Consider the following 66,731-nt stretch of genomic DNA (forward strand, 5'->3'; position numbering starts at 1 on the left):
GACAGCACCCGCCTGCAGCCACCTCGCCCTGACCCCCTGCACCGCCCCGCCGGTGAGTCCCCCGGGTCCCGTGAGTCCCCCGGGTCCGGTGAGTCCCCCAGGTCCGGTGAGTCCCCCGGGTCCCGTGAGTCCCCCGGGTCCTGTGAGTCCCCCGGGTCCGGTGAGACCCCCGGGTCCCATGAGTCCCCCGGCTCCGTCCCCTGCCCCAGTATCCACCTTCTAATGGCGTTAATGGACCAGACTGGGGACAAGGCTGTCCCCGGCCCCCTGCGCCGAGGCGGCAGCGGCCGAGGCCCCTGCATTGTTCCCAGCAGAAACCCGATGCCTGCCTGCAAACAAAGCCCAGAAGAGGGGGGCTGCAGGAGGTTTGGGGGGGGCACAGGGGGGTCCTTTCTCTCCCGGTCCCTTCCCCCATCGCTCGCTGGGGATGCCGGGACGAGCTCCCGGCCCTGTTGCCATCTCCTAGACAACCAGCGTGGGGGGGGGCTTTTGTTTCCATGGTGATAAATGTGTGAGCATCCAGCATCTGGGACAAAAGGACACCCCCCCCCACCTCGTCCCCATCTCCCCCTCCCCGAGGCCTTGGAAAAGAGGCCAAAAGACATTTGGGTTTTATTTGGTCAAAATGGCATTTCCGTGGTAACCCGGCATGGGCCCACCCCCAAACACAGCCGGCGCGGCCCCCCCAGCACGCGGTGCTGGCTGGGAAGGGGAGTCTGGGGCTCTGGGGGACGCCTGATGCCCGCAGCCCCCCAGCATCCTTGGGGTGAGGGCAGGAGAATTTGACAGGACCCCTCCGATGGGGTCCGGCGTGCCCTGGCGTGGGTCAGGGAGAGCGGCGTCCCCGCTGCCCCCCCGAGCGTGGCTCCCGTCTGTCCGGGCCTCCTCCCCGCTGGATCACAGGCCCCGGCGAGCCAGCGCTGGACGCGCGGCGGGGCTGTAAGCAGCGTGGGAGCCCCCAAAACCAGGGGGGTGACCTGGGCTGGGACCCCGGGAGACCGCCAACACAGACCCCGGCTCCTGCCCGCAGCCCCCGAGCCTTCGCCCGAGGTCAGGGTGCCTTGCGCTGCCCAGCTGGGATCTCAGCAAGGCGTTATTTCCCCAAGCCAGCAGAGATCCGACCCCATAAGCAGGCGTAGGTTGGCATCGTGCGCGCGTGTGTATATATTTATATACGTCTGTGCCTACAAATGGTGTCATGGGAGCTGGGGTTGGCTAATAACGGCGTGGCGGCCGTGAGTCAGCGCGCCGGGTGATGGTATCTGCTCCGAGCCAGCCTTGTGGTGCCGGACCAGCCCCCGGCTGCTGCCGGGGGGCCCAGGCCCCCGGTCCCATCCTCAGGGCCACCGCGGCGGCTCCCGGCAGCCTGGGAGCTCCCCGCTTCCCCGGGACCCGGCAGCTCCGAGTTCTGCCCGGCTCAGGCTGCCGCGGCGAGGGGAGCTGGAGCCGGTGCGAGGCGATGCTCCTCGGCGCAGACCGGGGCTCCCGCGCCCATCTCCTGAGTGTGAGATCCCGGCTCCGCGCTGGGAAACGTGTCCGGGCAGAGCCCCGCGCTGCGAGATGGGCCTGAAACGTTGTCTGCACCCAATTATTCATTCCTTTTTTTCTTTTTTTTTTTGGCCCCCACCCTAGGCACTCTCTTGGCAGTTAAAATAACAATTGTGATATTAATTAAAGTGTAAATCGCCCAAACCAGAAGCTAATGGTGCAGTGTCATTAATAAAGGGGATGGTGGCCATCCCGGACCCACCTGGGGCACGGGATAAAATAGAAGATGCGCCATAGTGACCCAAATTCCCTTTCCCTGCTGAAGTCCCGCCGGGGCGGGAGCCGTGGTGGTGCAGGGATGGCGGGCGAGGGGATGCTCGCCGGCGGCCGGGGCCCGGGGGGGATAGCCAGGGTGCTGCCGCAGCGCTGCTGAGCCTTCCCCTTGGCCTCCGCAGGCGGGCAAGCCGTTTTCTCCTGAGACGAGCCCAACCAGGTGATCAAAATAGAGTCCCTCAAGGTGACGGTCGACTTCCTGAAGGTGCCCCTGGGCCTGAAGAAGCCCCCTCTGAAGGAGGCCCTGGCCGCCGTCCCGGGGCCGGGGAGACCCAAGCCCCTCGGAGTGGAGCGGCACAAGCCCCGGTGCTCCGACACCATGGACAATGAGTCACAGTACTCGGGATATTCCTACAAGTCCGGGCATTCCCGCAGCTCCCGCAAGCACAGGTGAGGGGTCGGTGCGTGCCCGGGGGGGTCCCTGGCCCCAGTGGGTGCTGCCGCCCTGGTGCACCCACCCTGCTCCCCTCTCTTGCCTTCCAGGGACCGGCGGGACCGGCATCGCTCAAAAAGCCGGGATGGGAGCCGCGGGGACAAGTCGGTGACCATCCAAGCGCCGGGCGAGCCCTTGTTGGACAACGAGTCGACGCGGGGGGATGAGAGGGTGAGTTGGGCAGGGGGGAGGGATGGGGTCGGCATCTCCGCCCCGCCACGGGGACGCTGCCGAGGGTGGGAGCCGCCGGCGGGGCGCGGGGGCTCCCGGCATGCCTGGTGCTCCCCGGCAGAGCGGTCGAGCCGGTTGGGCTGGCCCTCGGCTGGCAGCCGGGCTCCTGCGAGCGCTGCGGCGGCGCCGGCGGGGAGGGCGGGCGGGCGGCGCGGGTGTAAATGAAGGGGGACCGGTTGTCACGGCGCCCCGGGGAAGCAGCCGGGGTGGGCATGGGCTGCCCAGGGTGGAAAACACCCTGCAGATCCAATCCCTAGGGATCCACTCCCTGGGGATCCACTCCCTAGGGATTAGCTCCGGCTCCTCGCTCGGCGCCCGCAGGTGATGCCGGCTCGGCACAATAACCGCAGCCCGGCCGCCGGCAGGATCACACGGGCGAGCAGGCTGGTGTGGGGGAGCCTCCTGCGCTGCGTCCCTCCGCCGGCCGCCCCAGCCCCGCGGTCCCACGGGGTCCCTCAGCACGAGCGGCAGCGGGGAGCAGCGCTGCCGTGACCCCCACGCTGGCTGCCAGCAGTGCCCCGGCTGCCGCGGAGCCCAGTCCCTGGCTTTAATCGTCTCCCAGCCACCTACGCAGGCGGCTCCGGCTCTTTTCATCTTCCCCCACCACGAAGTCGGCGCCGGCAGAAGCCTGGGTTTGCGGCAGCCGGGCTGCTGGCGGCTGAGCCTGCCCGGTCCAGCCGTGGCCGGAGCGAGCCGATGGCAGCGTGGGTTCACCTGGGGATGGGCTGGGATATGGACTGGTCCTCCTGGACCCTCCTCCGCTTCCCATCCCTCTGGAAAGCCCGAGAGCGTGGCTTTATTTTGCTTTTTGGAATGAAATCGCTGGCTTTCCTGCAGAAATTCAGAGAGGGGAAAAAACACGATACAATAAAACCCCAAGTTTCAGGGGTGCCAAAGCGCGGTAAAGCAGAATGTGACAGTCCGAGTGAGAGGACGGACAGATGGACAGACCCGTGGCTGTGCCGGGGTGGCGTTTTCAGCGCCTGCGGCGCAGCGTTTTCTCCCTCTGCTGAAACCCCTCGTTTTAGCTGGGAAGGAATCCAACGCGCAGGGGTCATTTCCACGCCCCTCTGGCTTGAGGAGGGGGTTTTCGGAGGTGGTGGGCGACCTGCCCGGCGCTCTGAGCTGCCGGATCACCGGTGACTCTGCCCTGGCCGGTGCGGCGCTGGAGGAGGCAGCGCCCGCCCGCGCAGCAGCGGTGAGGGTGTGTTGGGACGGCGGCCGGGCATGTTCCTTCTGGCCCCGCTAATGAGGGGGTTTGCCTGGAAGCAGGATGCTTCCCACTTCCAAAGCTGCTCTCGTCGGTGCCGGAGAGGTGGAGCGCGGCACGGAGCTGCTGATGGGGATTTCCTAGAGGGTCCCAGCCAAATCGCTGCGTCCCCCCACCCTAGGCTGAGGTTTCCGCCGCCTCCATGGGGGTGATGGCGCCAGGCAGCACGCCGGGCTTTGAGGTTTGGTGGGTGGGAGATGCTGGAGCTGGGTTGGTGTGGGGGTCCGGCGCGGCTGGCGGCTCCCCGGGGCGCTGGGCATGGGGTGGGGGGGACACATGGAGCTATCCCCCGCGTAACCCATCCACCCTTCGCAGGACGACAACTGGGGCGAGACCACCACGGTGGTGACAGGGACGTCGGAGCACAGCATCTCGCACGATGACATCACCCGCATCACCAAGGACATGGAGGACAGCGCCCACCTGGACTGCTCCCGGCACCTGGGCGTCCTTCTGGCCGGGGCGCTGGCACTGTTTGCCTTCCTCACCCCCCTCGCCTTCATGCTCCTGCCCCAGCTGCTGTGGCGGGAGGAGCTGGAGCCCTGTGGGACACCCTGCGAGGGGCTCTTCATCTCCGTGGCCTTCAAACTCCTCATCCTCCTGCTGGGCAGCTGGGCTCTCTTCTTCCGTCGCCCCAAAGCCTTCTTCCCTCGTGTCTTTGTCTTCCGAGCGTTGCTCATGGTGCTTATCTTCCTCCTCGTCGTCTCCTACTGGCTTTTCTACGGCGTGCGGATCCTGGACTCGCGGGACCGCAACTACCAGGGGGTGGTGCAGTATGCCGTCTCGCTGGTGGATGCGCTGCTCTTTGTGCACTACCTGGCCGTGGTGCTGCTGGAGCTGCGTCAGCTCCAGCCCCAGTTCACCCTCAAGGCCGTCCGCTCCGCCGACGGGGCCAGCCGCTTCTACAACGTCGGCCATCTCAGGTATGGGGGTGCCGGGGGGATGCTGCCGGGGTGGGTTCCCACGTTTGTGCGTGCGCACGTGCGTTGACATGTGTGCATGGGCACGTGTGCATGGGCATGTGTGCATGGGCATTTGTGCATGGGCACGTGCATATGTGCACGGGCACCGACGCGTGTACGTTCATAGAATCATTTTCGTTGGAAAAGACCTTCAAGGTTGTCGAGCCCTACTGTAAAATTTGTGTGTGTGCATGTGTCTATGTGCGTTCAGGCGCGTGCATTCGTGTGCGTGCAGGTGCGTGGGTGCACGCACACGCCTGCATCCACGAGCGGTTGTGCCCACGCCACCGCCCCCAGCATCAGCCGGCCGGAGGAGCCGCGCATGTGCCCCGCCGCGGGTACAGCCCCGCTCCCCCCGCGGGACGAGAGGTCCCTGCAGCACCACGAGGCGCCCGTCCCTCCCTCCTCGTCCTGCCCCAGCTGCGTGTGCCCCCCGCCCTCGGCGCGCCGCTAACCGGCTCTCTGTGCCCCCGCCCCGTGCCCGGCCGTGTCTCCCTGCAGCATCCAGCGAGCAGCCGTGTGGATCCTGGAGAACTATTACCACGATTTCCCGGTCTACAACCCTGCCCTCCTCAACCTGCCAAAATCCGTCCTGTCCAAGAAAATGTCCGGGTTTAAAGTCTATTCCCTCGGCGAGGGTGAGCTCCCCTTCCCTTGGCTTCTCCTCTCGTTCTCTCTCCTCCTTCCCTTCCCCATCCCTGTGTTTTCCTCTCCGGAGGCTCCTCAGCTCCGGAGAGCCCAGGGCGGGATCGCCACAGCCTGGCCGTGGGGCAGGGGGAGCATCGGGCACCCCAGAGCCCCCCGACTCCTCTCTAACCTCGCCCTTTTCCCTCCAGAAAACACAACAAACAACTCCACGGGCCAGTCCCGGGCCGTCATCGCGGCGGCTGCCCGGAGGCGCGACAACAGCCACAACGAGTATTACTACGAGGAGGCAGAGCACGAGCGCAGGGTGCGGAAGCGCCGCGCCAGGTACGGAGCCGGCGGCGGGGACCGGGCTCTATGCGGCACCGGGCGCCCCATTGCGTGTGCCCAAGGGGTGCCCATCCCAGGACCCCCCTGTGCAGGCGGGGGGGAGGTGGGGCTCCCGGGGTCACATCCAGCCCCCCAGGACATGGTGCCCCTGCTCTCGGGGCAGCGCATCCCAAGCCTGGCTGTTGCGTGGCACAGCCAGACCTCCCCCAAAGCTGTTTTGGGGTGGAGGCTGGGTTCCTGCCGTCCATGGGTAGGCAGGAGGCCAGCGGGTCCCCCCAAGCCCAGGGCATCTCCTGCCCGTGGCCAGACTCCGCCCTGCTGCAGCCGCGTCCGTGGCTTTCCTCCCGGCAGGCTGGTGGTGGCGGTGGAAGAAGCCTTCACCCACATCAAGCGGCTGCAGGAGGAGGACCAGAAGAACCCCCGGGAGATCATGGACCCACGGGAGGCAGCTCAGGCCATCTTCGCCTCCATGGCCCGGGCCATGCAGAAATACCTGCGCACCACCAAGCAGCAGCCCTACCACACCATGGAGAGCATCCTGCAGCACCTCGAGTTCTGCATCACCCACGACATGACGCCCAAGGTGCGCGGGGGGCACGGCGAGGCGGGACGGGTCTCCGGGTTTGCCCAAGAGCTTGGTCCAGAGCGTGAGGACGTGGCTGGGGTTTTTTCCCCACCGTGTGAGAGCATCCCCCCGGGAGGTACAGGGGGTTGGGGGACAGAGCCAGAAAAGCGGGTGTAACCCCAAGGGAGCAACGCGCAGCGTTGGGAACCAGCCGCGCGGGGACGTTTTTCCTGCAGGACCTGCCGAGCAGCTTGAGGCTGCAAAAAAAAAAAAATAGGCTGGGCCGTAGGAAGGCGACGTTCACGTGTCCTTTCCCTCCTCCAAGGCGTTCCTGGAGCGGTACCTGACGGCCGGGCCCACCATCCAGTACCACAAGGACCGCTGGCTGGCCAAGCAGTGGACGCTGGTCAGCGAGGAGCCGGTGACGAACGGCCTGAAAGATGGGGTGGTCTTCGTGCTGAAGCGCCAGGACTTCAGCCTCGTGGTGAGCACCAAGAAGATCCCTTTCTTCAAGCTTTCGGAGGAGTTCGTGGACCCCAAGTCGCACAAGTTCGTCATGAGGCTGCAGTCGGAGACCTCCGTGTGAGCTGAAGAGGGATGGAGAAGGGTTGGGGGGAGACCCTCTCCGGACCCCTCCGTCTCGTCCTCCCCGTCTCCACCGGGGCTCAGGGAGGCCACGGCTCGAGGGCAGAACTGTGGCGGGCGCCGGGAAGCAGCACCCACGCCCAGCTCCATCACCTACCAGTGACCACTCGCCCTCCGCCTCGGCTTGGCCCCCGTTGGGGTGGGCTGAGCCCCTTCCTCCTCCTCCCCGAAACCCAGGTCCGTGTAGCATCCCCCCAGAAGGCGCAGCCGGCGGAGGACAGCAGCACGGCCAGGAAGGAGACGGCGTTTCGGTGCCATAACCCAAGGGCTAACTCTACACGTTCTTCACCAGCGACTTCAAGCACCATCAGGTCCCAAGGACCTTCTGCGCTTGCCCATTTTCTACCTGGCAGCTGTCCTGGCTCTGACCTTAAACCACCGCCCGCCGTCTGGGGCTGGTTTTTAATCCTAGAGATTTTTTGGGGGAGTATTTTGCAAACACCTCTGCGATCCGTGGCTGCTATGAAAACCTCCCCCAGCATCCAAGACACCGGAGCGGTGATGCTCCTGGCTGTAGGAACGTCCTCCTCGCCTCTCTGCTGATGGTTTCCGTGCTCAGCTCGTAACAAAAGCAAGTGAAAGTCAGGTTTTTAAGAGAAGCAGAAGCGGTTTCTTAAGTGGTTTCCCTGCTCCCGAGGCAACCTGTGTCCCTGGCCCCAGCAGCATCCCTGTGGGACTTCCCCACGCCGGTTGGAGCTGCAGCCGTGGGGTGCAGCAGCTTAAAATGTCTCTCGGGGTGCAATCCTGGACCCGGCGCCAGCGGGGGGAATGAAACGAGGGGTTCCTGGCGAGGGCGATGAGGGCTCGTGGCTCAGTGAGGTCCTTAATTAATGTCCCATGGTGGCCCAGGGTGGTCCCACGAGCGGGAGCTGGCTGGCCGTCAGGGATGCAAAAGCTTTTGCTTTCCCTTGGTTTTGTTAAGGTCGCAAATACCTCATGGATTTATTTTCTTTTTTTTTTTTTCCCCTGCTCTGCCCGGCCACGCCGTGCCGGGCTGGGGGGCCCATGGGGTCGGGGCGGGCTGTGGCTGGGCAGGGGAGGGTTGGGTTGGTCGTGGGAGCTGCCAGATTTCATCCCAGGGAGGTGAGCGCTTGGAGGTGATTTTGGTTTATTTTGTCCTAAGCACTGAACGGGGCGGGGGGCACCGACGCCGCTTGGGCCGTGGCACGCCGGCCACGTGTGCACCCCAGAGGGGCCGGGGGCTTCCCCAGTAAGTACCAGTAGCAACGTTAAGGTGCTGGAGGGGTCCTGGGGGTCTGTCCCCACCCGGGCTCTGCGCTGCTCGGGGCTGGCTTTCCTGATTTCCAGGAAATCTCCGTTTTTCGGGAGTCTCTAGCCCCTGCCTGAGCTTCCCTCGTCTTCCAGCCCCTCGAGGCTGAAGGACCCGGGTCCCCCCCCCCGAGGCCCCCCGCTCCATCAGTGCTGCTGCTGCTGGGAGCCCATTTTGGGGTGTTTTACTGCAAAAAAGACTTCAGTGAGTGCGAGCGGACGGGTCGGCCAGGGAGGGGAGATTTTCCACTTGGAGTTTAAGAAGAATAAACCCTTTTTTGTTCGTTTTTGGTTTTGTTTTTGGTTTTGTTTTGGTTTTTTTTTTCCCCCCCACAGAGCTGAGACCTTGTGCATGCGTGTAGAAAATTGTAAAATGTAAAATTGTTTTTTAATATATAAAAAGCTTGTTTTTACAGTTTGCAGTGGATTGAAGCATTATGGCAGTGGTAGGAAGTTTTGTTGGTTGTTTTTTGTTTTTTTTTTTTTCCATAGAGGAACTAAAATTGTACAAATTTTTTTTTTTTTATAAAATAAACCCATTTTGACTTTTTTTTTTTTTTTTCTCTCCCCTCCTTTCGTCTTCCTGCACCTGGTGCTTTGGGGCGAGGCAGCTGGTTTCGTTCCCCGCCCCGCTCCCGCCCGCAGCCTGCGCAGGCCGGGCAGCGCAGAGGTGCCGCGCTGGCGGGACGTGGCCTCGCGGGAGCACTCGGAGGGGAACCGGTCCTGCCCTCGGCGGGTGCTCGGTGCAGGACAAGGGCTGGGGCTTGCTGGGGCCACGGGTTTAGGGTCCATGGGGCCAAGGATTTGGGGTGTACAGGGGCCAAAGGTTTGGGGTTTGTAGGGCCGAGGAATTGGGGTTTATGGGGGCCAAGGGTTCGGGGTTTGAGGGGCCAAGGGCTTGGAGTTTATGGGGGCCAAGGATTTGGGGTCTGTGGGGCCAAGGATTTGGGCTTTATGGAGCCAAGGATTTGGGCTATAGGGGCCAAGGGTTGGGGCTATAGGGGCCAAGGGTTTGGGCTTTATGGAGCCAAGGATTTGGGGTCTGTGGGGCCAAGGATTTGGGCTATAGGGGCCAAGGGTTGGGGCTATAGGGGCCAAGGGTTGGGGCTTTATGGGGGCCAAGGATTTGGGCTATAGGGGCCAAGGATTTGGGCTATATGGGGCCAAGGATTTGGGCTATAGGAGCCAAGGGTTTGGGCTTTATGGAGCCAAGGATTTGGGCTATAGGGGCCAAGGATTTGGGCTATATGGGGCCAAGGGTTTGGGCTTTATGGGGCCAAGGGTTTGGGCTTTATGGAGCCAAGGTTTTGGGGCTTGTGGGAGCCAAGGATTTGGGATTTACGGGACAAACAGCTTGGAGCCTAACGGGGCCAAGGGTTTGTGATTTGTGGGGCCAAAGTTTTGGGGGTTGAGGGGCCAAGGGCTTGGAGTTTATGGGGACCAAGGATTTGGGGTCTGTGGGACAAAGGGTTTGGGGTTTGTGGGGCCAGGGATTTGGGCTATAGGGGCCAAGGGTTTGGGCTATAGGGGCCCAGCGTTTTGGATCTGTGAGGGCGGGGGCTTGGGGTTCATAGGGCCAAGGGTTTGGGGCACCAAGGGATTTGGGCTTTAGGGGGCCAGGGGCTGGGGACGAGCCGAGGCCAGCGGGCGCAGCTGCTCTGCCGCCCCTCAGTGCAGAGCGGAGAAATGCCCAAACCCTCCCGGGGGGGCCAAGGCCCATCCCCTTTGCTGGGGGAGCGAGTGTGTCCCCCCCCAGCTCCCTGGGGGGGCTGCAGAGCTGCTCCCAGCCTCCAGAGCCTGCGCGCTGCTGCCTGCGGTCGCCTCGCTGCGACGGCCGCGGCCGTGGCTGCGCCGGCACCTGTGCCCCCCCCGGCACCCACCTGCAGCTCCGAGCGGACCAGGGGCGCCGACACCTCGGCTTGTGGGGGGCCCCGCTGCAGCAACGGCAGCGCTGATTCACTGGGAGCCAGCGTCGGCGTTTCCTTTGGCTTTAGCACCTTCGCTCTCCCTCTAACTCGGCCCCGGGCCGCCCCCGGGCCCCCTCCCCACGCCGTGCCCCGCTCCTTGCAGGAGGGTGTTTGCTGTAGGTGGGGGGAGCAGAGCGAGGGGAAACTGAGGCACGGCGGCGCAACAGCAGCGCTGTCCCCGGCAGCGGGGACAGGAGCCAGCCCCTGCGTGCACGCAGGGAGGGACTCGGGGGGTGCTGGCCCCCCAGCCAAGCCGTGCTGGGGCTCAGGGTCCCCCCCCAAGCTCCTCATTTCCCTGGGGACATTCTTGCTTCTCCCAGGGCGCGTTACCCACGGGGGCTGCCTGGGGTGTTTGTTTCCAGCCCTCGCCCCATCTTTGCCCTGTGATGAGTTCAGCAGTCATCTGACGAGCTGCTGGCCCGGGGGCTGGGGGAGGGCGGGTTATTTCAGTCCTGTGTGGGTTTGGGTGGTTTTGGGGTGGTTTTTTTTTTTTTTTTTTTTTTTCTTTTTTTCCCCTCCGTGAGTGAGCAGCACAAGCAGCTCCTTCCCCCAGCCGCCTCGGTGTGGGCTGGCCGCCAGCCACCTCTGCTCCGTTCCAAGACACGGGGAAAAAGTGATGGCTGGGCTGGGCAGGGGGTGCTGCCAGCCCCGGCAGAGAAAGCCCAGGTGTTCCGGGGTGAAATCCTGCTTTATTGGCTTGGCTGTGCCCGGCGCAGGTGCCCCGAGTCCCCGTCCTCGCACGCGGGGCACAGCAGTAGCGGCACACGCCTGGCCATGTCCCACGTGCGTCCCTGTCCCGCGCGGGTCCCCGTTCCCACCGGGATTTGGGCGCACGCCCAAGCATCCATAGGAAGGGCCGAGGCGGCACGCAATGCTCGCGGCCCCCAGCCACCGCCTGGCCCCCGGCCGGGAGCATGGTCCGGCGCGGTCCCCGCGGCCCTCGGGGTTGCCTCGTGCTCCCTGGGGGTGTCTGGAAGCCACTGGGCTCCCCCGGGGGCCCTCAGTCAGCACCGGGCTCCCCGCAGCAGCTGGCACCGCTGGCAGCTGGGGGGGTGTCAGGCTGGGGAGAAGCAAAATCGGGTGCTGGGGGGGGGCACAAACCCTGCCCAGGGACCCGCGCGGGCTGGAGGGGCTGGGGCTCAGCTGGCCGCTGCGCCGCACTGGGGTGAAATACCTGGGGCAGCAGCGGCTGGGGCGGGGGGGGGGTCCGGCTCGCAGAAGGTGGTTTCGCTGTGCTCCAAGGCTGGGGGTTTCTCCGGCCCCTTCCTCTCCGCCTGCAAGAGAGGCGGCGGCTGGCTGAGGAGCTGCGCCGAGCATCCTCGTCACCTGCCTCCAGCACACAACGCGGCCGCAGTGGATGGGGAAACTGAGGCACGGGCTGGGGCTTGCCCAAAGCCGTGCAGGGCCCGAAAAGCAGCACTCAGCCCCCTCAGCTCGGCGCTGCCGGCAAGAGGCTCCCCGTGAGCCGGGCTTACCTGGGGAGCGGGGATTATCGGGGTGGTGTCGTGGGTAGGGAGGTGGTCCAGGGCTCCCAGATCTGCAATGCAACGAGCTGGGATGTGAATCGTGGCGCTGAGACCGGGTCAGCGATGGTGTAACGAGACGCCCTGGCCTCGTGGGGCTCCGGCTGAGCCCGTCTTACCCGAAGAGTCACTGGCGGAGGCGGCTTGGTCCTGGCTCCCTGCGGGCCAGGGCAGACACGGGTGTTACCACCGCGGGGCCGAACGGGCTTTGCAAAAAGCCCAGCAAGGCCCTCCTGGGAGGCAGCGTGGGGCAAGAGCTGGCGAACTTTCAGTTTGGCTTTGCAGGAGAGAAAAACATTCCCCAAGCTTGAGATTTGTGTTACAGCAGAGAAGGAGAAGCCCCAGGGGGGAAAGGGGAGAGCTGGCACTGAGATGCAAAACTGAGCAGAAAAGGGAGTTGTGGGTTAAACTTTTAAAGCCAGATGTGAGCAAGAGGGACCCCTCCCCAAGGGGCTAAGCCGTGGCCAGAGGGGTTTCTGGGGACGGTCTCTGGCTGGTGCAAGGGCCAGATCCTGCTCCCGCCCCAGCATGAAGCCAGACCCCCCCTCACCGAGCCACACCAGAATAACTGCCTTTTTGCGGCACTTCTCTATGCTTTGAGGATGTGGGCTGTGAGCTGGCTGTCACCCTTTCCTGCCAATGCGGTGTGCAGCTGCGCGAAGGGGGGGACGTCGGTGTCCCGGTGGGGGAGCTCACCTTCCCCCTTGGTCCGCCGGTAGGTGAAGAAGAGCACGATCAGAGCAACCACCACAAAAATGGCAGGGGACCAGTACCTGATGGGAACAGCCACTGCGTTTTCTATGGGAAGAGGAAGAGATAGGAGAGGTGGGCAAGCTGCCTGCAAAGGTGGCTCGGGGGGTTGCCAGGCACTGGGGGGTCCCTGGGGGGATGCAGGACCCTCCAAGGATGGTGGCACATCCCCAAGCCGCAGCTCTTCCTTTCTCTGTGGGACTCACGTGTTTTGTTTCCTGCGGCACCTGCTTGTGTCGGCACAGGGGTGGTGATGGGGTCCCCAGTCCGAGGGGCTGGGGTGACTGTTGGCCACGTCATCAGCTTGTCCACCTGCCCGGTGGCTGTGGTGGGGTCTCCCATGGGCTCCGGGACATCGTCACGCTGCGTGGTGCTTTGGTGCCCGGGCTCCGGGACATCATCGCGCTGCGTGGTGCTTTGGTGCCCGGGCTCCTCTTTTTTGAGGACGAAAGCTGGGAACGAGGGTCATCAATTTGTGTTAATGCCTCCCCAGGCTAGAACCACCCCCAAGGATCAGGAACAGGGCTGGGGGCTGCGCTGGCCCCACCGTGGCCCTGCACCGGGCGCACAGCCTGCACCGCAGCTCTGCAGCTTGGTGACAGGCAAGGCAGGAGCGACAGCGAGCTAGCCCACATCCCTCCAGCCTCCAGTGACTTGGGACGGAGGTGTGGGGCTGGGGGAGCATCACCGTCCCACATCCTGCCGCCGTGGCGAGCAGCCGGCTTCACAGCGCTCTCTCACACCGCACGGTCTCTGCCGAGACGAACCCCCCGCTAACGAAGAAGGCGCTAACAGCAGCAGCACCGCGGTGGAGGCCAGGCCGAGGGCTTGCTCTAAGTCGTGCATGGCCACGCGCTGCCGGGCAGCGTCACGCTGACGCAGCCCCTGTGGAGCTGCTGGAGGTTGGGCAACGGGCGGCGGTGCCAGCACGGACAGGCGCTCTGCAGTGCCGAAACGGGGTCCCCAGGCAAACCAGCCCACAGCCGCTACGCTCCCGGCTGTGAAAGGCGCAGGGAGCTCAGCGAGCATCCCCGCTGCTTGGCCAGCAAAGGGCTGGGCAGGACCGGGGGAGCCCAGGGCATGGGTTTGCGGCACCGCTGGGTGCTGGGAGAGCCCAGGGAACCCCAAACCACCCCCCACCCACAAGCCAGACCCAAGCCAAGCAATGAAGCAGGCGGCCTGAGCCTTGCCTCCGCCGAAACGGCCAGGCGAGCATCCTGCCCTGCTGCAAAAGGTCACCCAGGAAGGCACCGTGGCATCGCACCCGCTGCCTTCACATCACCCCTTCCTCCCCCTCCCTCCGGCCCCACAGCTGGAGGGACCCCCCCGCCCCAGGACCCCCCGCCCCAGGACCCCCCGCCGCCCTCCCAGCCCCACTCACCAGCTCCAGAGCAGAGCACTGCGATGCAGAGCCACCCCGTCCCGACACCTCTCGGCTCCATCCTCCTCTGCCCCACCGAGCTTTCCACCGCCGCTCCCCCTCTTGCAATGTCTTCCTTCCCCTTTCTGCCCAGCCAACAGCTTCCTGTGAGCTCAAACGTGTTGGCACTGAAATAGGGTGATTAACGGCCAGGAATCATCCCGGGGGGTCATTCTGGGGCTGTGCCTGGGGTGAGGATGGAGCCCCATCAGCCATCGGCGTGGGCGAAGGCAGAGGTGATGCTCCAGCCCTGCCCCGGCTCCCTTTGGGCCAGTCCCCGGTGCCATCGCTGCCGTTTTAAGCCCTGTCCAGGCTGGGGATTGGCGTTACAAGGACAGATTTGGTGCCACATGGATGAATCCCTGGGTAAAATGCATGACCCACTGAGGTATATATTTTTAATTGATCGGCCTGAATTTGAGGAACTCAAAAACAAGCCTGTCGCATACTGTGAAAATACAGAGAATAAACAAATTACTCCACGGGCTCGTCAATAATGGACTGTTTTCCCCCAAAATAATATGCAGACAGAAATTGAGCCCAGATGTGTCTTGCATTTTTATTCCAGTAGCTCCTAGAGGGCTCTCCTGTGCCAGGCACTTCAAAGAAATCTCCGGTTTCATCCCTGAATAATTTACTACCCGCACAGACAAGACAAAGAGCAGGGGGAAGCGGCACACACGGGAAGAGGCTTCCTAGCGTGGGCGGCATCTGTCTGTCCAGCGGCACTGGAAAATTGATGCCAACGTGCATGTTTTGCTCAGCTGCCAGCTCTGGGTGGGTTTGGGGAGCAGGGAGGGTGGGGACGTGCCCTGTGCCCCACCTGCTGCCCCTGGACACCGGCGCGGCCCTGCAGCGTCCCAGGGGACCGCAAGCAGCTCGCCGGCGGCAGAAAGTGATGCTGAGCATGGCACAGTGGTGCTGCGAGGTTTGGAAGGTCCCTGGCAGGCCCGGGAGCAGCGAGTGCTGGGGAAGCAGCGGGCACCGAAACCACAGCAGCCTGGGTGTGTGCGCCCGGGCAAAGGTACACGTTTCCTTTTTCAGCTTTCTACTACCAAGTGTTATTTTTGCTTTCTCTTGGTTTAGCAACCAAACGAAGCAGTAAAAGTATTGGGCAATTTTAAAAGTATAGCAAAAAAAAAAATTAAAAAGGGCTCTAAGAGGTTGCTCAAGTTTTCCTGTCCTATTGTCCTGAGGCTCCGCACCACGAGGTGCATGCAGGGCGAATCCCAGACTCATCAGCTCATGTCCTTGCCCCAGGAGGGCTGGGTTTGCAGCCAGTTTTGGTCCATGTTCCTTGGTCTGGTCAGAGAGGGCAGAAAGGAGCCCAAACCCCAAAACACCAGCAGACGTCCTGTGCCAGACGAGCCTGCGCTTACAGGGCGGGTACGTCCTCACGGCGATGCCTGGGAACCGCTGCCGACAGGCGCGTCAGAGGCAGCAGCGACGGGGAGGGACGGCGGGGATGCTGCAGCCCCACGGGCCAGGGCCGGGCGCAGGAGCCCTGCGCGCAGAGCAGGCTCACGGGTGCCCCGGAGCCGTGCCAGGGCTGCGCTGCGGGGTCTGGCTAGCTGACTGACAAGTAGGGGTGTTTCTCATCATTTCTCATCTTCTCATCATCCGTCTGCAATTGCAAAGGGACAAAAGCTTTGCTTGGGCTCGTGGGATCCGATCCCTGTGTTGAGAAGGAAGAGGGGACCCATGGGCTTGGCTTGAAGTTCTGGACCCCAAGAAAGCCCAGTGAAGACCCATCCGTCCATGCCCCTGGCTCCAGGGGTTGTCTCTCACCCTGGGGCCTTGGCCATCTCCTTGCTCGGCGCTGGAGCCCCTCCGAGGCAGATGGCCGTGAGCACCAACTCACCTGGGCAGCAGCCTGGACGGTGAAATAGATGGTTTTGGCGGTCTCTGCACCAGGGGTCAATGTCTTACTTGGCTTGTCTTGCTGTGCATTAGAGACGCTCTGCAGGTGCACCTGGGGAAAAGATTTTAAAAAGTGTTTCCAGGGCTCGGAGCTGACGAAGGGATCTCAAAGCCTGGGTGAGCCAAAGAAGCCAAGTTTGGTGGGGCCAGGGACAGAGGCCCCGGTGATGCACCAGGAAGTGCGGGCAGGTGGCCGTGCTGGCTGCTCTTGGGCAAGCCCCGGTGCTGGCGTATCCCCCTTCAACTTCCCAGGAGAATCTAACAGACAAACCCTGGGGTTGCCCAGCCGCCGTCCTTCCTCGCCGTCCCTGCCACGTGGCCCCCAGGCCATCCCCGACCCATGCAGGGACCCCCCGGCTGCGCAGCCTGGTCCAGCCCCGTACCTGGGGGACAGGGATGGGACCGCACAAACCCACCTGCGAGGAAGGGCCGACTTCGGCGTACACCGTTGCATACTCTGCTCCAGCTTCTGCAAGGAGAAAGAAATGGAGGGTCAGCGAGGGAGCAGGCTGCCGCAGATGGGAAGGGGCTGCAGTGGATCCCCTTGCGTGCCCTGCAGCGCCACTGGGATGCTCCTTGCTGAGGGCTGGAGGGAATCCCGGCTTAAAGTGTGCCGGGCTCGGGTGAAAGCCCAACCATCCAGGAGCTGCAGCACCCGGCAGCCCCTTGGAGCTGCTGGAGGTGTTTGCTCTGGGTCTGGGTCGAGGTGAGCATCGCTTCTCCTCCCACCATCCCTCCTGCCCCAGCCACTGCAGGAGCGGGGCATTTGCTTGCAGCTCAAAGGACAGCAGTCAAAGGGGCTTGCTGGTGAAAATCAGCTTTTTTTATTTAAATACAAGGTCCCCGGCTGCTTTCTGAGGGCGACATGCATTTGTCTTTCCTTCATACGTTGCTACCATTGCAGCAAGCATTAGCGTCAGCTCGTTCTTTGGCTCATCAAACAGAGAGGGGAGAGAGGATTTAAATCCTTCATAATCCCATTTTCGGGACAAAACTTCAGTGCCTCTCATTTGAAGTGCTGCCGCCAGCCCCACAAAGAAACAGCCATGCAGGCTTCAGCCTGTGCAGAGAGGAGCGCTTCGGGGAGAGGTTTTACCCGTGGTTCCCAATGGAAGAGCCGGATCCAAATTATAAGCCTGGAGGAGCCCATGGTCCTGATGCTGGGTGTGCCCTGACATCCGGCTCAGGCACAGGCAAATGCAAAACACAAGGCAGGAACTCCCCCATTCTTGTCAGCTTTATTTATTTTATTTACGTTAAAAAAATAGTCAGCAAGATCTCTGTTGGGTATTGGCTCAGTAGCAGCAGCAATAGGCATGACACGTCTCGTCACAAAACGTCAGGGAGAGGAGGTGGGAACTGGTCACTGGTCTCTTCTTCCACTGGGTTTCTCGGCTGGGCTTGCACCCTGAACCCCTGAGTCTAGCGGAGCTGATCCCAAAGCGATGCCAAGGGTGTGCTTCAGCCCCTGTGGCTGCTGTCATGCTGTTCTGCCTCTCCCAGGAACCTCTGATCTCTGTCCCCAGGAGCCAGGGAAATCAGGCAGCGGCTGTTTCGGGCAGCGATTGCAGGCAGTGGTTGCTCAAGCTGTGCATGGTGCTGCAGGGAGGTTGTTTCTGGACATGGGGCGCACGTCCCCTCGTCGCTTGCCTCTGATCCCCAGTTGTCTCTTGCCAGCTCTTATCTCTTCCCCAAAATGCCTCTTGCTTTGGTGATCTCATGGTTGAGCTCCCGGCTGCTTCTTGGTGGGCTCACACGGGGTTTTCCAGCAAGACACTGGGGGAGAACACAGCTGCAGCCACCGCGACATCACCTGGGATCGTCCCCTTTCACTTGGCCTCTGCACGTGCAGGGTAGGGGCATGGGGAGGCGTCGGGGTCCCACAAGCCGGGGTACACTCTGGCACCAAGCCACAGCAGCGGATGATTTCCCTCCTGATCCTAAAGGCTATTCCCACCAGGAAAAAGGATGAGGGAGAGAAATGCCTGGGGGAGCCCCGAAGTCCTACCTGCATTCATAGCCTCAGCTGCTGGCAAACAGAAGATCCTCCAGCCTGGGGGAGAAGCAACATGGAGCTCCTGTCAGCAGCGGCAACCAAAGCAAACCCCGTGCAGCATCCTCAGCTCCGGCTGCTGCAGCCCCCCAGGTGCCCGGGCAGCGGGGCCGGCCATGTCCTCCCCTCTGAGGCACCATCTCCTGCCTGCCAGGTCTGCAGGAACGGTTACCCGCAGGGGAAGCAGCTCACCTTTGGATTTCCAGTAGATCATGAAGAACACTGCTAAAAGCACTATGGCTCCAACCACTGATCCGGCCACGATTCCAGCCAGACTGCTGGAGTAGGTGCCTTGAAAGAGAAGAAGGTCCAGTAACGTCCCAGAACATATCTGCCTCTTCCCAGCATCAGAGCAGGGGGAAAACAGGCACATCTCTGCTTCAACACCCCGCTGAGACCTTCCTTGCTTCGCAGGGAGGTCTTATTTCGCAATAACACAGTCCAACACGGAGAGGAGGCGACACACTGCACAAGGACAAGTTGCTTTGCAGACAGAGCGGCAGCTGGGAGACTCCCGTCCCAGCCCCTCCACGGCCACGGCTGCCCCCGCCGATGCCTCTTTGCACTCCAGGGACCGCATGGGTGACTTTTGCAGGGGGAAAGCCCCACGTGGGCTGAGGGCAGGAGGTATACACGGAGCCACGCTCCCACCTCCAGCCCATCCTTGGATCTGCCTCGCCGTTGCAGGAATTGATTTGATGCTCCCATCCCAAGCTGGGACATTTCGGAGGACAAGCTAGAAATGCGGACCCACCTCCCCTCCCCAAATTCCCCCGGTGACAAAGACAGCGCACGATGCAGAGCACTGTCCAGAAAGCCTGGGTATCCCCCACGAGCTGTTTTGGGAGCAGATGGACTGCACTGGCCTCGGGCTCCCCACCTCCCACCTCCCCCCCGCCCCCAGGCGTGGGCATCTGGGGCGGCCGGACGCTGTTAGCTAGCTCGGGCACACTCAGACACTTAAGAGCGAGGCCGGACACAGACAGGAGGTTCGGCAGCTCACCAGCGGCGGGAGGGTGGGTTGTGTTTTCTGGTGGCACGGGCAGCGTGACGAGGGGAGAGAACAGGGAGAGAGGTAAATGCCTCTGCCAGGGGTCCACGTTTCTCTCTCTGCATGCCGAGGCACAGCTCGGGAGAAAGCTGGAGCCACTGGGCACAGGATACGGCCCATCCCCGCCATCCGCCCGCGCATCTCTCCGTGGCCGTTACCTGCACAGAGGGCAGCGGGCGAGACGACGGTGGCATTGCGGCTGCCGACGGGGTTTCGCACCGTGCACGTGAGCGGCAGTGGCGGCTCGTCCGGGGGCGACTCCTCCACCAGCAGTGTGGGCCCCTCGCTCCATGGCTGGCCCCCCTTGCTCCAGCCGTAGGAGACGTTGCCGGAGCCAGAGCCTGACGTGGTGCAGTGCAGGGTGTAGCGGCAGCCGTCGGCCGAGCAGTTCTGTGCCGTGCAGGTCACTGTCGGCACTGCCAGCTCCCCTGTGGGAAGCGGGTGGCTGTCAGGAAGTCCCCGACCCCCCACTTAGCACAAAGCATAAAAAAACCCCTGCCAACACTAAAAGGCACTTACTGTACACATATAGGGTGAAGGTGGTTTTTACCCTCATGACCTTTGCGGTGTAGGTACCAGCATCGTCCATCCTCAGCTGGGAGATGGTGAGCCCTCTGCCCTCCTTAGAGAAGGTCCAGCGCGGTTTGTAGGTGTCATCAAAAAAAGTGACTTTAGGAGGATCGCCAAATTCCACGGCCGCTATGACATCGTTGTGAAAGCTCCAGGCTGCAGCGTTTCCATCCATGCTCTGGATGTAGAAGGTGACGGAGCTGCCCACAGCCCCGATCGCCTCTGCCGCATCGCTGGCGCATGCTAGGGAGAGAAGCTGAGCTGAAGGCGGCGTGCCCAGGGAGAGGATGCACAGCGAGCTCGGGGGCTGGCTGGTGGAGAAGGCAGAAGTGCTCGGGGAAGGACATTGGCCAAAAGAAGAGACTTGTCCCACTGCAGTCACACAGCGTCATGCCACGGACAGGCTGATCTATAGGGGCCAGAGCCCCCAGTGCTATCACACACAGTACCTCTGTTCAGCTGCAGGTGAGGTCACAGAATCATAGACTGGTCTGGGTTAGAAGGGACGTTTAAATGTCATCTAGTCCAGCCCCTTGCCATGGGCAGGGACATCTTCCACTAGATCAAGGTTGCTCAGAGCCCCGACCAACCTGACCTGGGATGTTTCCAGGGATGGGGCATCTACAGCCTCTCTGGGCAACCTGTGCCAGTGCTTCACCACCCTCAGTGTAAAAAAATTTCTCCCTTATATCTAGTCTGAATCTCCCCTCTTTTAGTTTAAAACCATTACCCCTTGTCCTATCACTACTAAAGGCCCTACGAAAAAGTCTGTCCCCGTCTTTCTTACAAGCACTGAAAGGCTGCACGCACTCGGGTCTCCCCGCAGCCCCCTCCTCTCCAGGCTGAACACCCCCAGCTCCCCCAGCCTGGCGCCGCAGCAGAGGGGCTCCAGCTCTCGGACCATTTTTGTGGGCTCCTCTGGACCTGCTCCAGCAGGTCCATGTCCTTGTGCTGAGGGCTCCAGAGCTGGGCGCAGGGCTCCAGGGGAGCCTCACCAGAGCAGAGCAAAGGGGCAGAATCCCCCTCCCTTGACCTGCTGGCCACGCTTTTCTCTACGCAGCCCAGGAGATGACTGGTTTTCAGGGCTGCGAGCACACATTGCCGGCTCACACGAACCCTCTGGGGCATCCCTGGGGACAAGGGTGCACAGCCGGATCACTGACGCTGGATGCCGAGAGCACTGAGGAACGGCTCTGCCATGGGTGATTGCAGGAATTAGGCGATTCCTTTTTATTTTAAATAAACTCATTGCCTCTGAGGCTCTGGGCTGAGGAGGAGCTTCCATGGTTCAGAAAGGTCAGGCAGGTTCTGTTTCATCCCCAGACTGAAAGGCCAAGCTGACCTCCATGGGCAGGCAAGAAAATGGGCAGGCAAGAAAATGGGCAGCCTCTTCCCCAAATGTGCAGCTGCTTCTCCCCTCTTCTCAGAAGGAAGACATTTGCCTCTTATTTTGGCTACTTCCTATTTTAAAAATCAGTGCTACCCAGTCTGGGCTGGGGACGGAAGTTTTTCTCCCCAGTTCCTGAAAAGGCTGATCCTGGCTCAGCTGGGCAGCCAGACCCCGAGGCTGTCACCTCTCCCCCGTGTTCTGCATTTCTGGTCCCCCTGCCTGACCCTGCAGGGACATCTCCAGGACATTGGGAACAAGCATCTCTGACCTCAGGGAGGAAAAAGCTGGTTGGAGAGATAAACGTGAAAAGGAAATTCTGCTCAAACAGCGGATAAGGACACTGGAGGGCTCATCTGGCGGTAAAACCCTCCTGGCAGCTGCGGGGAGGGGGCCGGGGCTGAGCCAGCATCTCTACCCACGTCCCCTTGCCTGAAAAGAGGCAGAAAGCGTCTCCTGTTCCAAACAGTCCTAAATACCCCACAACGAAACCACGGGAGCATGGAAAACTCAGAGACAACACAAAGGGGAACAGACCCTGAATGTGGAGCAGAACGGCAAGCTCGGTGGCCAGTGCACATCTGGCAGCAGCTGGATGGAGACTGCTGCAGAGCTGAGACCTGATGCATTCACTCATTAGCAGAGGGGGGACCACACAAGGGCAAGGGGCCAGCACCGGGTCACGCTTGGCATCTTTCACCCCAGTTTGCCCAACATCCTTGGGACAAACTCCATCCCTGCGGAGCTGCCCCTGGCACCGCTGGTCCCACAGGTGCCAGCCCTGTCCCTGCTCTCCCAGGAGTCCCTAAAAACACCCTGAGCCCCCCGTGGGCTCCTTCCCTTCCGCCACAAAGGGAAAATGAGCACCTTGCACTTACTTGCTTGGAGGAGGAGGAGGGCGAGAGGCAGGCACCGAAACACATCCAGCGACCCGCGATGCATGAAGAGAGCCTCTCCACACCCAGCAGCTGCTACAGGTTGTGGTAGCAAGAGGAAGGCACAAGCACCCGTGGTCCACGCAGCTTTCCCTCCCAAGACGGGGTGGAGAAAAATGTGCGCTTCACCCAATGGTGGGTGCCGTCAGCAGTGACGTCAGCCACCGGCATTGGGCCTGATACCAGAGGGGGTATGACAAGGATGAAAATCCCACATGCATAATGAAAACTCGAGCTGAAAAACTCCATTTCCAAGCAAAGGTGAGGGTGGCAGCGGCGACAAAGACCGTCACTGCGGCCGTGTGTGACAAGTGTCCCAGCTCCTCTGTGGGGATCAGCCCTGAGAGGGGTATTGTGGGGAGCACCGCGGGTCAGCGCCCAGGAGCACGCTGGTGCCCATGGACCGGTGTCACCAGCGCATCCTTCGTAAGGGATGCCGCCATCCAAACTCTCCATTCCCCCAAATTCCACCGCCCCAGCTGAATGACAACCGCAGGGAAGCAGCGGCTTCCTTAATTCAGGTTATTCTGGGACGTAGCATGACACCAGTGTCATACTGAAATTCAGGTGGGGGAAGCGCGCTGGACCAGCTGGGGATGTTGGGCTTTAAAATAGCCCTGGTTCCTCTACCCCAGCAAGGAAGCAGGGGCTGCTGTCACCCCCCAGCGCTGCCCCGACGCTGTGCTGCGGGAGGCCGGGCGATGGGATACGTGATCACAGGGACCAGGGTGGTTGCTCAATGCCAAATCTGAATGCCAGAAACAGTTCTTCTCTTTCGCAACTCCCTGACAGGGGAGGAGATGAGAGGCACAGACACATCCACGGGTGACTCAGCCCGTAACCCCCTTTGCCTCCTCCGACTGTCGTCTGGAAGACAGGGTGAGAACTCTGTGGCATCGCGGCTCGATGCTCCTCTGCAACAGCAATATTAACATTTTTGCTTGAACTCTTGCCCTTATTGAGCGTCTGATAGCCCCTCGCAGCCATGGGGTGGGCCGTGACATTTGGGTGCACGCTGGGGCGGCACATCGCAGGGTGCCCCATCATTCTGCAAGGACCAACGCAGGTAGCACTGAGCTCTATCCTGCACCAAGAGCCAGGCATAGAATCTGGGGGTTTTACGCCATTTTAGAGGCACAAGGGCAAGCATGACCTTGCCCTTCCCTGGACCTGCCCATGCTGCTCCTGGGGGAAGTGACTGCTTTGCGGGCAGACTTTTCCAATGAAGCAGCTCAGCTGTTTTTCTGTAGTAACGAAAGGAGGAAGCTAGGGAGGTGGAACACTGATTTCTCTTCCCCCACCAAAGCCTGATGCAGCCCCTGACACACTCCTCCAGCAAACCTTTCCAAAAAGCTTTACTATACATTTATTTTCCTTTCCCTTAGCAGCAGCACACGAGATCAGACCTGCTGTACGAGCTGAGTTATGTTGGGATTATAAAGTAGCTCAGACTGGGGGCAGGGGGGGCGGGTTGGAAAATGTTTGCAGCCCTGGTCCCTCCTCCAGGCCACCTCCAGCATCCCCACGCTGGGTATTTCTGCAGGGAAGTCGGAACTGCTGCGGGCAGGGGGTGGCCAGGCCATAGGCAGGGGCTGCCTCCCCCTCTCAGCCAGAAATAGCTTTAAATAGTCCACCTGGAAGACCCTTGCCTGTTCCCGTAGTCATCAGTGGAAAAGGATGGGGATGGAGAATTGTGGTGGGACACGGCTGTTTCCCCAGGCACGGGCATGGGCTGCCCGCGCTGCCGGGGCAGGGGCTCGGGGCAGTGCCAGGCAGGGCTCAGCCCCAAGGGGATTGCAAAACTTTCTTCACCACTTGGGCCAAAACTTGGACATTTCATAACCGGTTGCAGAGCAGAGATCAAGGACGGGGCGGGAAAGAAAAAAGAAAAAAAAAAAAAAAAATCGCTTCTGATTTTTCCCTGCTGCTGCTGAACACGCATCCCTGCGCGTCGCCGGCTGCCACGAGCTGGGGGCTCCCTCTAGCGAAGCCGGGGCCGCAGGATGAGGCCGTGGGGCGAAAACCCATGGGGCAGGGATGAGGTTGGGGTGCAAACCTGCACCGGCCACACTTCCTGCTGCCGCCCTTAGCCACAGCCCGGGGAGATTTCTTGCCTTGCTTCAGCCCCGCTCTTTGCTCCATCATCCCTCACCTCTGCGGCCGTCGGTGCAGCCCCAGCTCGGTTGCGGCAGGGGTTGCCACATGCCAGAGAGTTTTGCCTTTATTCCCCAGGGATGGGGGGGGGGTGCCTCCAGCCGGGAACGTGGATGTCAGTGCCCGGCGAGCAGAGGCGGAGAGGATCAGGCCATGGGCATCATCACGCTGGCGTAAACCGTCATGGGCTCCTTGTCGGGGCTCTGCAGCAGAGAACAGGGAAGCAAAGGGGTCGGCGAGGTGCCTGAGCCGGGGGGGGCCGTGGCTCGCCCCGCGGCAATGCCCGGCCGGGGCGAGGACCGGGGGCAGCAGCCGCTCACCTGCGAGAGGGGTGGGTGGCCCTGCAGGGCGGAAGGCTCTGCTGGGGGGCTGCGCAGGGGGCGGGGGGCTCTGCCAGGGGCCGGGGCCATGTCCGGGGGCAGGCCGGTGGCTGCAGCGTAGATGGTGGTGCAGGAGGGGTGCTCGGCGCTGGGGGGCCCTTTCTGCTTCTGCATGGAACGCGAAGGATGAGCAGCGACAGGCGGCTCGCCACGGGGGCCCTTCCCTCCCTCCACCCTGCATGGACCCACCGTTTCCTCCCCAGTTTGCACTGAGCAGGACTTGGGGAGGGGGGAAAAACACACACTCTGTCCCCAAAGCCACCCTGGGATGCTGGCACCCAACCTTATTCCCAGCGATTCCCAACTTAACGGTGGCGAGGCTGAGTCCTGGAACAGCAGGGATGAGCGGCCCCGGGGAGCCCACGGCCACCCCAGTCCCCCCCAGCCACAATTTCCCCCTCGCCAGCCGTGGGGCTGCGTTGACACCCAGCGCCCAAAGCCCATCGCAGAGAGTGCCGCAGACCAGCGAGGAGGCAACCAGCAGCGAGCCGGGGCTTTGGGTGCTGCTGCCTTCGCTGCTGCCCAAAGCCCGGCTGCCACTCTCCGAGACCTCCACCCAAGAAAGCCCGGGGCAGGGTCACGCCTGCGCGCCCCGCCAGCTGCAGCGCTTGGGGTCCCATCGCCAAAGGAGCAATTTTTTCCCCCGTGCGTGGAGGCTGGCTGGGGTCTTGCTGGTTGTGGCTCACCTCCACTCGCTGCACTTGGGAGTAGATGGTGTGCACTGCCCTGTCCTCAGCAAGCGGCGAATCCTCCGGCTCCCGGCCAGCTGCAGGGGGATAAGCAAGTCACTGAGCTGCGAGGGCAGCAGGGACCGAGGGGGACGCCGATGCTTTGCAAGCCGCATCCTGCACCTGTGGCCACGGCATGGCAAGGGTGAGCCCATGCTGGGTCCTGCCTGGCTGGACGTGGCTGCGTCCCTACCGCTGCAGCAGCCTGGCCATGGTCAGAGGATTTCTGTCTGCCACAGGTCAGCTTTGCAAACTCGTCGTTACACAGGGGATGGGAGCGGGGGCACAGCCCAGGTGAGGCACTTTGGGAGGAATTTGGGCTGGGATCATTCAGTTCCCCTTGAGACCGTGCAACATGATCTCAAAGCCCATCATCCGGGTAAAGCGTTGGAGGTCACGTGCAGGTACATTTCTCTTTTTTTTTTTTGAAGCTGGTTTCCTTCCTGCCTTTCACCCTGTGCTTCAAGAGAAACATATTTTGCTCCTTCCCAAGGGCCAGGGTACTCCCGAGACGAGGTGACTGCGGGGATTACCCCCTTGGTCCATGTGCTGGGGCTGGCTGGCGGCAGCTTGTGCCCCCCGCAAGGCTCCCCCCACCCGCAGACCACCAACTGCCCCAGCACCCCTCCCTCACAGCACTCACCAGCGGGCATGGCAAAACGCATGGCCATGAAGATGCCAGTGAACACCATCACCAGGCCGATGGGCACCACCACCATCAGCAGGAGATCTGTCCTTATCCTGGCACTGCCTGCGACGGGGGGGCAGAGAAGGGAGGGAGTCAGTCGCTGGCCCTGGGGCCCAGGGCCACCCAGAGCTGAGCAGAATGAGCTGCTAAAATCTTTCTTCATCTCATCACCTAATTTGGCGCTGATGATATCAGTAGAACAGGAGACAAGAGGCAAGAAATGCTTCTCTTGAGCAGAGTTCTCTCTGATCGCCTCCAGATTGCAACAGTCAGAAAAAAAGCCTGCTGGGGGCCAGATGAAGCCCTAAAACCTTCTCCAGTGGCTTTACAGAGGCCTGCGGGGAGGCAGAGCCTTTGTGGAACGCCCTCGCATCCGCAGGTGCGTGAGAAGAGGGCCCTGGGACGGAGCTCTGCAGCTCCAGCCGCCAGACGGGCTCCCCCGGGGGAGGCACCCGGGGTGACCCCGACGCTGGACTGCTAACGGTGACACCGTGCAGGGGTGTTCACAGCGCAAAGGGTTTGGGGGCAAGGGGGTGAGAAATGAGCCCAAACCCCCCCCGGAGCATCTCATTTCAGCATATCCCTTTCCTAAGCAAGGACTGAGCAAGGCTGCCGGCTGTTGTTCCCACAGGGATACGTTCCCAGCACAGGTCACTGTGAGAGCCCCAGCAGAGCCGTGGGTTTGCCCCCAGCTCCCCGGGGAAAGGGGCAGCCACCGCGCTGCCCAGCCCCAGCAGAAGTCCCCCACGTCACGAGGGAGTGCTAGAAAATCCCAGCGAGGGCGCATGACTTTTGCCCCGAAAGACTCCAAAGGGGAAGTTGTCACCGAGGTTTTTACCCTCCCCGAACCATCCGGCACAGGAGTCTCATGGGTTTAAAATGAGCCTCGAGCACCGGGGCGGAGCAAGTGCAGTGGCCCGGCTGGCTGGGAAGGCAGGTGGGACCCGCGGCTTCCCGTGTTTACGGGAAGGACTGGGCAACCCTGAGCAGGTGGCACAGCGGCCGCTTTTCTTGCAAAAAGGCTCCTTTGAGGCTGCCTAAAGCAGCATGAAAAAGACACCGGCAGAGCAAGAGCAGGACTGGGAGGCCGGAGAGAGCGAGGTCGGCAGCGGGGGACTTACCCCTTTGCTCGTAGCTGCACTCAGAGGAGTCGAAGTTGACGACCCGGCTGCTGACAGGGTTGCTGGCCGTGCAGGCGCAGGCGATGCTTGCATTCTCCAGGGCGTAGGAGAGGTGCAGGAGGCTGCCGTTGTGCGAGCAGAGCCCCGAGGTGCTGGCGTCCTGGCTGCCCCAGCTGTAGGAGACGTTGTCCCCTCGCTCCGCTGTGCAGTTGAGGATGACGGTGCAGCTGTTGTTGGCCAGAGCCCAGCTGAGGATTTGGATGCTGGGATCGGACACGGGCTCTAGAGAGAAAGAAGGAGCGGGCAAAGGTTTGTGTCCGGGAAAGGATGCAAATATTGCCTTGGCCCCTGCCTGGGAAATCCTGCTGGCCTCTCCTATATCCCCTGGAGATGGAGAGGAGCCGGTCTGTCCCTGCTGCAAATGGCATTAGAGAGGGACATGGTCTGCACGCACCCAAAGGCTCCTGGGGGTACCCAGATGGGGCTGCAAGAGGGTCCTGGACTCACTGCGGCACCACGACATCAGGGTGGGCACCTCCCACCCCCCTGGCCGCCATCCACCTCCCAGACCTGCTCCCAGCACCGAAGAGGCTGGGAGCATCCAGCACGGTCCTCCCAAAGCCGCGTGTCTCACCATACACCTCCAGCTGTATCTGCCAGATTTTCTCTGCTGGCCCCTCGCTGACGATGTACTCGTAGAGCTGCCTGTCCTGCCGGCTGGTGTTCAGGATCTCCAGGGAGAAGTCCAGCTTGTGGAAGCGAGTCCGTCCCTGACTGTAGTTGGTGTAGTTGCCATTAGAGTACATGAGCAGGATGAGCTTCGTCTGTGGGTCCTCCGTGTCCCGCTTCCACACGGCCGCCCCGAAGCGCAGGGTGAGGTCCTGGAGTTCGGGGGGGATCCGCAGCATCGTCGCCTTCCCCAGGGTGCCCAGCACTGTCTCCCTCGCCCCACGGCCCATGCCTGGGAGGAGAGTGGAGAGAAGGGCTGAGGAAGGCAGTGAGGCACGGGGGGCTTGGAGGAACCGTCCCCCCCATCCCGGCTCTGCCAGAGGAGGGCAGATGCCTGCAGAGCTGCGGTAGCCAGCAACAGCGTTGGACCACCACCCTGGTAATCTACAGACTGGGGACGGCTCGGGATGCGTGAGATAAACCAGTCAAAAATTGAACAGATTATCTAACCGTGTTTTCAAGCTCTGGGTTATCCACCACATCCTGCACCGGCGACTGCTGACGGGTGGGAACGCGAGTCCTGCTCTACCCGAGGGCTCACTATGAGCTCTGCCCCATGCCCACCCCACAGGACTGTCCCCAGAAGCAAAGGAGCAACCCCCAACCCGCAGCCCCGCAGCCTCAACCCCAAAGGATGTGGGTCAAAGGCTCAGCTCAGGAGCCAGAGGGGAAGCGTTGCCTTCCTCTGCTCTTCCTTCCCACCCTCGCAGAGTGAGGCAAGAGAGTCTTCATTTGCATCAGCGTTCTGTCACGTTGAGCACCGCTGTGCACCGTGGCCGAATCCTGACTTAAGGCTCCAGGCTTTCTGTCAGCACAATGACAGCCAGCCGGCACAGTGAAACTTCACCCCACAGAGCGGGGCTGCCTCGAGCAGGGGCAGGCACTTGTGGTCCCAGCGCGGTGGGGATGGTGGTCCTGGGAGAAGGGTGCTGGCAGTGGTGGGACCAGCCTGGAGAAGTCCTGGTGACACCAGAGCAGCCCAGAGGGAAGCCATGCTCGGTGGCTCTTGGCCAAAGCCTGCAGCTAGGTGCACGTCATGGCACCCACCTCCCTCGAGCACCTCAGCTCCAGAAACCTTCGGTGGGGGTTTTCTTGTAGAAGTTGCAGGAAGCGCAGCCTCCAGCAGGTGGGCTCAGGTGTAAGTCCCAGGTTGTTCTTCTCCTGGTCAAGGTGGTCCAAGCTGCGTTTCTTGGCGACCATGGAAAAGTGCTCTTAAGAAGAGGGGTGCGAGCATCTCCCGTGCGTCCCAAAGCATCTCAAACCACCTGGATTTCCTGGAGAGCACACAGGAGGATCTTCTCCCCCAGATGCTTTCCTGTCTTTTGCTGCGAGGCAGTGATTCATATTTGCCCGCACACCCGGGCAAACAAGTTTGTTTTTGTAGGAAACAGCGTGGGGAGAAGTGCCAGATCACCACTGCTGCCAGCTGTCGGCAGCGGGAGCGTGGAAGGAGCTCCACCGTGTCACCCCCATGTTTCCTACCAACTTCTTTCCATTGGGGCGAGGCTTTGCCCCAGAGGGGAAAAGAAAAGAGGGGGAGCTACCCCAGAAGACCAGGTCTGGGGAGGCCCAGATAGGCCCGGATGCCTCTCCTGCAGCGTGCACGGTTCTAGTAAAAACCACAGAGCGAACGTTCTCCCCGCCGCCATCCCAAGCGAGTGCCATTGCTTGTTTTTTCCCCCCTCTGTGGCACAAAACACAGCAGTTTCTGAGCTGTCCCTGTGGACTACATCTCCCCGGCATCAAAACAGCCATGCAGACACGGCCGTCAGCCTGCAGAAACCCCACACCCCAGCTGACCCGGTGCCCCATACGTTTTTTGCTGACACATTTACTGTAAAGCCCAGCACACAGGCGGATGCTGTATTTTCTCAGCAACATGTCTTTTTGACATGCAGCGGTTAGGCTCCTCATTAATTAGCAAATGGAAAAGCCCTTTTTACATCACATTAGAAAAACCCTGTGCCCCGGCGAGCAGCATCTCCCTTGCGGGGAAGACGACTCGGCTGGAGCAAGGCTGCAGGAGGACGGATGTAAAGAGGTCTGAGACCATCCATGCTGAAGCCCAGACGGAGGGGGCTGGAGGAAGGCAAGCGATCCGCACCGGCACAGCGCTAGGTCCAGAGCAGCCCTCGCATAAGGTATTGGGCTCGTGGGACTTTCAGTGTGCTGGCTAGGCAGAAAACCCCGGGGGGATTTTAAAGGCAGGTATTCTAGTAATAGTGAGCCAGCAGAGCCAAGGAGAAACCCCAGCTGTACCAAGGTCTCTGGTTTCCTGGCTGAGCCCTTCGTTTTACACCTGGTAATTACACAGATGCAGTGGCAGAGGGCTCATGGGGCTGCGGGGACGCACGGTGTCCCCAGGGAAGGGGAACGGACGTCAGGCGGGCGCCGAGAAGGGGGTCGGGATTAGTCACAGCTCCCTTCGCTCTGCTCAGGGGCCCCGGCTCACCCAAGCGCTTTCGCACAGGTTCGGCGCCACCAAAACCGATTTTGCATCGTCTTCCCATAACTGCCGAGGGGCTCGGCGGAGGGGACCCAGGAGCCCTGGGGCAGCCGGGGTGGCCCTCGTTCCCTGACCAGCCGGGCTGGGGGGATTTCGACTCATCCAGGACACCGCTGTCCCCAGGACACCACCCACAGCTGGCCAGGGCTCTCCAGGCACCCAGAAAGCAGGCATTGCCCCGCTGCCAGTCCCTTTGCACTCACCTTATACGCATTTTATTGCTTGGGTACTGCCTCCCAGCCCCCTGGCACCTCTCGATCCAAGACACTCAGTATCGCAGAGAGTGAGACGATCCACCAAGGACCTTCATCCCAAGTACCCCAATTCACTTCTGCTACTAAATTATTTGCTCGGTGCCACTAACGCCCCATTAAAACACACGGTAGAGTGCTTCACTACTGCAGCTACGCTTTGTCCATCACCATCTTTGTTCATTCATCATCTTTTATTCTCTCCTCCCTCAGCCTGACTAGTAGGAGCATATTAGGGATGCACCACACATCCAGCTTGGAGTTGCAAGCCATTTATCTTCTATATGAATATTTATACTCAATCTGCCCATCCGCCCGGCACACAGCTCACGATTTCTAAAGGTCTTAATATCTGACAAAAATCCCCAAACAACCCAAACCGAGTATTTCATGGAGAGGAAAACATACATACCCCAAAAACGGCCGAGAGAGATCAGCAGCCAGAGACACACGCTGCCGCTGCAGCCCATGCCTCAGTTCACGGAGCCTCTGCTGCAGTGGAGTTAATATCTCCTGCAGGGCTCATTATAAGAACAGGTGTACTCAAATCAGAGACGCTGTCCTGGGCCATGTGTTTCCTGTTTTTGGCTGAATGACTCTTTTTTTTTCTTTCTTGAGTGGAAAGTATTCAAAGCACTGAGTGGTGCTGCTGAATGCTCCACCGGAGACAGCCCGAGAGACCTGCAGAAGGAAGCAGAGCATCGATTTATAGTTTGTACCAGAACTGCATCATCCTGCCACGGGTCCTTAACCCGACCCCAAAAGAAGAGGAAACAACCAGCAAGAAAATCACTTTGCATACAGTAACAGCTTCCCGGGGCTCTACAGAGCCTTCAAACCCTGCTGCCGCGGCAGGGGCAGAGGCGGGCAGCCACTCCCCCCACGTGGCAGCATCCCAACCACTGCCGCTCAATCCTGGCGCCGTGGGGCTGGAACCCTGCACAAAGCTTGCCCAGAGAGCCGGCACGCACCCGTGCTCGTGGCCACGATGCCCGCTGGTGCGGGAAGGCCCCAAATATTCTGGGATTAACCCGTACCCCTGCTTTGGGCTGCATGGGATCCACAGCGAGGAGGAGTATGGGTGGTCTTTAAAAACTCACCAAGGAAAAGCCCAATCCTTGTCCTCGGGCTGAGCGCTCAGGGAGGTGACCCGGACTTCAGTTTGCTCCTGCTCAACACCATCCCCATAACGAGTGCTCGGGGATGGGGATGGTCCCCCCTCCTGCAGGTGTCCCCCCTGGTGGGGATGGAGCGGGGACCGCAGCCTCCTGCGCTCAGCGGAGAGCCAGGGATGGGGAGCACGGGGGAAGTACCGCTTGCTTGTTCCGCTGCTGGAAAGGGGCGAGAAAAGCTTGCTTGCTTTTGTGTTTTTAGTGGAATGAATTATTCACCTCTGTCGGTGCTCAGCCCGTGCAGCTCTACAGTGGGAGAAGGGTTCTTTCCTATTGCTTTCTTCAGGTTTTTGTTGCTTTTTCTGGTTTTCAGAGGAGAGCAGAGGCCACAGCGTGAAAGCAGGAATTCCTCCGCTGTTTTAAACCAAATTTGAGTGCCACAAGGAAATAAAGGGTGAACTTACATCCCACTGCTGTTCAGTGGAGCCAAGCTCCAAGACGTCCATGAGTTTTGGTGCCAGTAAATTATTTCTGATGATAAAAAGCCTAAACCCACACCCTAGCATCCTGCTAGGCTGCTCCTTCCTGCTCGGAAGGCATCTGGCTAAGAAAAAAAAAAAAAAAAACCCCAAGCCATTTCCCAATAATCAGCAGTTCACAGAAGGGAAGAGCTCAGCAGAGGCGTAAAAAAGAAAGGATGAGTAAGAGCAGTAAGATGGGACTCTGCTCCTTTTCTCACCACACACATGCAAGGAACTCCGGCTTAGCCGAAACACAGTGGTGGTTCCTACCGGAGGCAGCCAGCTCCCGGACCGAGCGCTTGGCCAGGTGATGGAGGGGGGGGAGACATTGCCCTGGGGTGTGTTGCGGAGCAGCAAGCCGCCCTGGCACAAACCCCACCCAAAGAGCCGGTGGTCAGGAAGGAGGTCTCCAGTCGATGGGCTCCGCCAGCTCGGCCCCCCAGGCAGGGCAGCAGGATGGTCCCCAACCCTCCCCTTGCCACGGATGCGGTGCCCCGCACTTGGGCGCAGGCTGTGCCAGCATGGAGAAGACCATTGACCATAAGCTCGTCCAGGAAAGCCATAAAACCCCAATATCACCCATGGGGCACTACCACAGCAGCATGCCCCAGCCTGGGCTAGCACCAGCCAGGAGAAATGGGAAAAATTATTTAACAAGCAAAACCATCAGGAAAAGAAATCCTTCCAGAGAGCACCTGCGGGCACAAAAAACATCCAGGCAGTCACAGAAAAACCTCCTTTAACCAAAAATAATGGTCCTAAATGCCTTTACTTTCCCCATCAGCTCAGGCTGAAGCCTCCTGGCTTGAAAGATGACTGAGGCACAGCACTGGGCTCCCTATTAATTCGTCACAGGAGGTTTTATGATAATGCTGGTGCTCAGCGGGTGTCCTGGATTTTGTCAGAGGCAGAAGAGCCCCAAGACTCCATACAGGAGCAAATATTTTTAAGGTGGGGAGATTTCTGCACAAATATCCATTGGTCCTAAAACCATCAGCCACCCAGCAGGAATTACCCCAAGCTGCTCATTGGACCTGGGAGCTGGAACGACTTGTGCTCATTGCTGATTTTTGAAACAAGCCAGCGAGATCCCTGGTGACCCTTTGATGAATCCAGCCTTAGGAGTCTGCTTAAAGGTGACTCTGGAAAGTGATGCCTCTTGGGTTTTACAGAGGGTAGAGCCTGGTTCTGCCCTTTCTTGGGCTGGTTTGCTGGAGCTGGTAGGAGCAGCAGCATCCCAAGGCTGCGGTGGCCCCGAGACCTGTCCCCATCCCTCTTTGCAGGCTGAGGGACCATCTCCATCACTCACAAGACACCTCCTCCCACCCCAGTGGGCCCACGTCCCACCATCCAGAGCTGGCTCCTCCCATGGGGGACAACTGCGGAAGGGCTCCCACCCCCAGTTGGGGGGTGTTGTGGTTTAGCCCCAGTCAGCAACCAAGCACCACACAGCCACCCGCTCACCCTCCTTCCCGGTGGGATCAGGGAGAGAGTCGGTGTCCCGGTTTTGGCTGGGACAGAGTTAGTTTTCTTCCTAGTAGCTGGCATAGTGCTGTGTTTTGGATTTAGTATGAGAATAATGCTGATAACACACTGATGTCTGAGTTGTTGCTGGGTAGTGCTTACACCAGTCAAGGACTTTCCAGCTTCCCATGCTCTGCTGGGTGTGCAAGGAACTGGGAGGGGGCACAGCTAGGACAGCCAACCCAAACTGGCCCAAGGGCTATTCCATACCATATGGCATCATGCTCAGTACAGAAACCGGGGGAGAGTTGGCCGGGGAGCAGCGATCGCAGCTCGGGGACTGGCTGGGTATCAGTTGGTGGGTGGTGAGCAATTGCATTGTGCATCACTTGCTTCGTACATTATTATTATTATGGTATTATTATTACTACTACTATTTTACTTTATTTCATTTATTAAACCATTCTTATCTCAACCCAGGAGTTTTCTCACTCTTACTGTTCCGATTCTCTCCCCCATCCCACAGGGCAGGGAGAGCGTACTGGCACAACAGACACTGGTTAGAATCACAGAATCATAGAATCGTTTAGGTTGGACAAGACTTTTAAGATCAGCCAGTCCAACTGTTACCAAGTCCACCACTAAACCAGTTAAGGGGATAGGAATAATTAATTTCATGTTTCCTGGCTTGGTGGCTGGATTATTTTTTAATGAAAGTAAAAACTGGGAATCACTGAGGTTGGAAAGGATCACTAAGATCATCAGTCCAACCGTCAACCCAACACCCCCATGCCCACTAAACCATGGCCCAAAGTGCCATGTTTACACGTTTTTTCTTTGTAATGTTTCCCTTGAGCAACTGCATCTTTCTGCATCCAGCTGGTTTGGGGGCCTCATCCAGGCACTGGTCCCATGGCAGGTGGTGACGAGACGAGATGTCAACAGCAGAGGAAGAAGAGGAGAAGGAGGTGTCCCAGGGCCACCAGCACGCTGGTGGTGGCACAGGATGCAGCAGCAGAGGACTCACCTGGAAGCAGAGGGAGACCTGGGGTTTGGGGAGGGCTGTGGGCTGCCCAGCCCTGGTAGGGGACCCCCGACCCCTTCGCCAGGTGGGCTCCTGCCACCCACCAACCCACAGAGCAGGGGGAAAAGGGACCCACCACTCCTGACCCATGGACCACCTCCAGCCTTGCTGGACCCGCTGACCTCAGGGTCACCACCGCTGCTCTGGGGACCCTTCAAAGCCAAGGCCACCTTGTAGCCCATCCCTCCCAAGTTTTGCCATCTCATGCGTGCACTGCAGGCAGTACCTGTCCAGGAGCAGGGTTGCTTGTAGAGCAGCAAGGCGCTGTTGGAGGAGACAGGGTTGCTGACTTTGCACGTGTAGGTTCCTGTCAAGGGGCTGGAGACAGACAGCTCAGAGGCATGCACATGCTCCAGCAGGAGCTTTTGGGGGCTGATCCACTCGTAGGTCACATCTTCGACCTCCACTGAGCACTTCAGGATGGTTTTGCACCCTTGCAGGTCTTTCTTGACCACTTTGGCGCTCACAGTGGGCTTCGGGACCAGATCTGCAAGAGGCAGCAGGATGTCACAGCACCCCCGTCCCCCCGCAGGGCACTGGGACAAGCCTCCCGTCCTCTCAGCTCACCGTACACCTTCAGGAGGATGTTTTCAATGTGTTCATTGCCCTTCTCATCCTCCAGGTACACGTAGTACCTGCCGCTGTCGCTTTTCTGCAAGTTGCTGATTTTTAAGGTGTTGTTGGAGAAGAGCTCCAGGCGTCCCTTGTAGATGTTGCTGGGGTACTCGACATGCTGCCCGCCCTCCCGGATGGCAATCTTGGTCAAGTCGTTGTGCCGCCAGTGCATTCGGGGGTAGGACGTCTGGTTTTGCACGCTGGGACTGAGATACACCACACCATGAACAGTCCCATTCACCGTCGATGATGGACTCTGTTGTGCCCAGGCTGCTGAGAAAGCAGAGACCAGTGCTGCTTGGCCAGGCAGGCCCACAGCCACCCCGCCCCAGGACTCGTCCCCACTTGGGGACCTCGATTCCTCCCAGACACGTGGAAAATGCAAATAACTCACTAATTGCTCACTAATTCCTAGCGCCTTTGCGCTCTCTTGGCCTTAGAGGCATGTTGCAGGGACAAGCCCTAGAGCTGGTGGCGGGATTTCCACCTCCCCACTCTGAGCACAAGACCACACAGATCCCCCAGAAAAGAACTTTGGCTTTAATTTTGGGGGTCTTCTTCCCCCTCCAGGCTCACCTGGAGCAGCCCCTCACCCCCAGCTTGGTGGCAGTCATGCCGGGAGCTCCCACGGGAAGGGAGCCGGGGGCTCACGCTTCAGGCATAGCCAGGGGGACACAGCAGGGACAGGGAGGGTTTACCCGTGGGCACATCCCCAAGGTCCCCCACCGTCCCCATAAGCCATCTCCCCCCAACCCAGCACCCTCACCCCAGGGAAACCCACCCACCACCGTACCTTGCGTGATGAAGAGGAGGAAGAGAAGCACCGTTTTAAGCCCTGCCGCCATCTTCTCTCTGCATCCACACCCGAACTGCGGGGTGGAAGCCCTCCTCACCAGGCACCTGCTCACCCCTCACCAGGCAGTGGCTCACCGAGGGCCCCCCGGAGACTGCAGCCCCCTGCCACCGTCCGTAAACCCGGGGCTGGTGGGGCTCTGCAGAAAAGGGGATGGTGGGGCGGCGGCACGGCTGGGAGATGGCGCAAACCCACCACGGTTCCTGTGTCGCTTCCTGGTTCTTCGGCGCTAGTCACTTGCTCAGGGCTTTCAAAACCCCAAGGCTTTGCAGGGTTTCGAACGCCTCCCCATGGGCGGCCATCGAGAGCAGGCAGCAGCCCCGAGCCTCCCTAGGGACACCATGCACAGCACCCCCTGGGCCCCCAACTCCCCCACCAGCGTCACCCCGCCATCCTGATGGCAAACGAAACGCAGACCCCAGGCGTCACATCTCCCCTTTACAGCTGCTGTAGCCAACCCACAGGGTTCCCATTTCTCCACCTGCAAACCCAGATCTGTGTCCTCACCGAGGTCTGGCCCCCCGGGACGTGCCACGGAGCAGCCCCAGCTCGAGCAGGGACCACCGGCAGCAGCCTTCAGGGTGTCCCCGTGACCCCGGCTCACAGGCAATCAGTGCAGGTGGGAAGGAGACGGGAGGGATGACTTGCTGATGCTAAAGCACCTGCTGTAGCCCCAGCGCGCTGGCCTCCAACCAGGGCAGAGGCTTAAAAGGAAGGATTTTAATTACGGCCTGGATTCCTTCCTGAGAGACAACATTTCAGGGTCTTTGTTCGGCGCCAGCGGAGGGATGCGCAGCGCAGCAAAGCTAGCACAGCCCCCACGTCAGCAGCAAACAGCCACCGGCGTCTTCCCACACGCCGCCCCGGCCGTGAGCGAGCAGTACGGGGGCTGACCCTGGCCATGAACAAAGGGCGACGGCAGCACCCGCTGAGCCCTGACCCAGTTTAATTTCAGCCTTGAGCGGTCCCCGTCCATCAGGGAGGAGATCTGATGTCAGCACGGGGAGACCTTAGTACGAGCATGCCAGCAGCCATGCAGTGGTGTTGTGGCTGGATCACTGGCACCGATCTGGTGGCACCGCAGTGCTGAGCACCTGCCGGCTTGTTCCTGCACCCCATTACACCGTGCTGATAGAAAACAGCGGAGACAGGAAAGCAAACTTCCCTGGCAGGGCGCAAAGTGCTGCCTCAGCGCTTGCAGCAAGCACTGCAAATTATCTCCAATATGCAAAAGCAGGTCGTTAGCATAAATTACAGCACCATGATGGAGCGTGGCTTCTGCGGGAGCCCGACGTGCTGGTGGATGCAGCAGCCCCCAGGCTCCGTGCTGTCATTTTCAGATGTTTCCGCTCATCAGGAGCGCCGGGACCCAGCGTTTCGGGCTGCAAAGGGCTGAGATGTGGCTCCTGCTTTAGCTCCCGCTCCCAGGCAGTGGCCACAGCCCAGCAAGGACTGCCACTGCATCCCCAGCGTCTGCACCAAAGGATTTCCATACCCTCCATCATGCCTGAACTTTTCCCACTGAATTCAGCCGGCCACAGGCCCAGCTGCCGCCTCTCCATCAGTGCTGACTGCCACGTGTGGAGGGCGATGCCATTACAGTGCAAGAAGTATTTGACTCACACCTGCACATCGTGAAAAGCAGAGGATGGGGCTCGGGATGGCGTAAACCAGCCCAGCTCCGGAAGCAATGCCGGCACACCGTGCCTGAGCCCCCATCCGCGCCAGCCCAGCCCCCTAAATTCCCTTGTTGTGGCAGCCAGGCACCCCCTCACTCCCCATGCCAGCCTCCCAGCACAGCTCCCGGTTAATGATCCCAATTAATGCTCGTTTCACAGGGAGCAGCCACAAGGATATTCTGATCCGGGGACTCGGGCGGGAGTGGAGCATTGCAGAGCCGCCACCGCTCCCCATGCTGCCATCAAAGTGCCACGTTTCATTTTAATCCCAAAGAAAAGCCCTTGATCTTGCCTTTGGGAAGATCCCCTTCTGGGGGGATCTGGCCAGAGCCCCTCTTTCTCCACCTGCTTCTCCCAGGGCTGCTCCTGCTGTAGGAGCATGGGATAACTTAGGTGTGAAGGGACCCGGCGGCCTCACCCTGGGGCACCCGGGGGCCGTGCCCACCCAGCCGGTGCCGGGACCGTTCCGCCCGAAGCCGATGCCCGGGGCCACCCTCTCCTGTACCCAACACGCATGGCTGAAACTTTGCAAAGTGCATCTCCGCATGAGACCCCATTCGCTTCAGAGCTTCCCAAGCCACAAACAAGGCAATTCCTACTCCCTCCCTGTGCCCAAGGTACATTTCAGGCTATAAATAGCCAATTAAGCTAATTAAACAAGCACCACAATTGCTTCATGCAGTTCAGCTTACATTCGCACCTAAAAATAAATTCCCGAGGTGTATCAAACCTGTCAAGACCTAAAAAAAACACACAAGATCACACACTGGCACTAAACACACGCACATCACACGTATCCTCTTCCCCCACAACCCCGCCTGTCCAATTTCACATCCATCTCCTCCAAAGACAGGTTTCCATCAGAGTCTTTCCTCCTTCCCTCACAGGAAAGCCTCCAGGGCGCAGCTGGGGTTTGCATCCTTGCAGAAACCTATGTCTGACCACTTCCATCGCAAGCAAACCCCCGGCTTTGGCGAGTGGGGTCCTGGTGGGTGCTGGGGGTCTCTGGGTGCTCCAGGAGAAGAGGCCCGTAGGGAAGGGAAGGTCTTGCCGAGGCAGCCGGGGCACTAGGAGAGGTCATGGCCGGCAGGAGCCGGCAGTGAGGTCTGCAACCGGGGGCACGTGCATCTAGAACCCCTCGTAGCCTGCAAGGAAATGAGTGGGGTTCAGCACACCGTGGCCCCAAAAAGCTGATGAGCTTTGGAGACACCCAGGGCTCATCTCCCCACCAGTTCGGTGCCTGTTACTTCTACGTAGGCAGTGGAGGTCAAAGCTGGGTCCAGCCTCTTCCTCCTGAGAGAAGGCGACTGTGGAGCAGAGCAAGAACCTGCCGTTAGGCAATGCATGAGCAGAATGGTGAGCCCAGCACCCGGCTGATGAACCGAGGGGACCCGGGTTTCTGTAGAGGGACCAGGGTCACAGTGGGGCAACCTCACCTTCCTGGTGGGCTGAACTGTGGCGTAGATGGTGCAGCCTTCAGGCTCCTTAGGGTGGCTGGGCCCCTCCTGCCAGGGGAAAAAACCAGTTGAGATGCATAAAGAAAAACAAATTTTGGGCAAAAGGGGGGGTCTTGGCAGCTGCCATGGAAGCATCCAGCCTGGGGGCTGCACAGCCAAGCCCACAGGGCAGCTCCTGTCCCCACCGCGGGCACAGGACTGCCCCTACCTGCGTTTTGGGGCAGATGACGGCGTAGACGGTGTTTCCTGCCACGGTGGCCTCACTGGTCCTGTTCTGGGGGAGAAAGCAACCTCAGGCTGGTTAAAGGATGCAACCCAGGGTGACAGACATTTCCAAACAGAGGTCCCGTCCCTCCAGGAAGCGCAGGGAGGGGATGCCCAGGGACACTCCAGGCACTCACGGGGTCTTGGCCAGTTCGGGCTTTGCCCACCTCCTCATAGATGGTCAGTATCTGCTGCTCGAGGTTTCCTGGGGAAGTTTGAAGGGTCAGTGTAAGATGGCTTTCTGACACATTTCTGTCAGTGTTAGAGCCCCAAGACTCGGGGGGGGGGGGTCAGCCCTCAAGCAAAGCGAAGGAAGAAAGAGGTCCCTTGGCAACTGGGAGGTTTTACTTTGTTGGCACCTGGCAGGGGCTGGGGAGGGATGCTCCAGCTCAGAATAAAACGAATATCCAAACTGAAATAGTCCTCTAGACCCCATGGGACGAGGCCTCCAGGTTTGGGCACCGATGCTTAGGCTGCCAGGATGCTCAACAACCTGGACCACCCTGTATCAGCAGGCATGGGCAAAGGCTTCGTGCCCTGTGCAGCGCCTGGCAGGGGGTGACAGCGCCCAGCGTCTTATCCCGCGTCAGCCCCAGGAGGAGGGACAGCCCCAGGGCCAGCACGGAGAGCGCGAGGAGCGCAACAGCGGTCAAGAGGAGGGCAGGGGCTGCACAGCCAAAACGCCACGGCTGCCTGGCCCACGAGCTACCGCCCCGACCCTGGGGACAAACCTCCCGGGGGGTCCTTTCCTCGCTTCCTCTGCCAGTAGCACACGACGAGGGCTACGGAGAGGGCCAGTGCCAGCCCCAGGAACACAACAGCCACTGCCCACAGTGGAAAGCTGTTTCCTGGGGAGGAAGGAGAGACCTTTGATGAAGGGCAGAGCCTCAAGCCATTTCTAAACACAGTCCCCATCGCAGCCCGCAGAGGACAGACCTGGCCAGGAAACCCCAGCCCCGGTTCTATCACCCGTTCTTGGCTACCACATTTGCTCTCCCAGGAGGGGAAGCTGGGCACATTTTGGCATCAGCATGATGTCCTCTGCAGTTTCACTGGCCCAGGCGGGGAGATGAAGGGCTCCGAGAGAGGACTGGAAGTAGCGAGGCTTGCACACCCCCTAAATCCTGCTTTTACGGAGCTGAGGGGAAATTACCTGAGGCCACGGCGCGGCAGGCTGCCGCAATGTCGGTGCTGGACGTGTTCCAGCTCACCGGGTTACTCGCGTTGCAGCGGCAGACGGTGGGGTCGGCATCGCCATCGACCTGCCGGTGCAGCCAGGGCTGGTGCTCCAGGGCTCCCAGGGGATCCCCGGTGCAGGACCAGGCGTAGGAGACCTTGCCGGCGCCGGGCACGGTGCAGACCAGCGAGAGGTTGCACCAGTCCTGCTCCCAGCGCAGGATGCTCGTCTCCACGTGCGGCAGGTGGATGGGCTCTACGGGGACAGAGCTGGTGAGAGGGGATGGGGGGACAGGGGGACAGGGTGATGGGGACCCGGTACTCACCCCACACCGACACGTGGAAGCACATGGCAGTAATATTGCCTGATGTGTGCTCAAATTCTGCCTTATAGACCCCACTGTCTTCCATGCTAACCGGGCTGATCCGCAGGGAGAGGGTCTCCTGCTGGAAAACAGCTCTCCCAGAAAAACGACCCTTGGAGTATGAGACATCTTTATTCTTCTCAGCCGTCAGGATCCGGTGCCACTTTTCTGCCTCCAGCATCAGTTTCCATTCGACCCTTGCCCAGACCTGTGGGGGTTTCTCCGGCAGCAGCTGCAGCGTTCCGCTGGCAGACACGGCTTGTTCCCGGCACTTTGGGGGTCCTAAAGCGGAGAGGGGTGAGCAAGGGCCCATGGCCCTGGGAGCTGCTCCGTGGCTGGGGAGGGGGCACAGCTGCTGGAGCCCACCCGTGCCCCAGTCCTACAGCCCCCAGCATGGCCCCCCTGCTCCCTGGGGGGAGGCTCAGCCTGGATCCCCATCGTCATCCCCATCTCGGGGCTACCCCTCTCTCTGCGCCATCCCAGGCTGGTTGCGTGTCTGTCCGCACCCACTGCTCTGGCCACACATTGCAGATGCTCATGCAATATCCTCTGCCCTGCCCAGAGCAGGGATGGTTGCAGACGGTCTGATCATCGCATCTGGTTGCTCATTTGTGCCCCAGCTCCTTCCTTGCCTGTCCAACCTGGGGAACAGCAGGAATTTTGCCTGCTGAACCCTTTTTTCTTGAGTTTCTGTGCTTGCCTCCCTCTTTTCAGTGCAGCCCCGGATATCAAGGGCTCTGGCAGAGGCAAGATAAAAAAGCCCCTAAAAGAAACGAGCACCCACAGCCGCTGGGGCCGAGCGCGCACACAGCCTCGCAGCTTCCTCGTGGCTGCTTGTGGTCAGGGCAGTGCCAGGGGCTGCCTCAGCCGTGGGTGGACCTTGCACACTACAGCCCCACACGACCTCCCATCTTGCAGCCCTTGGCAAAGCCCGGCTTGCACAGCCGTCAAGGCAAGCATCAGCCTCTGGGAGCTTGGCTTAGCCCACTCATCCCGCAGCCCCCGGCAGGGCTTTGCCTCCATGCAACCGGTCTGAACACTGAGCCCTGCTCGGGGGGCACCTGCAGAGCCACCAGCTTTGCTGTCTCCTGGCATGACCAGGAGACCCCAAGCAGCTCCAGCTTAAACCTTGTCTTTGCAAAGCCGCAGGCGTGAGGATGCCCGCCCTCACCAGACCCTGGCCGCAGAGGGGACACCCCTATACTCAGGGGATCTAGGAACACAAGGGGCTGGAGCAAGCAAAGGCAGAAGCATCATCCCCTGGGGAAATGAAGGAGCAGGCTTGGGAGCAGGCACTATTTGTTAGCTCCCACCCTGATGGCTCACACCTGGGACCTGCAGCTCATTACAAAGAGGGCCCTTCCCACCACTCCAGGTTCTGAACAGCCTGCAAACAACGGGGACTAGTGCTTACTGCTGCTTTGCAGGCATCTAGTGCTGCAAGAATGGCGTGAGGGCACCTTAACGCCCTTGTCCGAGGCTCCTGGAGCTGCCCCAGAGGGAGGGTGCTGGGGCAGTGGGTGTACAGAATTGGGGGAGAAATAATGCAAAAATACACCCTGCAGCCTGGAGGTGCGATTGTAACCCACTGCCTGCAGCCGGTGTGGGCGCTGGGGCTGGGCCGGTGCAGCATGCCACAGATTAACCATGCCAGCTCCCGCAGGGAGGTTTTGCAGCTCAGCTGAGCCCATGGTTGCTGCAGGTTCTGCTGCTCCAAGCAAGCAACGCCCCATCTTGTGCACCCCTGGGCAGTGAGTGCCCCCCAGCCCTGCACCATCAGGGTGGGCAATGGGAGACACGTCTTAGGGTGGCAAGAGAGGGAAGGTGGAGGCGATGCTCGCCCCGAGAGCCGGAAAGGGTGGCACGACGGGGGATGCAGAGATGTGGCCAGGAGATGCTTCAGGCACCAAGCTGGCCCCCGAACCCGGGCGTTTCTCCCCTCCCCTTGCACAGAAGTCACTGTTTTTAGGAAGAAGGCCCTCAGCTACCACCAGCTCCGCTGAAATCATGGGGGAAAGGTGCTGCGTTTATTCAGCGGAGGGACCTGGCCTTGAAAAGCTGCTTTTCTGGGTGCAGGAAATGTCAGGGCCAGCCACAGGGTACAGGCGCTGCTGCTGCGGGGAAGTGACTTCTTTTGGACGAGCCCCGCAATGCTGCAGGCAGCAACGCCGCCTGCAAAAGGGAACTCACGCTGCGTGAGAGCCGTCCTGCCTCTACCCGTGCTGGGCAGAAAAAGAAAAGCCAAAAAAACCCCACCCAGTCCCACTCGATCTCACCAGGGACCCCGAGCCCGGCTTGCCGCCCAGGAGCCCGCAGCCCTGCCCGGACTGAGTGCCTGTGGCTACCCTCACGCCAGCGGCACGGCCCACCTTTCCCTGTCACCCAGCTCCCGGGGCGGGCAGCAGGAACACTTCCCCATCCGTGCAGCCCTCCTGCCCTGCCTGCGAATGCTGCCAGCACCAGTGCAGGCAGCAGGGCTCACCCACCGCCAGCCTCCCCTCCGTGCCACGAGGCCGAGCGAGCCCCCATCCTCCTGGCGAGCCCGGCACCGCATCCCCTCCTCACCTTGGCCATTGGCCATGGCCAGCAGCACCAGCCACAGCAGCACCAACAGTGCCGGCAGGCAGCAAGGGCTCCCGTGCCAGTGCATCTCTGGACGGCACCTGAGCGAGCTCTCTGCAGCTAGAGAGGTGCAAAACCCCTCAGAGCCGTTGACTGTCCGGCAGCAACTTCCTCTCCCGCCTGCGGTTCCTTTGTACCCTCCGCCTCCCTGCGATCTCCTCCACGCTGCTGCTGTCACCCCCGCCGTCCCCCCCCGGCCTGGGGTGGATGCCGGGGTGGATGCGGGGGTACCCCTGGTCCCGGCAGGGCAGAGCGCGGTGGGCAAGGACGCGCTGCTGGCTGCCCCGGCGAGCTTGGCTGCAGGGCTGGGTGGCTGCAAAGCTCGGAGGAAACTAATTTTAATTACCAGGGGGGCGGACTTTTTTGGGGTTTTGCTTTCCCTTTGCAGCTCATTTTGGGAGGAGAAGCTGCACCGGGTGCCCCACGGCAGTGGTTTGTAACGTGCGGATGTGTCCGGTGCCCCAGCCACGGGCCAGGGGCAGCCCCGAGCAGCAGGATTCGGCCCATCGGGTAGCAGTGCCCAGCCCAAAGACCCCCGTGTCCCGGGATCAGGGAGCTAGGGAGCGGTGCAGCCCAGCCGGGGGGCTCCCAGGAGGTACGGGGGCAGCAGATACAGAGCCGGGGCTGATCCTCCCCCTGCGCCTGCCCGGATCCCCCACCCCAGTTCTCACCCTTCCCTGGGACAGCCATGGAGCATGTCATCCTTCTCCCCTTTGTCTCGCTCTTCTTCTTCTGCCAAGCCCAAGGTAAGTGCGGGCGGGTGGCACCCAGCTCTGCCGCGGGAGCTACAATGAGTTGTGTCCAGCCTCTGCGCTGGGCACCCACGCAGGGCTGGCAGCTTCCTCGGGAAACTGCTTTTAAAAGCACGCCTGGGGTCAGCGCTTGGCTGTGAGTTCATTTCGGTTTGGGTTTTTTTGGTTTTTTTTTTTTTTTTTCTCACGCGAACTAGCAAGCAAACAGCTTGTTGCAGGATCAGAGCAGTCTCTCGGGTTGTCGGGTGAAAAAAAAAAACCCACAAACTGAAGGTGACAGCAAAAGGCTCTTTTTGAGGGTCAGAAAGCCTCAGTGCTATGGGTATCACTTAAATTGGGCCATTAAGAAGGAATTATTGTAAAAAATGGTCTTTTTTTTAAGGAAAGGCTGCACGTCTAGGAAAAAAATGCTCTGCTTGTGGGGGTTTGACTTGCTGTAGGAGGCACAGGGGAGGGTGGTGAGCGAGAGCTCCGTCAGATCCTCCTCTGTCTTTGGAAAATGGGATTCCCTTTATATTAGCCTTAGATAACAAATATATACTGGGAGAAAATGGAATGCTTATGGGTAAGGATGAGGGGGAAGGCTGGAAAGGCGGATGTCCTGTTGGGAGTCTGCTATAGACCACCCAACCAGGAGGTAGAGGTAGATGAGGCATTCTATAAGCGGCTGGCAGAAGTGTCGCAATCGCTAGCCCTTGTTCTCATGGGGGACTTCAACTTGCCAGACATCTGCTGGAAATACCACACAGCAGAGAGGCAGCAGTCTTGGAAGTTCCTAGAGCATGTGGGGGATAACTTTCTAATGCAGCTGGTAAGCGAGCCTACCAGGGGAGGTGCCCCGCTTGACCTGCTGTTTACCAACAGAGAAGGGCTTGTGGGAAATGTCGAGGTCGGAGGCCGTCTCGGGCTTAGCGACCACGACATGATAAAGTTCTCAATTTTGGGTGATGCTAAGCGGAGGGGCACCAAAACTATTACCATGGACTTCCGGAGGGCAGACTTTGCCCTCTTCAGGACCCTGGTTGGGAAAGTCCCTTGGGAGGCGGTCCTGAAGGGCAAAGGGGTCCAGGAAGGCTGGGCCCTCTTCAAGAAGGAAGTCTTAAGGGCGCAGGAGCGGGCTGTCCCCGTGTGTCGTAAGACCAACCGGAGGGGAAATCGACCGGCCTGGCTGAATAGGGAGCTTTTGCGGGGACTCAGGGAAAAAAGGAGAGTCTACCGCCTTTGGCAGAAGGGGCGGGCAGCTCAGGAGGAGTACAGGGATCTTGTTAGGTCCTGCAGGGAGGAAATTAGAAAGGCAAAAGCCCAGCTAGAACTCAATCTGGCCAGTGCTGTAAAAGACAATAAAAAATGCTTTTATAAGTACATCAGCAATAAAATGAGAGCCAAGGAGGATCTCCATTCTTTGCTGGATGTGGGGGGGAACATTGTCACCAAGGACAAGGAAAAGGCTGAAGTACTTAACGCCTTCTTTGCCTCTGTGTTCAACAGCCAGACCGGTCATCCCCAGGGTACTCAGGCCCTTGAGCAAGAGGATAGGGATAGGGACCAGAATGGAGCCCTCATAGTCCAGGAGGAAGCAGTTAATGACCTGCTATGCCACCTGGACGCTCACAAGTCTATGGGGCCGGATGGGATCCACCCGAGAGTACTGAGGGAGCTGGCAGAGGAGCTTGCCAAGCCACTTTCCATCATCTATCAACAGTCTTGGTTAACAGGGGAGGTCCCTGATGACTGGAGGCTTGCCAATGTGACGCCCATCTATAAGAAGGGCCGGAAGGAGGACCCGGGGAACTACAGGCCTGTCAGCCTGACCTCGGTGCCGGGGAAGATTATGGAGAGGTTCATCTTGAGCGAACTCCACAGGCAAGTACAGGTCAACCAGGGGATCAGGCCCAGCCAGCATGGGTTCACAAAAGGCAGGTCCTGCTTGACCAACCTGATCTCCTTCTATGACCTGGTGACCCGCCTGGTAGATGATGGAAAGGCTGTGGATGTCATCTACCTGGACTTTAGCAAAGCTTTTGACACCGTCTCGCATAATATCCTCCTCGGGAAGCTGGCAGCTCACGGCTTAGACAGGCATACTCTTCGCTGGGTAAAGAACTGGTTGGGTGGCCGAGCCCAGAGAGTAGTGATAAATGGTGTTAAGTCCAGTTGGCGGCCGGTCACGAGCGGTGTTCCCCAGGGCTCTGTTTTAGGGCCAGTCTTGTTCAATATCTTTATCAATGATCTGGATGAGGGGATCGAGTGCACCCTCAGTAAGTTTGCAGACGACACCAAATTGGGTGGGAGTGTCGATCTGCTCGAGGGTAGGATGGCCCTGCAGAGGGACCTGGACAGACTGGATCGATGGGCTGTGGCCAACTGTATGAGGTTCAACAAGGCCAAGTGCCGGGTCCTGCACTTCGGTCACAACAACCCCATGCAACGCTACAGGCTTGGGGAGGAGTGGCTGGAAAGCTGCCTGGCCGAAAAGGATCTGGGGGTGTTAGTAGATAGCCGGCTGAACTTGAGCCAGCAGTGTGCCCAGGTGGCCAAGAAGGCCAACAGCATCCTGGCTTGTATCAGGAATGCTGTGGCCAGCAGGAGCAGGGAGGTGATTGTCCCCCTGTACTCGGCGCTGGTGAGGCCGCACCTGGAATACTGTGTCCAGTTTTGGGCCCCTCACTACAAGAAAGACATTGAGGTGCTGGAGCGTGTTCAGAGGCGGGCAACGAAGCTGGTGAAGGGTCTGGAGAACAAGTCTTATGAGGAGCGGCTGAGGGAACTGGGGTTGTTTAGCCTGGAAAAGAGGAGGCTGAGGGGAGACCTTATCGCTCTCTACAACTACCTGAAAGGAGGTTGTAGTGAGGTGGGTGTTGGTCTCTTCTCCCAAGTAGCTAGCGATAGGACAAGAGGAAATGGGCTTAAGCTGCGCCAGGGGAGGTTTAGACTGGAAATTAGGAAAAATTTCTTTACGGAAAGGGTGGTCAGGCATTGGAACAGGCTGCCCAGAGAGGTGGTGGAGTCACCATCCCTGGAGGCGTTTAAAAAACGGGTAGATGTGGCACTTCGGGATATGGTTTAGTCTGGTCTACCCTTGATTAGTCTAGAGTGGGCTTGGTAGTGTAGGTTAATGGTTGGACTGGATGATCTTAAAGGTCTTTTCCAACCTAGATGATTCTATGATTCTATGATTCTATGAAAATAAGCCCCCCGGTGCATAGGTGGGAGTATGTGTTTCTCACCAGCTGAAGGCAAGTGTAGGCAGTGCGAGAGAAGTAGGAACCGAAAACGCCTTCCCAAAGAGCGCTCGGCCTCGCCGGGGCAGCTGCAGGCACACGATGCCGGAGCCGTCGAGCCCCAGACCCCCGGGTGGACGGAGCGGGGCTGCGCCGGGTGTGGGACCCCGGTGTGGTGGCGGTGACCGTGCCCCCTCCCCAGCCACGGAGCAGCTCCCAGGGCCATGGGCCCTTGCTCACCCCTCTCCACTTTAGGACCCCCAAAGTGCCGGGAACAAGCCGTGTCTGCCAGCGGAACGCTGCAGCTGCTGCCGGAGAAACCCCCACAGCGGTGGGCAAGGGTCGAATGGAAACTGATGCTGGAGGCAGAAAAGCGGCACCGGATCCTGACGGTTGAGAAGAATAAAGATGTCTCATACTCCAAGGGTCGTTTTTCTGGGAGAGCTGTTTTCCAGCAGGAGACCCTCTCCCTGCGGATCAGCCCGGTTAGCATGGAAGACAGTGGGGTCTATGAGGCAGACTTTGAGCACACATCAGGCAATATTACTGCCATGTGCTTCCACGTGTCGGTGTGGGGTGAGTACCGGGTCCCCATCACCCCGTCCCCCTGTCCCCCCATCCCCTCTCACCAGCTCTGTCCCCGTAGAGCCCATCCACCTGCCGCACGTGGAGACGAGCATCCTGCGCTGGGAGCAGGACTGGTGCAACCTCTCGCTGGTCTGCACCGTGCCCGGCGCCGGCAAGGTCTCCTACACCTGGTCCTGCACCGGGGATCCCCTGGGAGCCCTGGAGCACCAGCCCTGGCTGCACCGGCAGGTCGATGGCGATGCCGACCCCACCGTCTGCCGCTGCAACGCGAGTAACCCGGTGAGCTGGAACACGTCCAGCACCGACATTGCGGCAGCCTGCCGCGCCGTGGCCTCAGGTTTGTGGGACCAGTGTTTCCGGTGGGAGTTTCTGCCCCTCCAGCCTCAAAATGAGGTTTGAGACTTAAATCCATTTGGGATAAATAAGTGGGAGATGTAGCCATGGGCTGGGGGTGCAGAGCGGCGTGCAAGGTGCGCGTGGCTGTGAACCGGTGCCGGCAGCGGTGGGGACGTGGCAGGATCAGTCCCGCGAGTGCTGTGCGCCTGTGCTGCGGGCAACCCGGCCTCGGTGTCGCCGGGGGGGGCAGGGGATGTCCCCCCCATCCCCAGATTCTGTGTCTATTTGCAGGCGATTCGTGGTCCTACTGCAGAGTGAAGGGGCTGCTCTGCCTGCTGGTGCTGGGCAGCCTGGTCACAGCCGTGGCCGTCACGCACGTCCTTGTCCGGCAGCGGGGACCCCCTTCCCACGGCGCTGCCGGCTCCTCCCGCGCTGGCTAGGAGCCCCCAAAGGGGAGCCTGCAAAGCAGCCGCCGGCTCCCACCCCGCTTTGTGCATCAGTCTGGGTCTCGAAAGGCCCCAGCAAGTGAGCTGCTTTTAACCATGGAGAGCTGTTAACCCGCCTGAGCATGGATTAAAGAAAAATCTGCTTTTCTTTTCGCCAGTATTCTGTATTTTGGGTTCGTGAACAAGTTCTGGGCTGTTCTGTGGAGAGGACAGATCAAACAGGCTGCAGGGGTTTTCACCCCAAAAGATGAGGCTCCCCTCCAACAGCCCAGGGCAAAGTTTCCTCCCACCCCAGCAGAGACCCTGGGGCGCGGTTCTCCCTCAGGTTTTGAGCAAACAGGGACACGCTCCCCCGCCCGGCATCCTGCCAGACCCCTTGCTCTGGGATGGAGCCGTCCCGATGGGATGGGGATGTGGGCACTGCGGAGCATCACCTCAGCCTTGCCTTAACTCTCCTCCCCATCCTTTAACGAAGCAGCTCGGCGTGTCGCCCGCTCATCGCCAGAGGTTTATTCCCTCTCCCAACTATTTTAATTCCAGATCTCCCGCGTTCAGATAAACTGCGGATGGGGCGCCATGTGGAAGGAGAGTCGTGTTACCTGGGCACAGCAGCAGTTTGTTGGTCCCTTATCTAGCCCCAGCCAACAGATACCACCCACCCCAAAAAATCGCTGGCGGATATTAATGAGCTTGTCCTGAGAGTGGTTTTACTACGATCCAGCTGCACTCCCAGCTTTTCCTGCGATAGTAGGGATGCCCAAGCCCAGCACAGCCCCGCTGAGGCCAGGCGTCCCCCGTGCCCGCGCCGTCCCCTGCCTGGCAGCGTCACCCGGGGCCAGTGGGTCACAGGCAGCCGCGGAGCTGCTGGAAGAGAGCAAGAGGCACGGGGGCCAGCGGCTCCTAATCCGATCACCCCACCGTCTGCTTCTGCCCTCCGATCCGCGCTGCTAATCACCTTATGGTAAGCTCATTGCCTCCGCGGCGGCCTCGAGCCGTTCCCCGGCCCCGCTGCTGGGTTGGATGCCGGCAGGAAAACCATGGCTGGGAACTGGGTGATGCGTGGGATGAGTTGGGGACCGGGGTTCCCGCTGCAAAACAGCCACCCCAGGCAGGGGCCGTCGGCTGGCTCTGCCAGGGGACTGGGCAAACGGGTGGGAAAGGGGCAGATTCCCAGCAAAAGTCTTGGAAAAAGGCCTCAGCACAGGGAGCAGAGAGGGACGGGATCGGCTCAGACTCTCCAGCAGCCGGAGTGTTTTCCCTGCAAGCCTGAAACCCTCCGGCACGCCCAGGCATGCGTGCCCAAGGATGCACAAGCCGACAGGTCCCTGTTCCATCACCCGGCCGTGATCAGGGTGCAACAGCTTCAACCCTGGCAGTGGGGGAAACTGAGGCACGGCCTGACCCTGCAAGCCCGGACGGAGCCAGGTGAAGGGGCTCCGGCGGCTTTCCCTCCCCGCGCGGTGCCTCAGCGGTGACGTGGGACACGCCAGCTCCCACGGCCCCTTCCTCCCCCTCGCAGGCAGAGGAGCAAAAAAACTAATTAAGGCTACAAAGGGAAAAGCAGTGTTTTGCAAGGTTGAAAACCTCCACTCCGGAGCAGGGGCTGAGCCGATTAATTAGAGCTTTTGTCTGCGGCTCTGTTCAACATGTAGGGAACAATTTACATCAAGGGGACCTTCCCTGGGCTGGAGGAGCTGTGCCCAGGGAGCGCGAGGGGGGGGAGGAAAAGGGAAGGGAATGAAAGGGAAACATTTACCACGTTTCACGGACCGTGTTGAGGAGGAAGGGAAGATGCTGCATACTTGAAGCACCGCATTGCAGAGGGTGTTTTTATTCAGCGCATCATCCGCGGTTTCTCATTCCCCTTCCAGCTAAATTTGGCCCGTGAGATGCGCAGGCGAGGAGGGCGGCGGAGGGCCGGGGGGGCTGCGCGCAGGCAGAGCTGCTCGCGTGGCAGGGCGACGGCTGAGGGATGCGTGGCTGCTCTCCCGGCGCTGCCATCCCTCCGGTGCTCGGGAACGCGTCCGGTGCGGCCGAACCAGGCGATGCTGTGGGATGGGAGCGGGAAGCGGGCGGCCGTCCCGCACGAGGCTTTCTCGCGGATGCCGCCATCGGGGTCCCCACGGGGACCCCCGCAGCCCCCTCCCCTTCTCAGACAAGCAGCTTTTTAAATGCTTTTCTCTTTCAATGGGCCTGCAGCCCACCCCCGCAGCATCCAACCTGCGCTCCACTTCTAAACCACGGAGGGAGGAAAAGTCACTTTTTTTTTCTTTTTTTTTTTTTTTCCCCACCCAAAATACTCTGCCAGGCTCTGCCCGAGAGGTGGCAGCACGCGACCGTGCTCGGCAGCGGGGGGGGGGTGGTCCTTGGCCGGGGTCCCTGAGCCCCCCCAGCGCCCATCCCGCGGGAGCGGAGCCCCGGCTGCGCGCGCTGCCCCCCATCTCCCGGGAAGCGGTAACGGGGGGAAAGCCTTGGGGGGGGGGGGGGCGGACGGGCCGTGCAGGGGGGGCATCGCGGCGCCCCAGCCTCCCCCAGCCCCAGCGAAGGTTCGCCCGTGCTGGGGGGCAGCGCCTGCAGCCCTGTCCCCGTTCCCAGCTGGCTCCGACGGGAAAAGGGCCGGGATGCGCAGGGGAAGGACCCCAGCCCCGGCCCTGCCCGTGCCCCCGCCGGTCACACCCCGCACGCAGAACCCTAAACCCCTGCCTCCCCCCGCCACCGGCCCCCCGGCCCCCGCCGGGTGGTTCGTGGTCTGCACAGGATACCCGCGGAGTGGGAGCTGCGCGCCCCGCTCCCGGCACCCCCTGGCAAGCACCCGCTGGCACCACCAAGCCCGTGCCACCCGCCAAGCCACCGCGTCCCTCGCCCCACGAGTGCCCGTGTCCTTCCTGGCAGCAAGCTCGTACAGCCCCGCTGACAGCGCTGCCGCCAGCCCCGCCGAGTCTCCAGCCCCTGTGGAGCTCAGCCCCACGCGTTGGGGGCCGCAGCGCCCGCTCAGCCCCCCAGCCAGCCCCTCAAAAGGAAGGGACGCGGCCGGAGCCAAGGCCACGCTGCGCTGCTGCGTGCCGCTAGCAGCAAGCGGGGTAAGGGTGCTCCGGGGGCTGGGGCGCGCAGTTTGCCGCAGGCAGGGCCGGGGTGCCAGGGCAGGTGGGCTGCAGCAGCCGGGCTGCGCTGGCGTCCGGCCTTAGGGATGCTTCGGGGTGCTTTTTTGTGGGTGAGCGGAGATGGAGACCACCCTCGCCCTTACGATCGCCACCGCTGTGGTCCCCCCCACAAGCGCCTCGTGGCACCCCGCGCCTTGCAGGGCTGCATCCCCGCTGCCCCGACAGCGGGAGCGCCGCGGGACGCTGGGGAGCGACCGAGCCCCATCCTGGAGACACCAAGACGCAGGGTGCAGGTGGGGGGCAGCCCCCGGGCAGCGGCGGGGGGCCGGGGGACGTGCAGGGTGCGGGACCGCTGCTGCGTGGTGAAGGGGTGTCTCGTGGCCACCGTCTTCGGGCTACTGCTGACACTGGTGGCCACCGTCCACGTTGTGACCAGGGACAAAGCCACTGAGCCAGGAGGCCTCAGCGGGGCTGAGGGTGGGGTCTGAGCCCCCCCAGCATCACCGCTCTGCAGGGACTGTCCCCATGGCAGCGATGAGCCCATGTTCAGGGCTCCGGGAGCGGTGGCTCCTCTGCCTCAGTTTCCCCAGCCAGGGAAAGCCAAGACTGCTCTAATAAAAGGCCCTCAAGAATGCGAAGTGAAACCCAGGTTCCTCATCTGTTGCACAAGCAGTTGCCCCAAAAATGCAGCAACGCCTCTTCCTCCCAGAGGCCGCCGCAGCCCACGGGGGGCCCAGCAGCCCCCCGGCACCCAGCAGGACCAAAGCACATTCTGGCACAGCCCCCGCACCGCGTGTGCCGCGGCACGAGGTCTCAGCACACCCGATCCAGGGACACCTCCGTTACCGGGACATCATCGGTTTCGTATTTACGGCCCCAAATCCGGTGCGACATAATTCAGTGTCTCATAAAACCTTCTATAGTTTATAATAAGTGAATTATTTACTGGTGACCCTGACTAAATGCTGCGCAGCATAAATTATTGAGTGGCAGATCTGTCAAAAAGTTCTCATAAATAAGTTATCTGGTGCCGTCTTAATGTTCCCAGTAAATTACTCATTCAATCTCCCATCTAAATGCTCTCCTGGGGAAATTACTCGCGCCTGCTGATTTATGAATTAGGCCTGGGCAAATAAGGACGATTAGGAAGGAGAACCCTGCCAGGACACCCGAGGGTTTCGCTTCGCCGTGACGTTTCATCCCGAGTGCGTCCCTGGTGCTGCCCCATCCGACAGCCGCTGGGTACCGGGTGGGAAGGATCCTGGTCTGCCCAGTGTGCTGGTCCCAGAGGGCCTGTCCCCGCCCAGGGGTGCTCAGCACCCTCCTTCCAGCCACAGGCACCAGCCAGGCAGCGATCCCGGGGTCCCGCAGCGATCCCAGGGTCAAGCAGTGATCCCAGGGTCCCGCAGCGATCCTGGGGTCAAGCAGCAATCCCAGGGTCCCGCAGCGATCCTGGGGTCAAGCAGCGATCCCAGGGTCCCGCAGCGATCCCAGGGTCAAGCAGCGACCCCGGGGTCAAGCAGCGATCCTGGGGTCCCGCAGCGATCCCGGGGTCCCGCAGCGATCCCAGGGTCAAGCAGCGATCCCAGGGTCCCGCAGCGATCCTGGGGTCAAGCAGCGATCCCAGGGTCAAGCAGCGATCCCGGGGTCCCGCAGCGATCCTGGGGTCAAGCAGCGATCCCAGGGTCCCGCAGCGATCCCGGGGTCAAGCAGCGATCCCAGGGTCAAGCAGCGATCCCGGGGTCCCGCAGCGATCCCAGGTTCCCGCAGCGATCCCAGGGTCAAGCAGCGACCCCGGGGTCAAGCAGCGATCCCAGGGTCCTGCAGCGATCCCAGGGTCCCGCAGCAATCCCAGGGTCAAGCAGCGATCCCAGGGTCCCGCAGCGATCCCGGTGTCCCGCAGCGATCCCGGGGTCCCGCAGCCATCCCGGGGTCCCGCAGCGATCCCGGGGTCCCGCAGCGATCCCAGGGTCCCACAGCGATCCCAGGGTCCCGCAGCCATCCCGGGGTCCCGCAGCGATCCCAGGGTCCTGCAGCGATCCCAGGGTCCCGCAGCCATCCCGGGGTCCCGCAGCGATCCCGGGGTCCCGCAGCGATCCCAGGGTCCCGCAGCCATCCCAGTGTCCCGCAGCGATCCCAGGGTCAGGCATCTTCCTGCAGCGATGCCTGGGGAAGCCGCGCTTGCTCCCAGCCCTGCTCCGCTCTTCCCCACTGCGGGAGGGAGCCAGAGGGGCCGCCCCAGGTCCACGCGCGTTGCCCCCAGCACCCTGGGCACCCCGAGCATCCCCGCGGCAGCCCCGGCTCCTTACCTGCGCCTCGCTGCCTGCGGCTGCGGCGCGCTGCGCGGGCCCGATGTTTTGCCACCGTTGTAGCCATCGCCTGGCAAGCACGCGTTTCCGTCTCCCCCGACAAGCCTAAGCCCTCCCCGCCAGCAGCCCGGGGCTGCTCTCGACGTCTCGAGCGCGCCGAGAACCGTATTTCTACCAGGTCCTGGGCAGAATTAAAGCGTCGCCCGAGGAGTGTGACAGCCGCGACCCTGACGCCGAGGCAGAGCATGAAGTCATGAGCCCCGGGAGGGGACTCCGCCAGTTTAACCATCCCTCTCCGCACCGCCGGTGCGCAGGAATTGCAGCCGCTTTCAATGAATCTCTTTGCCTCTTATTCCAGGAGCAGAGCTGATTAAAATAATACGTTAACCACGGCTCGACCTCGTGGGGTGACGGGATGGAGAAGTGCCTTCCCCGCGACAAGGCACAGCCTGCGACGGAGGCGATGAAATCAGTCTTGGAGGATGGTGAATTTTGGGGCGGGAAAGCAGGAAAGGGGAAAATCCGTGTGCGAGAGCCGGGGGTTCAGTAGGGGACCGGGATGCGGCGCAGTTATCCGGGTGGGAGAAGCAGGTTTGCCCCGCGGAGGGGATGGGGAGAGGTCTCCTGGGGATGCTCCTGCATCCGCTCCGGCGCAAAGCCCACCCTGGCCACTCCGGGGGGTCCCCACAGGAGCCCCGCTCGCCCATCGCCCGCGCGCCGGGCCCGCGCCAGTGTTTGCTTTAATAATTGAATGCCGGTTTGGGGGACAATTATTTATTTAAAGGAAACAGCGTGTTAACAAGAACACAATCTAATCCCCGGTGACAGATGTCTGCTTTATTAGCACCTCTGTCCGAGAGCCCAGCCCGGGAGGCAAACAAACAAACACGACAAATAAAACCCTCGTTAGAAGATGTAAGCGCACGCCAGAAATTAGTGTGAGGGGGGAAAAAAAAATATTAAAAGGTGGCGGCACCCCTGCGATGGCCGCTCGCGCCGGTGCGGGCGGGGTGGAGGGAGGCGATGCTCAGAGCTGGGGCTGGCCCGGCCCCGGGGCGATGCTGGAGGCGGCGTTTCGGCCACATCCCCGGCTGGACGGCACCTCGCCATCCCCGGGCCGCTGCACCGAGGGGTGCGACCAGAGCTGCTGGGCGAGCTTACGTCCCCTTTTTGCCCCGTGACACCCAAATCTGCTCCCCTTGCCTGAGCCCGGCACCAGGGAGCAGCAGGATTTGGGAGACGGGGAAACTGAGGCACTGAGGGGCAAAGGCGCCGTCCGTGGCGCCCGGGGCAGACGCATCTCAAGATCTTTGTGGAGGAAACGCTGAGCGCGGTGCCGGGGAGCAGGCGGGGAAGGGCAGGCAGCGCAGGCAGCACGGGCAGCGCGGTTACGGGGACAGGATTAGTGCCGGCAAAACAGGCTCAGTCCTCGGCCGCCGTCTGGGGCCGGGGGGAAGGAGAGCGGATTTTCCCCCGTCGCAGGATCAGTCCAAGGCGCTGGCAGGGGTGGCTGGCCGAGTGGTTTGGGGTGCTGGGGATGGGGTCCCGATGGCCGGGGCAGCGCTGGGTCACCGTCGCCCGCTGCCTGCGGATCCCGGGCGCTGCCCGACTGCCTCCGCCCCGGCTCGGCTGGGAACGGTGGCCCCCAAGGCGATGATGGATGCCACGGCACGCCAGCGCCGCGGGGGCTCTCCGGCACGTCCCCATCTGTTTGGTGTCCGTTTAGCAAATGCCTCGGTGAGGACCAGCTGCAAGCTGGCACCCAGCGCCCGGCTGGCACCCAGCATCCACCCCCAAACGGGCCGGGGAAGCCAGAGCGTCTGGTCCCCCAGGAGCGGCTCCCGGGCTGGAGTGCCGCCTCCACCATCTCTCCCTGGGACGTCATCTGTGCTCCAAAAAATAAAGGAATTAAAGAAAAACGGCATCAGCGAGTTGCGGAGGGTTTGGCGCCCGGCTTCCTACGGCGCCGGGGGGGGATGCCGCGATGTCTAACACGGAGCTGAGCCCACCGAGCGCGGGCCCAGCAGCTCCCACCTCCCTGGCCCCCTCCTCGCCCCATCTCCTCTATCCTTGTGACTTTGACCCGCTTGTGAAATTTGTTTTAAATCAGCCAAGGAGTCGAGGAGTTATTGGCAGGGAGGAGGAGGCCGGAGAGAAGCTGCCTTTCCTTAGGAAATCAAGTTTCCTGCAGCTCCCCGCAAATCACCATGCGACGGGCAGGCAGGAGCTGGGCAAGCAGCGCCCGCGCAGCCCCTCCTGGAAAGCAGTTAATTACCGCGGAATAGAGGTCACGCCGGCAGGAGCATACAAACACAGGCAAAGAGGCTTCCTCGTTACTGCTTTTAAAAAAAAAAAAAAAATAATAATAGAGAGACCTAACGTGGGTCTGAAGGGCTGGGGTATAGACCTCTCCAGCCTGGCTGCTTGTTTAAGCAGGGAATTCACCTGCCTTTCCCCGCCAAGGTGCTTTTCATAAGCCAGAAAATATCTCAAATTATTGTTCTGCTCCCCATCGTTGCGCCCCGGCAAGCGGGAAGCGAGATCCCTTCCCCTCCATCCCGCCTCAGCCGATGCGGGAGCATCGGGCATCGCAGCTCCCCGGGGACCCCTGGTCCTGACCCGGCGCGGGCCGGGGCCGGCTAACGAGCGGCTTCGTTAGCCATTCCGCTCCAGCGCGCCGCTCGTAATGAGGAAAGGCGAGCGGCTGCCTCCAAATGGGTTCTGGAAGCTGCTCGGAGACATTAGGCTCTGTATAAATATCATTATGATTGTTATTATTATTGGCGCAGATGGGCTTTCATGGCCCGCCGCGCACCGCGGGGGATCCTGTTCTGCCTCCGGCGCTCGGCGAGCGGGAGAAAACAAATTGCCGATGCCAGTCCCGGCTCTGCGCGGTGCCTGGGGGTGCCGCGTACCCCCCGCTCCGGCTGCCCCCCCGCCAGCCCGGGGGCCGCGGGGGGACGGCGCGGGAGGGGGGACCTCGCGCCTGGCACCGCGGGACGGTGCCACGGAGGGTGCCCGCGGGGCCGCGACGGCGCGCGCTGGCCGCAAGGATGGGCTTGCTCAACCCGCCCCGACGCCGGGGCTGATGGGCCTAACGCCAAGCTGGCCGGGCCGTGCCGCCACGGCGGGACTTTGCCCCCGGATCTGCCGAGGTTTTGGGGGCTTGGGGGCCCCAGGCTGCTCCTGCTCCCCCCCCCAGCCCAGCCCGGCTCCCGGGGGAGCGCAGGCCCCGGCCCCGGCCGCCCCCGCTCCACAGCCGCGAACGCGGCGGCTTTCTCCTCTCCTCCCGTCAGCAAATTCCCGGCCACTGCCGCCGCTCCTCCCTGACCTCTCTCCCCTTCCTCTGTGCTCGACAAACTCTTTCATATTTCTCTCCGCTCCGCGGCCATCTCCTCTCCTACTCAAATTCCTGCGGGCAGCTGGGGGGGGTGGCAGCTCCACGGGGTCCCTCGAGCCCCTCCAGCGCCAAGGGAAGAGCTTGGCCGGGCTCGGGGCAAGAGGAGCCCGCGGGCACGGCAATGCCCGGGGACGGCACGGCCGCGCTCCCCCCATCGACACCTCCCGTCCCCCCCGTGCCGATCCGGACACAAACTCCATCACCCACAAGCCGCCTTCCGAGGAGAGCCGCTGTTATTACTTTTAATAAAACATCCTTTATTTTCATCTCTTTTTATTGTAATCATCCGTCTTGGCTGCTTCAGAGCCTGGCGCGGCCACCACGAAGGCTCGCGGTGCCCCCGGGGGCTGTGCCGGGAGGGGCTCGGGGGTCCCTGCCTCCGGCTGGGGGGGTCCCTGGGTGTCACTGGGTGAAACCGCCCGGGAGCGGTGGGTCCCGGGAGAAGGGCTGCGGCCGAAGGAAGGCCCCGAGGAAGAGGAGGGAGCCTGGAGCCCCCCGAGCGGGGAGCCCAGTGCCCCGCGCCGGCTGAGAGCCACCTCCTGCGTCGCACAGGGGACGCCGGGGACGCGCCGACCCGCAGCCGCTGCCACCGGGACAGGGCGCGGGACCCCAGCCCGCCCCGTGGCCGGGGGGAAAAACCAAAAACCCCTGCTAGAAATCCCCGCGAGAGCCAAAAAAACGGGGCTTTCTGCGATGGCATGTGGTGGTTCAGCAGCCTTAGCTCCTGCCCCGAATCACCCCGGGCCGGCCCGCGATGCTCTCCCACCCCGTTGGCACAGCCAGCAGCTGCCGGCCGAGCGCGGGAGATGCCTGCTGACTCAGGCAGGCAGCCCGGCGCTGGTTCCCATTTGCAATGTTTTCTCTAAAACCCTCAGGGCTAGAAATTCTATTTAAGAAAAAAAAAAAAAAAGAAACCCAACAACAACAACCAAAGGAAAAAAAAAAAACAAAAAACCCACACCATGAAAGCTGAAGCTTCTGCCTCCACCAAGGGCTTAGCCCGCTCCGCTCGACTTGGAAAGCTTCCCTTCCCGGGAGCCTGCGGGCAAGAGGATTTTTGGAGGCGCCGATATCCAGGGCCTTTAGCTGGAGCTTAGAAAGTTTTCAGAAGAGAAATGGCAAGAGGAAAGGCTGGAAGTGCATGCGGCGTGGGGAGGGGAAGCTGCCTGCGGCGCGCGAGGAGAGGCGAGGGGCTCGGCCCCGGGGGTGCTGGGGGGTCCCGGGTGGGTGCTGCAGGGTCCGCGCGCCCAGCCAGCCACAGCGTGCACGCGCCCGAGCGTGCGCACACGCACACAGACCCCCCAACACGTGTGCACAGATGTGCACGCACAGGGACGCCCACAGAAGCACAAACGCACCCCGCCATGCTCACACACGCGTACACACACCCCCCAACACGCATGCACACACGTGCGCGGCAGCATGCGAACGCATGCCCGTGCACAGACATGCCAACGGGCACACACAACCCCCCCCCCAACACACACACACAAACACAGATACACCGACACGCATGCACACGTGTGCAAACACCCCGGCATGCAAACCAGCATGTGGATGCACACCCCCAACACGCATGTACGTACCCAACATGCACACCCAAGCAAACACACACCCCAACATGCATGTACGCACCCCAACATGCATGTGCACACCCCAGCACGCACACACACGCACCACCATGCATCCTTGCACCCCAACGCACACACGCATGCATGAAAACACGCGTGACGCGGGCCAACGTGCACGCTTGCACCCAACATGCCGTCCCCTCAGCTGCAGCACGCAAACAACCCCCTCCCGTGCACCCCCCCGTGCACGCCCCCCATGCACCCTCCGTGCCGTGCCCACGCCCCCTGTGCACAAACCCCCATGCACCCCCCCGTGCCTGCACCCCCCATGCACCCCCTCATGCACCCCCCCCGCGCCCACCCCCCCGTGCACCCCCTGTGCACACCCCCCATGCACCCTCCGTGCCCGCACCCCCCGGTGCCCCCCCCATGCACCCCCCCATGCACCCCCCCATGCACCCCCGTTCCCACGGCCCCCCGTGCACCCCCCCGTGCACCCCCCCCATGCACCCCCGTTCCCACGGCCCCCCGTGCACCCCCCCATGCACCCCCCCATGCACCCCCCCGTGCACCCCTCCGTGCACCTCCATGCACCCCCCATGCACCCCCGTTCCCACGGCCCCCCGTGCACCCCCCCATGCACCCCCCCGTGCACCCTCCGTGCCCGCACCCCCCCATGCACCCCCGTTCCCACGGCCCCCCGTGCACCCCCCGTGCACCCCCCATGCACCCCGTTCCCACGGCCCCCCGTGCACCCCGCCATGCACCCCCCATGCACCCCGTTCCCACGCCCCCCCGTGCACCCCCCCACGCCCCCCCGTGCACCCCCATGCACCCCTCGTGCACCCCCCCATGCACCCCCCATGCACCCCGTTCCCACGCCCCCCCCGTGCACCCCCCCACGCCCCCCCGTGCACCCCCATGCACCCCCCGTGCACCCCCCCGTGCACCCCCCATGCACCCCGTTCCCACGCCCCCCCGTGCACCCCCATGCACCCCCCGTGCACCCCCCCGTGCACCCCCCATGCACCCCGTTCCCACGGCCCCCCGTGCACCCTGCCATGCACCCCCCATGCACCCCCGTTCCCACGCCCCCCCGTGCACCCCCATGCACCCCCCCGTGCACCCCCATGCACCCCGTTCCCACGCCCCCCCGTGCACCCCCCGTGCCCACCCCCCCGTGCAAGCCCGCGCACACCCCCCGTGCCCACGCCCCCCGCCCCTCCCGCCCGCCCCCCCCGGCCCGCGTTGCCGCCCCCGGCCCCCCCGCCGCCCGCCCCGCCCCGCCCCGCCGGCAGCGCACTCGGGGCTCGGCTCGGCGCGGAGCGGAGCCGCGGAGCCCGGCCGCCCTTCCCGGCGCTGCCCGGCCGGGCCATGCTCTAGCGCTGCCGGTACCGGGGCCGAGCGGGGCGGCGGAGCGGGGCAGCGGCCACCCCCCGCGGCCCCTGCCCGGAGCGCGGCCGGGACGGGAGCATGCGGATCCTCCTCCTCTGCCTCCTGACTCTCGCCGACAGCCACGGGCAAGGTGGGTACCGGCACCGGGCACCGGGCATGGGCACCGGGCACCGGGCATGGGCACCGGCACCGGGCACCGGGTACCGGCACCGGCAGCGCGGGGCCCCCGGAGCGCGGGTCCCAACTCCGCGGGCACCGCTCCAGCCCCGTTCCTGCTCGGGCAGCGGCTCCGGTCCCCGCCGCTGCCGCCCGTGCCCGGGGGGTGAGAGCGGCTCCGGCCGGGGGAGGCGGCAGCTTCGTCCCCCGCGAACCGGCGGTTGGGGCCGGGGCGGGGGGGGGGGGGCTGGTGTCGGTGGGACCCCCCCCCCCCCCCCCCCCCCCCCACTGCGGCCAGCCCGGGGCCCTCCCGCCCGGCTGCTGGCGCCCCGGGTCCGGTCCCGGCGGACCCCCCCTTACCGGGGGTCCTGATGGAGCCGGGTCCGGCTCTCCCCGCGCCGCGGCTGCGTCCGTTCCCCCGGCCCTGGTCCTGCTGGATGCCCCGGGCTGGGGTCACGCTCTTGCCCCCCCCCCCCCCCCCAAATCTGGGTGCTGCCCCCCGCCCCCATCCCGGTCCCGCGGGGCTCCCAGCGCCCGGTGCTGCCGGGGCCGAGGGGGTGGCGGCGAGGCCGGAGGGGTCGGGGTACGGGGTGGGCAGCGGCGGTTGGACCCGGAAAGTTGGGGGTGTCGGGAAGCCGGAGCGGGCGGGGGGACCCCGGGGTGAGCGGGGTGCCCCAGCAGCGGGGACCCGGCCATGGGCACCCCAGCGGTTGGGGGGACCCAGGGCCGAGGGTGATGGGGGGGGGGGGACCCGGCCCGGACATGGCGATGCTGGCGGGGAGCCAAGTGGGGGCCGCCGTCTGTCCGTCCATCCATCCGTCCATCTGCGGGGAGCGGTGGGGGTGTCTCTGGGGGGCAGCCAGGACCCCCGGCTCCTGACCCGGGCAGCCCTCGGCAGAGGGGCCGGGGGGAGCGTGGGGCACCCTCTTCCCCCTCCGCTTGCTCTGCGGGGCCCGCTGCAAGCGGGGGGCAGCCCGAGCCCCCTCCCAGGTCCCTGTCGGACCCCGCAGGGCTGCGCGGGGCCCGCTCGGGGAAACTGAGGCACGGGGGAGCCGCTCGGCCAAGGTCACGCAGAGCGAGAGGAGCGGGGTGGGGAGACAGCCCCGTGCCCCCCGGGGCCTCCCCGAAGCTCGGCCTCCCTGCCCCGCCGTGCGAGGGGCGCGGAGCCGCGCCACGCGTGCGGCGAGCTCGCGAGGGCTCAGCCAGCTCGACCCTCCGCAGGGCGGGAGCCGGGCATTGCCCTGCGCCCAGGCATCCCCTGCGCGGCCTCCGGCTCCTTCCCTGCTGCAAAATCCAATCTAATTTTTAATTAAGGGGGCGGCGTTGCTAAGATGCCGGGAGGAGGGGGGAAAAAAAATCGAGTTGACCCCGGGGTTTCAAAGGAGCGCGCAAAGCTTCTTCGGGGGCCGGGGGGGCAGATCCCAGGCTCCCCCGCGCAGGGCTGGGGGAAGCGCCGCGGGGCTCCGCTGCCCTCCCGGGAACAAAAGCGCCCGCTCTCCCGCCCGGTGCCATGTGGATGTCGGTGGCGAGAGCGGCCCAGCTCCGGCATTGCCGCTTCGGCGGAGGGAAGAGCCGGACGGCTGCGCCGGGGGCTCCGGCGTGGTGGGGATGGGGGGCTCGCGTCCCTGGGCGAGGGGCCCGGTGACCCCCCCGGCCCTCCCGAGCAGCCCCGTCCCGTCGCAGTCCCCACCGTCTAAGTTTTGCTCTCGCCTCGGAGAGGAGCCTCGCTCTAAACTGGGGTGCTGGGGGGGTCCCGTGGCTGTTGGGGGGCAAAATTTGGGGTCCCCTCCCCCTGAAGCTGGGGCTGTGCTGGTCGGCGTGTGCACGCGCGGGGGGGGGGTCGGTGCCATTCATGTCGCTGCGCACAAAGATGTTGAATGGGTTTCATCACTCTTCATTTCTCACTAAATAATTTTCTGTATCTTATCTAAATGAAACCCATTATTCTTCCCCCCGTTTCAATCACTCGCCGTGATTGCGCCTCAAATTGAAATATTTATTCATTTTCTGGGCGATTCTTCTTCTCTTTCTCTCGGTGCGTGGGGTTTTTTTTTATCCCCCCCCCCCCCTTCCCTCTCAAAAGCAGCAAAATTGAAACAGCGGAGAGATGGGAGCTGGTGGAGGGGCGGCAGCGGGGGCTCGTCCCGGCGGGCTCGTGCCAGCCGCCCGTGGCTCGTGCTCACCGCGTGCCCCAGAGCAGCCCCGCTCCCCGGGGAGACGTCACCGCTGAAGGCGCAGGGATGGCACCGGGTGGCTTGAGGTCAGGCTGCTCCCTGTGCTGCTGACTTTTTCGGGCAAGCTTGGGTGGCGGGACGTGGCCCCTGGCCCCCGAGGGACGGTGCCAGGGCCCAGGGCCACCCTGGCTGGCCCAGACCTGGGCTGTTAATGCCCTCGGCGGCTCCCCGAGGGGGAAGGAGGTGAAGGAGGGTCCCGGTGGTCCCGGCACAGCCGGGGAGATGATGGGGACGGTGGTGGGCACCTGCCCGTCCTCCCTCCGGCAGAGCAGCGGTGGCTCGGCTCCCCGCGCGCCACCGGAGCCGCGGTGGCGTGATGTGGTTTGTGAGATGACCGTCGTCTGCTGCAGGGTAATAAAAGCCCCCGGGAGACGCTCCGGGGCTGAGACGTGGCGCTGGGGGAGGACGGTGGCCCTCACCGTCCCCCCCCGGGGCTGGGGGCCGCGCCGGAGCCGGTGGCGTTCGGCATCGCGGCCTGGCCGTGAGCGTTCGGGGACCGGTGACAGCGCTGGTGGCCCTTGGGCTCTGCCCGATCCTGGGGGTCCCTGGGCTTGCCGTGGGCACTTGCCTGGGGTGACCCCACCGTCCCCGTGGGCCCGCGGTGCCCTCGGCCCAGAGCCGCTCTCCTGGAGGCGCGGATCAGTCTCTGGCTCCGCTTCGGCCTCGCCGTGGCCGGCAACGCGGCGGCGGTGGCTGGCCTCTGCCTTGCAGCGAGCCCCCCTGTCCCCCGATGCCGTGCCGCCCCGTGCCAGCTGTCCCCCGTGTTCCCTGCGGGCAGGAGCCCGGCTCACCGCGGTGGTCCCCAACGCCCCTCCGCACCCCCGGACCCTTTGGTGAGGGCACGGAGCCACAGCGGGCCACCGCCGGCTCCCCGCAGCGGGTCACCCCCAGCCCCGCAGCTGCCCTTCAGGAAACCATTTTGGCAACAGGGATGGGGGCTCGCGGGCGCTGGTGGGGTTCGCCGATGCTTTTCCCTTCTCCAGGACGGGCACGGTGCCCGCGCTGGGGATGCCTCCATCTTTCCCCGGGCGGCGGGGCGAGCGAGGGATGCGTCGCAGCCCCGGGAGGGGTCTGGATCCGGCCCCGGGCTCTGCCCCGCTGCGGGGCCGCGGCCAAGGCAGCCTTCGGGGCCGGCGGGCCGGGCCGTGCCGTGGCAGCCACCGCCCCGTGCCGGGGCTTGCCGGGGCAGCCCGTGCCAGGGCTGAATCACCCGCTGCCGCGCTGGGGCCCGGTTCGCCGGTGGGGAGGCAGCCAGCCCGACCGCGGAGCCCCCGGCAGCCCGCGCCACCGGCCTGGAGCACGCCGGTGCCGGCAGCATCCCGCCTGTCTTCCGTGGCACCCGGAGCCGTCCGTCTGTCCGTCCGCGGTGACCTCTGGCAACCCCACCGTCCGGGGGTGAAATCGGGGTCGTTGGGCACCTCTCTCCCACCGACCAGAGCTGAGCGCCATTAATTACATTCCCACCCTTTAATTCGGGATTGGTTTAATCCCGAGCCAGCTTTCCTCCTGGCCTAGATCCTACCCGGGATGCTACCGCCCGGCTCGCCGGGATGTGCGCCCGTCCCGGTGAGCGCGTCCCCAGGGATGCCAGAGCCAACTCCGGGCGCGGGACCGTGGCAGGCGGCGGCTGCCCGGCCTCGCTGCTCCTCTGCCCGTCTGTGGGTCCGTCCGTCCGTCCAGCCATCTGACACGCGGCCCCCAACCGCGCGGGCAACGCGGGGATTATAGCTAACTCTCCATAAAGATTCCCCTAATTGCTTGCCTTACCTCAGGTTTTATCATCAAAGCATCCGTTATTCCCTCTCTAGCCTCCTTTTCTTTTTATTATCTCTTAATTAATCACTCTAGCTTTCACACTTAGCAGATAATTACAGTCTCCTGGGCACACGGCTCATTTTCATAACCTCCTGCTCCCAGCCAGGAGTGGGCACGGCGTGAGCGGGAGGCGGCGAGCGGGAAAGACGGAGGGGCCGGAGGGTCCATCCCGGCGGCAGCGTGGCCACGGCATCGCTTCTCTCGGTGGCAGCGTGGCCACGGCGTCGCCCTCCGGACGGGCACGCGGGCAGCGCCTGGTGCCAGCCCGAAGGGGAGGATGCTCGGCGAGGAGCGCGGCCGGGCGATGGGGCAGAGCAAAGGGTACGGGGAGCAGGGATGGAGCTCTAGTCCAGGATCCAGCCTGGACTTCCCTGGGCTGCGTCTGTTGGGGCTGGGAGCTGGAAAGCGAGCTGCTTTCCACCCACCCGCTGCAAACGTCCCGTCGGCGTGGCATCAGACGTGGCGCAGCCGGTGACACCGGGCCCCGGTGCCGGGCTGGATCCCGGCGATGCCGGGGTCGCCGCCGCCAGGGGATGGCGGGAAGGAGGGATTTAAGGAGCAAACCCACTTGGGGAAGGCGCGGGGAAGGGAAAAAGGGGGGAGAGAGGCCTTTTCTGCAAGGGCTGGGACATAAAGGGCTGCCAGCGCTGCCATGGCAACGGGCGGATTATGATCCAAATGGAAATCAAAATAAGAGGGGGGGGAAAAGCGAAAGAGTGGAGTAAAGGAGGAGGGGAGGAAAAACAACTTTTATTTCCAATCGGAGAGCGGTTGTGTGCCTTGGAGGGGTTGCCATAGGAACGGCAAAGAAAAGGAGCCGGGCAAAGTGTGCGTGCGGGCGTGCGAGGGAGCGTGCGGGCGTGCAAGGGAGCGTGCGGGCGTGGGCGTGCGAGGGAGCGCGCATGTGCGGGGGCGTGCGAGGGAGCGCGCGAGGGAGCACGTGCGCGAGGGGGTGCGGGCGTGCACCCCGCTGCGCCCGCGGGAGCATCGTCGGCGCGAGGGGGAGCAGGCGGAGCGGCGGGGCGATGCAGAGGAGCGGGCCGAAGGCTGCGGCCCCCTCGCCGGGGTCTCCCCGGGCAAACGCCGCCCTTGGCCGCCGGGGACACCCAGCGAGCCGCGGGAGTGGGGGGCACCCAGGCTGCCCCCTCCCCAGGGTGCCTCCGAGCATCCTTGCGGGCGCCGACTCCCCGCTGGGCGCGGGAGATGGGAGCATCCCGGTGCCGCTGCCGGGCTCGCCGGGCTCGGAGGGTGCAAGGACAAAGCAGGGCTGGTCAGGGTGCCCGAGGCTGGTCGGGGTGCCCGGTTCCCATCGCTCCCCCCTCGCGACCCCCATGGGGCTCCAGCTGCCTCTTCTCTTCCTTCCTCCCTTCCCTTTTTGTTGGGTTTGGTTTTTTTTTTTTTTCTTATTTAAAAAATGACCTTTCAAGTGGATTTGATTTGAAATAATAGCTTTAAACATTCAAGAGGGGATTTCCCATCCTGCGCCGCTGCCAGCCTCGGCGCGGGGCATGCAGCACCCCATCGCCTGTCCCCGGGAGGGCTGGGGGTGCTGGGCCCCCCTCCTGGGTCGGGGGGCTGCCGGAGGCGGCTCGGGGGCTCGGGACGGCATGGGGGCCGCAGGGTGACGGGCTGGGTGCGGCGGGGTTGCGTGTTTGGCTGGAGGCTGGGGCAGGCTCCCTCGGGCCAGGGAGGAGGCAGGAGAGGGGCAGTGGGGAAACTGAGGCACGAAGCGCTTTGCTCCCCCATCGACGTGCGGCAGCCCCGAGGCAGGGCCCCAGCTCTCCAGCTGGCTCCGCGCACAGCGGTGTCGGCCCAAAAAGCTGGGGAGCAGCAAGAAGCAACCCCAAAGCTAAACGCTCCCCCCAAAATGCCCCCCATCCCCGCCAGCCCC

At 62.3% G+C, this 66,731-nt stretch overlaps 5 protein-coding genes across 6 annotated transcripts; 1 reads left to right on the top strand and 4 right to left on the bottom strand.

Moving 5' to 3' along the window:
- Positions 1-2,140: 2,140 nt before the first annotated feature.
- VANGL2 (VANGL planar cell polarity protein 2) lies at positions 2,141-6,843 on the top strand. 2 transcript variants are annotated; one of them, XM_075724466.1, is made up of 7 exons: positions 2,141-2,211; positions 2,305-2,425; positions 4,071-4,678; positions 5,219-5,355; positions 5,554-5,689; positions 6,044-6,275; positions 6,583-6,843. In XM_075724466.1, the coding sequence occupies exons 1-7, from the start codon at positions 2,141-2,143 to the stop codon at positions 6,841-6,843; spliced, it is 1,566 nt and encodes a 521-aa protein (XP_075580581.1). The 2 variants fall into 2 exon arrangements, with proteins under 2 accessions (XP_075580581.1, XP_075580582.1); XM_075724467.1 differs by having other exon boundaries at positions 5,219-5,349.
- Positions 6,844-17,468: 10,625 nt separating this feature from the next.
- LOC142595773 (SLAM family member 5-like) lies at positions 17,469-19,817 on the bottom strand. Its single transcript, XM_075724622.1, has 7 exons — positions 19,799-19,817; positions 19,375-19,668; positions 19,014-19,283; positions 18,808-18,834; positions 17,997-18,095; positions 17,760-17,804; positions 17,469-17,527 (listed from the first exon to the last, which is right to left on the bottom strand). Exons 1-7 carry the CDS (start codon positions 19,815-19,817, stop codon positions 17,469-17,471), a joined length of 813 nt encoding a protein of 270 aa, XP_075580737.1.
- Positions 19,818-24,047: 4,230 nt separating this feature from the next.
- On the bottom strand, positions 24,048-30,774 carry LOC104025281 (signaling lymphocytic activation molecule). Its single transcript, XM_075724623.1, has 7 exons — positions 30,717-30,774; positions 27,453-27,779; positions 26,819-27,100; positions 25,653-25,760; positions 24,968-25,047; positions 24,222-24,500; positions 24,048-24,104 (listed from the first exon to the last, which is right to left on the bottom strand). The coding sequence occupies exons 1-7, from the start codon at positions 30,772-30,774 to the stop codon at positions 24,048-24,050; spliced, it is 1,191 nt and encodes a 396-aa protein (XP_075580738.1).
- Positions 30,775-34,216: 3,442 nt separating this feature from the next.
- On the bottom strand, positions 34,217-35,966 carry LOC104037752 (CD48 antigen-like). Its single transcript, XM_075724526.1, has 4 exons — positions 35,894-35,966; positions 35,053-35,370; positions 34,712-34,972; positions 34,217-34,428 (listed from the first exon to the last, which is right to left on the bottom strand). The coding sequence occupies exons 1-4, from the start codon at positions 35,943-35,945 to the stop codon at positions 34,340-34,342; spliced, it is 720 nt and encodes a 239-aa protein (XP_075580641.1). The 5' UTR covers positions 35,946-35,966; the 3' UTR covers positions 34,217-34,339.
- Positions 35,967-38,849: 2,883 nt separating this feature from the next.
- On the bottom strand, positions 38,850-41,207 carry LOC104031618 (natural killer cell receptor 2B4-like). The gene is made up of 6 exons (XM_075724624.1): positions 40,856-41,207; positions 40,507-40,785; positions 40,085-40,201; positions 39,491-39,558; positions 39,298-39,363; positions 38,850-39,137 (listed from the first exon to the last, which is right to left on the bottom strand). Exons 1-6 carry the CDS (start codon positions 41,205-41,207, stop codon positions 38,850-38,852), a joined length of 1,170 nt encoding a protein of 389 aa, XP_075580739.1.
- Between the last annotated feature and the right edge of the window lie 25,524 nt (positions 41,208-66,731).

The sequence above is a fragment of the Pelecanus crispus genome, chromosome 22 (assembly GCF_030463565.1).
Source record: "Pelecanus crispus isolate bPelCri1 chromosome 22, bPelCri1.pri, whole genome shotgun sequence".
NCBI lineage: Eukaryota > Metazoa > Chordata > Aves > Pelecaniformes > Pelecanidae > Pelecanus > Pelecanus crispus.

Bases quoted from the DNA above. Each gene is read 5' to 3' on its own strand.
- LOC104037752 (XM_075724526.1), bottom strand. From the start codon at position 35,945: ATGGCGGCAGGGCTTAAAACGGTGCTTCTCTTCCTCCTCTTCATCACG. The intron at 35,371-35,893 runs GTACGGTGGTGG...CTTTCTCAGCAG, and splicing joins CCTCCTCTTCATCACGCAAG to CCTGGGCACAACAGAGTCCA. The intron at 34,973-35,052 runs GTGAGCTGAGAG...TGCCTCTTGCAG, and splicing joins CATCCTCCTGAAGGTGTACG to ATCTGGTCCCGAAGCCCACT.
- VANGL2 (XM_075724466.1), top strand. From the start codon at position 2,141: ATGGACAATGAGTCACAGTACTCGGGATATTCCTACAAGTCCGGGCAT. The intron at 2,426-4,070 runs GTGAGTTGGGCA...CACCCTTCGCAG, and splicing joins CGACGCGGGGGGATGAGAGG to GACGACAACTGGGGCGAGAC. The intron at 5,356-5,553 runs GTGAGCTCCCCT...TTTTCCCTCCAG, and splicing joins AGTCTATTCCCTCGGCGAGG to AAAACACAACAAACAACTCC.
- LOC104025281 (XM_075724623.1), bottom strand. From the start codon at position 30,774: ATGGGCTGCAGCGGCAGCGTGTGTCTCTGGCTGCTGATCTCTCTCGGC. The intron at 27,780-30,716 runs GTATGTATGTTT...CTCTCCTCCCAG, and splicing joins CTCTCTCGGCCGTTTTTGGG to GCATGGGCCGTGGGGCGAGG. The intron at 27,101-27,452 runs GTGAGACACGCG...CTTTCTCTCTAG, and splicing joins GATACAGCTGGAGGTGTATG to AGCCCGTGTCCGATCCCAGC.
- LOC104031618 (XM_075724624.1), bottom strand. From the start codon at position 41,207: ATGGGCCCTTGCTCACCCCTCTCCGCTTTAGGACCCCCAAAGTGCCGG. The intron at 39,559-40,084 runs GTTTGTCCCCAG...AAACTTCCCCAG, and splicing joins AGGAAAGGACCCCCCGGGAG to GAAACCTCGAGCAGCAGATA. The intron at 39,138-39,297 runs GTAGGGGCAGTC...TTCCCCTGGCAG, and splicing joins TCATCTGCCCCAAAACGCAG to GAGGGGCCCAGCCACCCTAA.
- LOC142595773 (XM_075724622.1), bottom strand. The intron at 18,096-18,807 runs GTGAGCTGCCGA...TTCTCTTTCAAG, and splicing joins AACCCACCCTCCCGCCGCTG to GCACCTACTCCAGCAGTCTG. The intron at 17,805-17,996 runs GTGAGCTGCTTC...CTTCTCCCCCAG, and splicing joins GATCTACTGGAAATCCAAAG to GCTGGAGGATCTTCTGTTTG.